The 72,089-nt window shown below is 37.1% G+C and overlaps 4 protein-coding genes across 6 annotated transcripts; 2 read left to right on the plus strand and 2 right to left on the minus strand.

The window, feature by feature from the left end:
• Positions 1-10,403: 10,403 nt before the first annotated feature.
• LOC114293725 (olee1-like protein) lies at positions 10,404-11,982 on the minus strand. The gene is made up of 2 exons (XM_028237849.2): positions 11,617-11,982; positions 10,404-11,093 (listed from the first exon to the last, which is right to left on the minus strand). Exons 1-2 carry the CDS (start codon positions 11,780-11,782, stop codon positions 10,753-10,755), a joined length of 507 nt encoding a protein of 168 aa, XP_028093650.2. The 5' UTR covers positions 11,783-11,982; the 3' UTR covers positions 10,404-10,752.
• Positions 11,983-30,963: 18,981 nt separating this feature from the next.
• LOC114267771 (putative lipase ROG1) lies at positions 30,964-41,393 on the plus strand. 3 transcript variants are annotated; one of them, XR_014339546.1, is made up of 11 exons: positions 30,964-31,483; positions 33,232-33,376; positions 37,678-37,745; positions 38,471-38,541; positions 38,897-39,163; positions 40,004-40,167; positions 40,279-40,334; positions 40,435-40,487; positions 40,614-40,809; positions 40,994-41,091; positions 41,202-41,393. XR_014339546.1 is itself a non-coding variant. In XM_082886564.1 (11 exons), the coding sequence occupies exons 1-11, from the start codon at positions 31,336-31,338 to the stop codon at positions 41,319-41,321; spliced, it is 1,359 nt and encodes a 452-aa protein (XP_082742690.1). In that variant the 5' UTR covers positions 30,964-31,335; the 3' UTR covers positions 41,322-41,393. The 3 variants fall into 3 exon arrangements, 2 of the variants coding, with proteins under 2 accessions (XP_082742690.1, XP_082742691.1); XM_082886564.1 differs by having other exon boundaries at positions 40,614-40,782; XM_082886565.1 differs by lacking the exon at positions 41,202-41,393 and having other exon boundaries at positions 40,994-41,094.
• Positions 41,394-44,701: 3,308 nt separating this feature from the next.
• LOC114267796 (uncharacterized) lies at positions 44,702-45,112 on the plus strand. Its single transcript, XM_028208858.1, has one exon. It carries the CDS (start codon positions 44,702-44,704, stop codon positions 45,110-45,112), a length of 411 nt encoding a protein of 136 aa, XP_028064659.1.
• A 588-nt stretch (positions 45,113-45,700) lies between these two features.
• On the minus strand, positions 45,701-58,617 carry LOC114267769 (putative inactive dual specificity protein phosphatase-like At4g18593). The gene is made up of 4 exons (XM_028208816.2): positions 58,571-58,617; positions 48,687-48,841; positions 46,228-46,482; positions 45,701-46,126 (listed from the first exon to the last, which is right to left on the minus strand). The coding sequence occupies exons 1-4, from the start codon at positions 58,615-58,617 to the stop codon at positions 45,972-45,974; spliced, it is 612 nt and encodes a 203-aa protein (XP_028064617.2). The 3' UTR covers positions 45,701-45,971.
• Positions 58,618-72,089: the final 13,472 nt, after the last annotated feature.

Below are 72,089 nucleotides of genomic sequence, written 5' to 3' on the forward strand. Positions count from 1 at the left end.
GATTCTGTGGTCTATAAGAATGCCCTTCCACTTGGGTATAGAGCTGAGTGCCGCTTGGAGTTTGTTCGGGTTTTCCACGGTTATCAGCATGGCTATCAGGTCTCGCTTGATCATATCATCTAGATGCATGTGCGAAAATTTCTACGAGAGGCAGTTTGGCCTCAACCTATGCAGAACCTGACTTGGCCACTGCCATTTGCCAATTTGTTGACACTTGTCTTTGAGCTGAACAGCCTCCCCATTGCTTCGAATGAGGAGATTGATAGAGCGTATCCAACTTTCGGCCAGCGGGAATGGCAGCATAGCATATCTCGCATCCCGCAGCAGGGTGGTGCCCCGGTTGATGAGGCCCAGGACCCCGCACACGACCACCCACCTCATCCTATTCCCCCGTGCCTCCCCAAGGGGACCCATTCTACATGACTCACGAGGAGTACTTACAGCTTCAGCACTCTGTGGATTAGGTCCACAGTACTCTTCGTGATCACCACCAGAGTCTCATGGGGTTACGCACGGATTTTCAGGCACATTAAGACTATTCTCAGGCGGCATTCAGCCAGCTACACGCCCGCCAGCTTGACATCCAGCAGTCAGTTGCATCACTGCAAACTGATTTTTATACTTATCGAGAGTTGAGCCAGCAGCGCCATGATCAACTCGGCCAACGAGTTCAGGATGAAGCCTTTGAGACGCGATCTTTGATGCAAGCCTTGTTTGCCCAGCATTTCCCGCCACCACCGCCACCGGATTCTCCGTAGTACGTATCCAAGCATTTATTTGGCTATTGCGTATGAGTCCCGAGCTAGTACCCCCTTGTGGATCCATAGACGTTCCAAATTATTTTAAAAAAAAAATTACAAGTTGTAGTTCGCATTCGCAACATGGGTTGATCAAATCCATCATATATAGCACTTGTTAGACATCTTCAACTACCACATTTCATACTGTTGCCATGTGATTATCCAAAGATGAACAACATGACACTACCATGTGAATGGTAGTACCTTCCCCAAGTTTGTACAATTTCTAGTCTGCATACTTCCATATAAGCAACCAAGTTTCATTTGCTACTGATTTACGTCTGACACATCAAATAACCTATATATTGCATCAAACATTTTTGGCAAAATATAAGTAAACAAATCTAAATAAATAAATTAATGGAACACACTTTTGGAAGTAAAAACCACCAATAAATGTGTGGCGAAAATATAATTGAATTGAAATCAAACATTTTTATGAATAATTTTCTACAATATAGATTAGTTTCACAAAATTTAATGTCTGGACAAATTTCGTCACACAGTTGATATTCTTAATGATGTCAATTTTTAGGAATGTCAAGTTATGCTTTTAGTTATATCAAATTTTGAATGTTTGGTTAAGATTTCAAAAGATATTATCTGTTTTTTTTATCTTGAAAAAAATTAATATTAATCTGGTAAAAAAAACCCATCATTTTCTTCTTCTTTTTTCCTTCTTTGGGACTAAATTATTATTTTTTTCATTTTTTTTTTAAATTAGTTTTATTTTTGTCAAATTAATTTTTGTTTTCTCAATTATAAAACAGATTTTAAAAATTCAATCTAACAATTTCAATTTTTCACCTCAAATCACCATATGCCCGCCCCACTAATTTTTGCCACACATTTATTCTAGAGCAATTTGAGTTTTTTCACCTCAAATCACCATACGCCCGGCCCACTGATTTTTTCCCCACAGAAAACAACCACAAAATTACAACACAAATAAATGAATACGGAGATCCATAGATGGCATAAATAGAATACCAATCCAGTCAATAAATAAATTCATACTAGAATTTAAATAAATAGACCTTTTATGGAGCACCAAAAATAAATAATTATACAAAAAAACAAAAAAGTGCCTGCAAACAAAAACAAAGTTGAACCTATATGTTTTACAACAAGCATAGACTCCCTGGACAACAAACAAAACGTACATGGTGATGCACCATGCATAGATTCCCTGGTCATGATAGTTTTGCATAACATAACAACCATGTGACACAATAGTGCCATCTTGTGGCTTGTACACTCCCAGACAGTACCCAAGTCCTGAACAATAGGTACCCAACAATCATAAATAAACGTCCAAACCAAAACAAACAAACAAAAAAATACGAATAGTTTCACATATGTACCACAGCAAAAAAAAAAAAAAAACAAATTGTTATACAAAACAGTTAACGAAAACAGCAACTGAAAATAAATTACAGTCCCATGATAGTAAATACAAGTGGCAATCCAACCACAAAGGCCTAGTCCAAGTCAACAACACCATCACTCCCGAACAGCTGTGTCCCCCGTTCACGATCCCTGCGAACATTGGCCAACGTGTAGGCACACTTCTCTGTCAACCAGTTCACAATGTAATTCACGGGGAGGGCCATGATGATGTCTTGATTATCGAGTGAATCCATTATGCCACATGCGAATGAGAACAACTTACCGTCGGGCTAATCTAGGCGTGCTCATAAGCCTGCAAGATAGTCCCCCCACAGTGTTGTCACTTTTACCAGTGACAACATATTGTGTAATTTTTAGCTCCCGGCTTCGTTTGCTAACTGCTTCCACGAGGTTGTCCATGCTACTAGCGACAGTACCAGGTGTTGGCCTCTTGCAACGTTTGCGTTGGTTGATCCGTCCACGACTGGCTTAGGGGGAGCATCATCGAAGAGAAAACTATCCACCACGTTCTCCCCGATAGTGTCATGGCCCGGCTGTGGTGGTATGCCTACACTGAGAGGTCCCATCCCGCTGTCCTCGTTGGCATTGGTCACAGCAACAACATCATCGCGCACTTCAGTTGGAATCCATGCATGTTTCCCAGTCGCTGCAACACCAGAGTACACACGCTCCTTGAGGTCCAAGTGCTCTAGAGGCTTAGTGTTGAACTTAGCACATCGGTTGTTCATCTAAGATAGGAGAAAACACTTATGTAAATAAAGCCAGAAATGTATTTGCTGCCCTGAAAGTGTAGCACCAATGACAGTAAAAGAGGCTGAACACTTAAAGGGATTAAATGTTATAATTATAAAACAATAAACGTAAGCATAGAATTAAGTGTACACATGGCAAGTTGTCGATTGCCCAACATATGATAAATAAAAATTGTCGCAACAACTAATGAAAATATTACAAATAATAAAACTCATCGTGCCACAATTAGCTCGTTGGATATCAGTAGTATATTAAATAAGTGCTTTGATTTGTAAAAGCAATAACATGAATAACATATGGCACCACAAATCACAAATACTAATACAACAATAATGGGAAAAATAAATTGTTGCAATACATACCGCTTGCATTTTGGCCCACCAATGGTCAGGTGCAGTGAACAGACCCGTCTCATGATCGTACCCAAACCCTATCAAGCCGTGGCTGGCATTCTCTAGCTTCTTCCATGATACCGAATCTTTCTTCAAGTTGTCAAATTTATTTTTCATTTGTTTGGCCGAATGTAGCAAGCCGATTTTTTCCAGAAATTTGTTCGCAACATTCTTATACCCAGTCATGGACAATCCGCACGGTTGTCGATTACTAACTTCCATTTCAGCAATGACAAGTTGAAGAAACAGCTTTGTATTGTCACTGTCGAATTGGCATTTGTGGATTGGTTGTTGTTGGGTTGTTGTGACAGCCTTACCTCGACTCTTGAAAGGGGTACGGGGTGATAATCTGTTCATTGCCATAAACAGTGCGCTTGGTGTAGCAAGAGTTCGGATAAATGCAATCTTGCTTGTAAATTTAATGAAATATTAGTGTAAAAGAAAGTAGAGTACATATTCTTTTCATGCCCAAAAATGAAATCGAAGTCTTTAGACAATTACTAAAGTAATAACAACAAATAGTACAAGGCTTTCCAAAAGACAAAGGCGGTTTCTATTACACGTTGGGGAAATGTTATGTAACATGACGTACACATAACTGACAACAAGTACATAGGTGATACAAAAAGTAACTATGCAGCAATATTATATCCATGACAATGCATTATATCCGAAACAACAACACCAAAACAACGACGCACAAAACACTGATGACCGTCCTAAGCGTACGTAGACTCTGATCTATGCGCATAACATCTACCTGTAACCCCATATCGACAACATTATGTGGGTGGTCAATACCAAATCTGGTGCTACGAAACTCGTCACACCAGCCAACCCACGCAACACAGCGCTGTCGTACAAAAGTGTAGTAGATAGTTAGCATGCATACTATGCGACAAAATCACAAATGAACGACGACATGACTAAGTGCATAAAGGAGGGGCAACACAAACGCACCGTAGGACTAGGGCAAACATAGTACGCACGACCAGGGTTTTTGGCAGATCTGGATATCTTGACAACGCAATGTCCAAAGCCACATGCACACATCCTTGGTGGCTATGATGAAGTGGCAGTTGAAATGGAGGACGCCATCTCTATAATCCTTTAATTTTTTTTGTACATGCTATAAATTGAACTGATATGATGTAATGTGAGGAATGAAAGAGAATAACTGAAAGAATTCAAACTAAATAAGTGAAAGAATTAAAATTAGTTTTCTTCTACTTTTGGACATGTTATAAATTGAACTAAATTAGTTTTTTTTGGACATGCACACATCCTCGGTGGCCATGATGAAGTGGCAGTTGACATGGAGGACGCCATGTCTATAATCTTAGTAATTTTTGTGTACATGTTATAAATTGAACTAATTTGATGTAGTTTAAAGAAGTAAAGAGTAAAATGGATACAATTAAACTTTTGGAACCAAGGCAATACAATAACAAGAAACTCATGTATTGGACAGTTTTTTTTAAAGATGATGACATTTAAGCCTAATAGTGTGTACAAATTACATAGGTTTGCCTTAATTAGTTGATGAGTAGGTTTTTTTTTTTTTTTTTGCTTTTAATTAGCCTTATGTTCAGCAACAAAAGAGATTGAATGTATCTTCTATACAAAGTTGTTGTATAAGTCAAATCCAGTTAAACTTGCACGTGTCTTTGTCTCAGGCCCATGGGTTTATCAATGCCTCACCAAGCAACATGTCTTCCCTAAAAAGTATTCCCCTATTGTCTTGGTAACTAAGTTTTTTCCATCATATTTTCATATCTTTTATGCATGCATAACAAAGACTAGTACAATGACTAGTACAATTCTGTCAATATTTAATGTTCGACAAGTCATTGGTATGAAATATTCATTGAAATCTTATTAAGGAATCAGATTTTATATGAATTTCCACTTCGATAGTATAGGATCAGTGTCACAATTGAACTAACAACACCTTGTAAAATTATAATGTACAAAACAATTGGCAATAGTATAAACACATTCATTTTCTAGAACCAAAAGATCTATACATCAAGAAAGATGGAAAATGTAACAGTAGCTTCGTAAGTAGAAAAATAATAAGGATGAAGAGGAAAATATATATCTTGACACTATTTTTTGTTGTAGACATTATTTTGGTCTATTCAAATACATAAAAAGTACCTAATTATAAACGATTGTAATTTAAAAAAAAACAGCATAACATGAAACCAGTTTGCAAAATCGGTACGCGTACATATGTGCTAGTAACCCAAAAAAAAAAAAAAAAGGCTACAAACAGATAAATCAGTTGACCAATCAATTCAAAATTATATGACCATTTTGCATTTTGTCAATTTAGAGCATAAATTATAACAAGACCATGTCTTGCACCGAAGCCTCAATCCACTGTGCAACAAATTGTTATCATGGAAAAAACAGCGAAAGTAACACAACAACATTCACCATGTTCCCCACAAGCCCCACATGGCTATACAAAAACAAATCAAAATTTAAAGGCAATCATATCGTTGCTATGATTTTCTGATTAAAGGAATCATTCGAGACTAAAATTTGACCATTAACATATCAATATCCATTAATCAAATATTGGTAATGCCCTGATTGAAGAAGTTATTATGGCGAAAAAGAACAACACCTTCCAAAGTTATACAGCCACTTTAACGGAAACCAAGAAACAGATGAAGAGAAGAAAAATAGGGAGTTTGAAGACCATTTAAAACATAAAAACCCATATTCGCTTCCAATAAAAGAAAACCTTGGAGTTTTATAAATGTCTATTCCAACTGTAAGGCTTTTTTCAATTCATCTTCTCATTTTCTGTTCTAAACATTAATTAATATATATATATATATATATTGTTTTGCATTTTTGTCAATTTAAAAAGAGAAATTAACATAGCAATATTCTATTGCACCGAAGCCTTAATCCTTGGTGCAACACAGTGTTCTTCCGTTTTACTTGTATAGTGATCGATCGAAAGGGATGAGTACATAGACGTGTCTGTTTTCACCGAACACTAACGGTTAAAGATCGAAAATACAAACATCACACAAGTCAAAATCACAAGTGGAAATGAATATGGAGCAACACTACAACATATATAAGTTATACAGTAACTGATCCCTTAATTTTTGAACAAATATTCCATGGAAATTGGTCTGTCAATATTTGCGAGAAGACAATAATGGAAGAGGGTTTTCAACTTACCTGATGGTGTAGATCCGGCGACGGCAAGGACGTGGACGACGATTCCGGAGGCAGCATCAGCGGGGGACGCCAACGTCCTGGGTTATTCGAGGGAGTTGGAAGCGCAGCTTGAATAAGGAGAAAGAAATCAACAGTAGAGGGGAGGAGATGAATGTGTTTTGCCCTAGGCCCTAATTACATAAGACGGAGGGTAGTTTGGTAAAATGACAGACTTGCGTTTTTAGATCTTCCCAAATGGTGTATGTTGCGTTTTTTCAAACTTTTGCGTTTTTCCCATTGCGTCAAAACGCTGTTTTTTACTAATGTTGCCAAAACGGCACATTATAGATTGGCCTCTTTATTTTACATGTCTTTGTGTAAAACCAGAACCTTTGTCCTTATTATCAAATTATATTACGGGATGGTAGATGATCTTAACGTGGGAGTTTTGTTGTTGTTGTTGTTGTTGTTGTTGTTGAGAAACATATTGCAAATTAACAGATAAAAAAACAGATCTGATTGCATGGAGAAAGAAAGAAAAATGAGAAAGATTTGAACAGATAGAAAAACTGAATAAAAAATCGGTGGAGAAATTTGAACAAATAGAAAATTGCATATTTAAAATTTCAACATATAGGATTTGGTTTGCTTAGTATATCAACAGATAGGAAAAAAATTTAAAAAAACAAATTGAACAAACAATAAAATTTTCACATATATTTGAACAGATAAGGGGATAAAAAATTGAACATATAGTCAAAAAATTTGAACAGATAGTCAAAAAATTTGAACAGAAACGAAATAATTTGAACAAATGGACAAAAAAAAATGAACATATGGAAAATAATTTGAACAGATTGATATAAATTTGAACATATAGTCAACGATAAGTCAACAAATAAAAAAACGTCAACAGATAAATTAAGGGATAAAACTAAAAATAAAATATCCTCCAAAAATAATAAACGGATTTCTCACCAAATTATTTCACAAAAGGTGGACCTCTCACGAATAAAAAATATTCATTAGATCTAATACTTTATACACTCTTTAGATTGAATTTATTATTAATTTACTCTTTTTTTAATACTTTTTTAACATCAAATTATATAATAAAATATAATTTACTTTCGTTAATTGCTAATAATTATCTGAAAACAAGATAATTAATTATGAATATCTATGTGAAAGTAAGAGATAGTAATATAAAACAGTAATAAAAAAATCAATGACATATAATATTTCTCTATACAAAAAAGTACTAAAAATTCATACCAAAAGATGTATCTCATTTACTGTGTGTGTCAATTTTCGACTACACTGCCAATTAAGCACTCGGCTGGAAAACACTGGCAGAATAGATTAAACCCGAACGACCTGTCACAAAAAGAAGAGATTCCGACAGTGGTTCGTCCACCCGGGGGCACTCCGACGATCAAGTCAGTTATCTCTCAAAGATAGCAAAAGAGATTAACTCACTATTCAGAATATAAAAAGCATACCTTAGACCCATGAGGGTGCCTCTCTTTTATAGCCAACACAAACCTAGTCTCAATAGAAGCCTAACTTCAATGGACTTAGGATTACTGCTAATCTTGGACTCCCAGGTCCCGTTTGTTTTCAGAGATAAAATGGAGGGGATTGATAGTGAGGGGATTAAGTAAAATTGTGTTTGTTTTGATGGTAGTTGTTAGTGTAGGGATTGTTAAATTATTTTTATATAAAATAATAAAACAAATAAAAAAAATACAAAAACATTAAACATTAAACATTAATGTTTTAAAAAAAATGTCCAACATGTAAAAAAATTTTAAAAAATAAAAATAAAATAAAAAATTTTTAGAAAAAAATAAAATAAAGAAAATAATGATTTTTACTTAACAAAAAATACAAAAAATTAAACATTAATGTTCAAAAAAAATGCCCGACATGTAAAGAATAAAATAAAAAATAAATAAAAACAAAAAATATCTAGTCCGCCGGACTATTTTTCTAATACCAAGTCCTGAAGACCCATCCGAATCCCATCTGCAAGGCCTATCCTAAGCCCTTCGGCATAGCAGTCCCTTCCTCAACTCTATAAACAAACAACACATTAAATGGGGCCCACAGCTATCCTAATCCCAATCCCCCTCTCATACCCCAAAACAAACGGGGCCCTAGTAGGATTGGGATAAACTCTCTAAGAGTCTTATCTTTACCCAAACTGAAGTCCTCTCTCATTCTAGGACTTTTGTCCCTTATTCGCTTATCCCGAATTCCAGTATCTTCGCAGATAACCTCGGCCTAGCCGAGATCATCTCGATGTCATGACCAAGACACGTGACACCTCGGCTGACACTTCGGTGTCACCTCGGCCACGTGTTGTCATTCAAAAAATTATGTCTCCACAACTCCCTCCTAAGTTCTATTACCTCGGCATCCTGAGGTGATGGAACCTATATCATTTCTTCCATTTAGCACGTCGGCTAAGCTCGCTCTGTCCTTCACTATTTTCCAAATCTTGGTAATATGCTAATCTCGGCATTATTTTGCAGATACTTCTTTAGAAACAACTTTGGCTTAACTTTAACTTGTAAATTGTTTAAAATTTCAATAAGTGTTAAACCAATTTTCTTTCAATATGGCCTCGGCTTAACTTCAACTTGTAAATTTTAAATTTCAACAAGTGTTAAACATGGTCTCGGTTTAACTTCAACTTGTAAATTTTAAATTTCAACAAGTGTTAAACATGACCTCGGTTTAATTTCAACTTTTAAATTTTAAATTTCAACAAGTCTTAAACCAATCTTGGCTTGAAAATTCCAACTCCCAAGCATCATTCTCCAGCCCTCTTTGATTCTCCATACCCGACCTCCCGTGAAGGCCGGTGAGAATGCCCCTTTGCCCTGTCGTGCTGAGGAACTGCAGGAATTGTGTTCTACCCCCCCTTTCTGGGCAACTTTCTTCGCCGTTGGAATCAGCGTATCTTGTAAAGGGAATGGTGACTGCATGACGTTGTTCTGCATCATCAAAATTGACGACCGTTTGTAGGTCCGCCAATTTGTCCGCCATTCCCTTCATTTTGTCGTCCCTTTGTAGGCATCTATCCTTCTATACCTGGAGGTTGTCCTTGTTATAATATCCGCTCTGGTCCGATTTCTTCGGTACGCCGCCCTCCTGGCCGACGTCCTTTCCTCCGTGATTCTTATCACGAGTCTCTTTGTTGCAGTTGTCTTCTTTAACGTCAAGGTCAATGTGTTTCTCACTCCCAGAAGGGGTGTCGTCCCCAACCTTCTCTTTCTGTCCGTTGTTGGCCATCTATTCTCCTTTCTTTCCCACAGAAGGCGCCAAATTGTGTGTGTCAATTTTCGACCACACTGCCAATCAAGCACTCAGCTGGAGAACACTGACAGAATAGATTAAGCCCGAACAACCTGTCACAAAAAGAAGAGATTCCGACGGTAGTTTGTCCACCCGGGGGCACTCCGACGATCAAGTCAGTCATCTCTCAAAGATAGCAAAAGAGCTTAACTCACTATTCAGAACATAAAAAGCATACCTTAGACCCATGAGGGTGCCTCTCTTTTATAGCCAACACAAACCTAGTCCCAATAGAAGCCTAGCTTCAATGAACTTAGGATTACTGTTAATCTTAGACTCCAAGTAAGATTGAGATAAACTCTCTAAGAGTCTTATCTTTACCCAAACTGAAGTCCTTTCTCATTCTAGGACTCTTGTCCCTTATCCGCTTATCCCGGATTCCGATATCTTTGCAGATAACCTCGGCCTAGCCGAGATCATCTCGGTGTCATGACCAAGACACGTGACACCTCGTCTGACACTTCGATGTCACCTCGGCCACGTGTTGTCATTCAAAAAATTATGTCCCCACATTTACATATATTCATTAAAAGTTAAAATGCCCTTCACTGCAAGTTATAACTGCAAAAACATAATTATCATATCATTCTATACAAATTTTATGTATAAAATTCAATATTTTGCACCCATAATTACATAACACAAGCCTAAAGGCCAGTAGAGGGTTGTTTGAACCTAGTAAACACTGTCTGTCTCTCTTTACTTTACATTTTTTTTGGTTTATAACACTATATACATTGTGTTCTCTTTTTTTTTTTTTTTTTTTAGCAGAACACTATATACATTGTCAAGGACCAAAAATTTGTTCATATAAGAACGTACAAAAAGGGACTCTCTCTTCTTCTTCTTCAGACACCTTCAGGTTGGATAGTCAATTCCTTCAAGACTTGAGGGCACTCCGGGAGGGCCTCCTTCTTCAAGAAACCGAGAGGGTTGGCCTTTCTCACCGAGGTGGACATGCCATTGTTGGCTGTGAGGCTAATTTTGGCTGAAGTTCTTCCCCATCCATCCTTGTCGATCTCTTGGCATTCTGGTTTACTGCTTTTCACAAGCACAACCTCGCACTCGTCATCCTCATGGTCTCCTTCCACCGGCAGCTGGTAGGTGCCAGAGCTGTCGGTTTCAGCCTCGGCACTGAAGGTTAGTTTCCCACCATCCCGTTGTGTGCACTCCAACCGCACCTTAGCACCTATAAGAGTACCAAGATATGTATCAGTATTATTACGGTTTTATGTAACAACAGCTGATATTTAACACCCGCTAGAGGGTATGCGTATATGTTTCTAGGAAAAAATAATATTAGAAAATGTTATATAACAACAAAAATGTGTGGGATATGTATCTGATACCTATACTCAATTTAGACACATGAACCCTTTAATTTTTATGATGTTTGAAGAGGAAGAAACCTCACATTTCTAGTAAATAAACATTTTTAGCATGTTACGTGGATGAAAGATAGAAATTCCATATTTACATAAATTCTATCTAATTCTAAACACATTTCTCCATAATTTAAAACATCTTATCTAAACATATAATACAATATGCAATACATATGTGTGTAGTGTCCCCGTACCCTTTAAATGTATGAAGATATGATGCTTGGAAACGCACCCACCCTTGATATTCATACCCTAATCCATGTAACATCGATTTTAACAATGATCAATCCCATGTAACATGAAACTTAGATAGGGATATGTATGTACCTGTCATTAACTGGCTGACTTTGGTAACAAATTGGGTACGGCATGTGTCGCAGTAAACTTGGCCCTCCACGAAGAAGTGAGGCGGCCGGTATCGAGCAGCGCCAATGAGGGAGAAAACGCAAAAAGCACTGACAAAAAAGGTAACAGTCTTAAATGAATTTGCCATTGTTTTCAGGTCAATCAAACTATGAAAGAAGTGCTCTCTCTTATATGGTTTTGCAGATATATTGGGGTTGTTTTATTTTTGGTATGGCAGTTATTTTTCTGAGGCTGTTAGTTTCCTCTGCCTCTCTTGTGGTTTGAAAGATGACTTTGATCTTTTTGTTTTGCACTTTGTTTTCCAAATCAAGATTGAAAGAAGGCATACTTTTCTCCCTACTACTAATCAATCTTTCCAATCAAGATTGAAAGAAGGCATACTTTTCTCCCTACTACTAATCAATCACTCACTATTCTTGTGGATGGTGTTTCTTTTATAAATAACAATGCTACATAGCCAGAAAGACACGAAAATAAATCCACAAGTTTTAAGGCTAATTTAAGTAAAATTGTAGAATCAAATGACTCCTTCAATAGATACAAAGGAAATAAGAAACAAATTATCATGAAAAAACTTAAGAAGACACATTTATGGTAGAATTGACATTGTATAATTCGAACCAATCAACCATTTTAATTGATTTGGGTTCCGGAAAAAAAGAAAGAATTTTTTTTGAAGTATGGATTGAAGTGTGGCTCGTGAACGAACACTACAATGCAATATAATGCAAATTTAAGTAATCACAATTCAACAACAGCTAAGCAAAGAAACTGTGAACGTGCATATAATCACTTGAGCTGCTCAACCTTTGAAACAACTACAACAACAACCAAAAAAAAAAAAACTTTATGAAGAACAAAACAGGTTCAACTGATCACCATTTGTAACAAGAAGTCCAAACCTCACACAAATCAAGCCCACATCATGCTCTTAATCTTGATCATTACATGCTCCACGGGTTCATGCAGAAGTCCACAAAGTGAGGTTATTTCTAAGCTGCATAGTTATTGTGCCATCTTTATAAAATTCCACAATAGTCTTTAACTCAAAGATAGTTTCATCGAAGGCTTAGTAATATGATTAGGCATACCTTTCGGGAGAATTCATAGTTTCATAGTAGTAGACAGAGAAGGCCAAAAAATATGGACACTTTTAAAAAGGTAGCGTGTCCGTGTCATGTTTGTATTGGACACCGACATTTGTCGGACACCTTCGCATCACATGTCTAACATTCATCCAAACATATCCTATTTTTTTAAATAGAATTTATACTTGGAGACGTTAGAAGGTATATGCGTCTATTGCTTAAACACACGTGTCCATTGATTAGACACGGACGAAACAAAACAAAATAACTTAGAATTCGGACTTGGAAAAAACTCTAGAATTAATTGTGGTACACTTACAAGAAAATCCTTGCCAACGGCCTATGCACCCTTGGGAATTAGTCGGATTTTGATCTGGACACTACAATATCAACAAATAAATAAATGAAAACTTAGAATACATTGATAAAAAAACAAATAATGTCAATTTATAAAAATTAGTATTATATTGTATTTATTTATTATCTTAGAATAATATATTCATATATATATATATGATATATAATAAATATATAAAATTATATATTTTGTGTGTATTTTTTACATGTCGTGTTTTGTATTGTTTGAAAATTGTCGTATAGCAGAAAATATCAGAAAAGATGAATCAAAACATCACTCCCATATAGCAGAAAATACTCAAAGCATTCCGTATGGTCTAAAAACTCCATTTACATTAAAGGTATCTACTGCTGCAAATCAAATAACAAAAAAGATGAATAATAAGAAACAGAAAATAAGGAACATAAGACACAGCAGTCACTTTCCCTCCATCATGATGCACGAAGATGCTGTCACCAAAAAAAACCAAAAAAACAAATTCAATTGAACCTTGTGCAATTTTACATTATTATAACAATATTGTTCGCAAAGTAGCTGCCACTCCAGAAGCATTGATCAGATGTATCTCCCAAAGTACCAAGTAAGTGGACAACTTCAGCAATTAGCATAATGCACTAAAGTAAAGAACTAGCAACCAACAATAATTAAAATTATTAAATTTTTTAAAAAAATAAAAAAGTAGTCACAAAATCTATATAATAAGGATTTTAAAAATGTCCTATAATTGTTTTAGAGATACAATTGTTTGTCTATCAATGGTTCAAATCAATCCTCCCAAGTGTTTGGTTCCCGCCCAAACTCTCTCTCTCTCTCTCTCTCTCTCTCTCTCTCTCTCTCCTTCTTCTTGATTTTAAACTCTCTTTCTCATACTCTGTCACACAGAACCCTCCATCTGTCTCTTTATCTGCATTTTACTTCGGTTCTGCAACCGACAACAACTCCTCACAGGTGACACTTCTATTCTCCTCTGCCCTTGCATTCTTCAAATGGGTTTCTCTCTGTAGCAAAAAAAAAATGAGTTTCTCTCTCTCTACATCTAACTCTAACCTATGAAATGGGTTTTGATTTCATTGAATTGGGTTTCTATTTCTGTAAATATTGAAATGAGTTACAAAATAAAATGGATTTCTCTCTCTACATCTAACCTATGAAATGGGTTTTGATTTTTATTGAATATAAAGTTTACAATTAGATTTTTATGGGTTATTTGGATTCTGAGAAAGTTTATGGAAATCGGAGAGTATGAAATATTTGAATGAGTTGCAAGCAAAATGGGTTTTTCTCTCTACATCTAACCTATGATATGGGTTTTAATTTCTATTGAATATATTATTTACAATTAGATTTTTATGGGTTATTTGGGTTCTGAGAGCATGAAATATTTGATGACGAACCCTTTGTAGTGTTTTCAATTTTCAAAAATTGATTTAACTCTTTTCTATTAAGCCCGATGGTTGTGTGGTACAATATGAATTTCAAAAAGAAAATAATGAATTCCAGGTATTTGGTTTGTAATGAATGAAAGACAATACTACTCAAATTCTAATTTTTTTTTGATAATTTTTTTTTAAAAAAAATTAACAATATTATAAACACAGACTTAATTATTCAAAAATTATTAAAAATTATCATTTTATAATTTAAATTTATTCTATATATAAATCCTCCGTCATACAAACTTAATCACTATCATACAACAACTCAAAAAACACATCTGATTTGGTAAGACCATTTGAAAAGTAATCCCAAATGGTTACATATAACACGAGCATTAAATATTCTTTATTGTCTGGCAAATTGTCACCACCTACCAAGTTTGATTGGTCAAACTTTGCATGAAAGGGAGCATAGGTTTTTTATCTATATAAATAATATTATAAAATATATTTTATTTTACTTATTAATTATTTTATATTTTTATTTCAATCATACTCTTTATTTTAGCTATATATTTAAATATTATTAACTTTATAGAATACCACATCAGTAATAAAGATAGAAGAAAATGATCTTAATAATTAAATATATTTTGTCTAATCTTAAAGGATAACTACATATAACTAATAAATGTGAGATAAAATACCTATTCATATACTTAGTGCATTAAAATTAAAAAAAATAAATTATACTAAATATTTTAGTTAACAAGTATTATATACCTAATAAATTGGATATGCTCTCAGCACATAAAGAGATGTAAAAATCATCAATCCATGAAGATATAAGATATAAATATATTTGTAATAAGGTGTAAATAAAAAGTATTTTTCCTGATAATTTTTTTTTTTTTTGGTGGTCCTCTCATGAAAAGAAGTGAATCTTCTTTGGTGACTCACCTCCATGTCACAAATACAACACCTCTACATGGAAATTATCCAGTACCCAGGGTGGGGATGATGGCGTCAGGATCCACTAGAATGAAAACTTTGAAGTAATCACCTAAAGTGATTCATCCGACTGGTGAGATTAAACTCACCAAAATAAGGTCGTTTTGGTAAAGTCACAAAAAAAAAATGCATCCCACTTTAATTTTTCACCCTCTCAAGCCCTCTTTCTTTTCCCACATAAGCCAAGAAAAAAAAGTTCTCTCCCTCTCTCTCTTTTTAAAAAGTTACTCTTTTTGTTACGTACGCTTCTCTCTCTAATCAATTTTCTCTCCTCTCGCCAACGAGCTCATCGGAAATCATCATTGTTCTCTCTCTCTCTTTCTCAGTCAAACTAGCCGATTTCGCACCAGGATCGACTAATTCTATAGATACATATTCTTATTTATATATATATATATATATATATATTTGTATACACAAAAGTATATATATTTGTATACACAAAAGTATTCCCTCAATTGAATCGAAAACGAAGAGTCTGATGTCCAGTGGACCCCTACGAAGGGTCTTTCTAGTAAGGTATTCAATCAATGCATACAAACCAATACCTATTTGAATTTTTGTTAGGTTTTTCAATCGTATATTTGTCTCTCATGATTGTTAAATTTGTTTATTTTGTTAGCTGCTTCTTCAATTTCATTCCCTATTAAGTTTGATGATTATTTTTTCCCTTTTTCCTGTAAGTAATGGATTATTTCTTCTTCTTCTTCTTCGTGATTATTCCTAATATAATTATTATTTACAAAGTTTCTGTTGAAAATGGTTGGAAAATTCTGGGTAAAATCAGAATTTTTTGCTAAGTTTGGTCTATTTTTTAGGTGGGCCCCGTGCGTCGATTTTTGCAGGTCAAAGTGGTAACGCGTTCTATGCCGCGTTGTGATTCACGTGGTATATTTGGTTGCTCAAAATCATTACCGGGTGAATGAGAAATTAAAGCCAAAGTATGCTCCATGGAAATGAAGTTTTTGTGAAAAATCCTTAAAAATTTGAATAAGGCTTGTCCCACATTGATTTGGTGGGAAGTTTTAAATGGGTTTATATGGTATGGGATTGGAACTTGGGGTGTACCCCAAGGGGTACCCAAGTGTTTTAGAGAGGGAGAGTATGGGCAAAATGGGCTAGACCCATTGGACTCAAAAATCACCCCGCGTGTGCCGCCGCCGGTCGGCCGGGGTGGGTTAGGCGCGGGTGCATAGTGTGAGAACATTTGAATTTTATTTTATTTTTTGAAAAATAAAACCCAGAATTCAAATTAATTTCGAAAATAAACTGGTCTGGTTTTTCTGTATACCCAAACAAGTCCCTTCCCATTTTTATCTGTTTGAATTTTGAACCCAACAGATTCAAATTTGTTTAAATTCAAAACCAAACAGGTTCATACATGTTCAAACAGGTTTGCACCTGTTTAATTCAAAACCTGCAGCCACCAATACATCTATAAATAGGACAGCCCTCATTTGATGTTTTACATTCAGAAATTTCGTACTTCACCTCTGCAAATTTATTCTTCATTTTGTTACATTTAATTATTGTGAGAGACAGTATAAAACACTTAGTATGTTCGTTGTACAAATATATTGTAGCGCTGCATATATTTGTTGTTAATCATTTCAACCTGGGAGATAGACGTCCATATTCTGAAAGCACCGTGAAGAGGACGAATCTGTCTTAAGGACACAGTGTCAAACACTGGATTTGATCAGAATAATATTCAAGTAAGTTATTTATTTATTTTCTGTTTTTATTATTTATTTAAATCATATTTTAATTTTGTTTTTGTAACAAAATAAAATCTGTGTTTATTTATTTAATTCTTTTTCTAGTTTGATTTTTGTAATCAAACATTCATTCTCCTTTCCTATATTTCTTTTATATTCTGTTTGTCGTTTAGTGCCCAAACATAATTAATTATTTTAAATACAGTGAAGATTGTCCAACAATCTTAAGACAGAACATTTTTTGGTATCTTCATTGTATTTAATTTTCTGTGATTTCATAAAGACATATTCTGGTTGGAAAAACAAATAGTAGTTTATTCTATTTGACAGATAGTAGTAATATACTGTCTCTTTTCTTTGACAACTAGTAGTAATATACTGGTGTCATTAACAATTGCAGAATATTAATTTGTGTTACAGAAAATTATTGTGATATTTTATTTTTCTAGTTTTAGTAACAAGGAAAATAAAATTACTTTGTGTTATAATTTATTTTTTGGTTTTAGTAACTAGAAAATTAATTTGTGTTTTAATTTTTCTGATTTTTGTAACCAGAGATTATGGCTACTGCTACTGAAACTGCAACTGGAAGTGGTACTCCTATTGTTACACTAACACCAGTCCCTATCTAGAACCATGTTCATGTATCAATAAATCATGGAGAAAAATCGAAAAAATTTAACAGTACTGAGTTTAAGAGATGGCAGCAGAAGATGATAATGTTCTACCTTACAACTCTAAATTTGGACCGGTTTCTCCATGAAGAGGCTCCAGCACTTAAAGAGGGTGAAAGTGATCGGCAAGTTGTTGCCGCTGTAGATGCTTGGAAACATTCAGATTTCCTGTGCAGAAACTATATCCTCAATGGCCTTAACAACATGTTGTATAATGTTCACAATCCTTTGAAGTCAGCAAAAGAATTGTGGGATTCTTTGGAAAAGAAGTACAAGACAGAGGATGTCGGCACGAAGAAATTTGTTGTCAGTAAATTTTTGGACTTCGTTATAATAGACTCCCAAACGGTAATTTCTCAAGTTCAAAATTTTCAAATAATTTTGCATGATATTCATTCAGAATGTATGTCTCTTAGCGAGTCTTTCCAAGTCACTGCTTTAGTGGAAAAGTTACCACTGGCTTGGAAAGATTTCAAAAATTATTTAAAACATAAACGCAAAGAGATGACCATGGATGAACTTATTGTAAGACTGAGAATTGAGGAAGATAACCGTAAGGCTGAAAAGAGAAATGAGAAAAATCCCATTGAGTCCAAGGCTAATGTGGTTGAACAAGTTCATAAACCACATAACAAAAAGAGGAAGTTTACTGGAGATGGTCCTAAACAAGGCGACAACAATGGCCACAAGAAGTTCAAAGGAAAATGCTATAACTGTGGCAAGACTGGACATCGAGCTTCTGACTGCTGCCACCCTAAGAAGGATCATGGTAGTATAAGTAAGAAGACTACCAATCAGGCCAATGTAACTGAACTAGATTACATCTCTGACGGGGTGAATGACATCAACCTCTCTGTTGTGGTGTCTGAGGCTAACTTGGTTGAAAATCCCAAAGAGTGGTGGGTTGACACTGGAGCAACTCGTCACATATGTGCGAACAAGAAAATGTTCACTACCTACATTGAGGCTGTAAATGGTGAACAATTATTCATGGGAAATTCTTCTACTTCTACTGTGGCTAGACAAGGGAAAGTGATCTTGAAGATGACATCAGGGAAAGAACTGACCCTCAACAACGTACTGCATGTACCTGACATCCAAAAGAATTTAGTTTCTGGTTCTTTGTTAAGTAAAAATGGTTTTAGGCTTGTCTTTGAGTATGATAAATTTGTATTAACAAAGAGTGGCATGTATGTTGGTAAGGGATACATGAGTGATGGTCTCTTCAAACTAAATGTAATGACAGTTGTACCAAAAATTGCTATAAATAAGAATAACACATCTTTTGCTTATATTCTTGAGTCGAATTTATGGCATGGTAGATTAGGACATGTGAATTTTGATGCTTTGCATAGATTAATTGTTTTAGGTTATATACTAAAGTTTGAAATTAATCCTAATCATAAATGTGAAATTTGTGTAGAAGCGAAACTAACTAAGGCTCCATTTAAATCGGTTGAAAGGAAAACCGAACCTCTAGAATTAATTCATACTGATGTATGTGATCTAAAATTTGTTCAAACTAGAGGGGGCAAAAAGTATTTCATAACATTTATCGATGATTGCACAAGATATTGTTATGTTTATTTACTTAGAAGTAAAGATGAAGCCTTAGAAATGTTTAAACTCTACAAAACAAAAGTTGAAAATCAAATTGGTAAAACCATTAAAATGGTTGGAAGTGATAGGGGTGGTAAATATGATGCACCATTAAATGAATTTTGTGCACAACATGGCATTATTTACCAAACTACAGCACCCTATTCTCCTCAGCAAAATGGAATTGCTGAAAGAAAGAATAGAACCCTAAAAGAAATGATGAATGTCATGTTACTAAGTTTAGGCTTACCACAGAACTTGTGGGGGGAAGCGATATTGTCTGCTAATTATGTTCTTAACAGAATACCCCACAAGAAAACCAACAGCACTCTTTATGATTTGTGGAAAGGTCGACCGCATTCCTACAAATACTTAAAAGTGTGGGGGTGTTTGACAAAAGTTGAAGTTCATGTTCCTAAAAAGACTAAGATTGGACCAAAAACAGTAGATTGTGTGTTTATTGGTTATGCTCAAAATAGTAGTGCATATCGGTTTTTGACTTATAAATCAAAAATACCTGATATAAATGTGAACACTATTATAGAGTCAAGGAATGCTGTGTTTTTTGAACATGTCTTTCCTTACAAGAAAGGACAGGAATTAAGTTCACAGAAAAGAACTTATGATTGTACACAAAGTCAAGAGACTAATGACAATCAAACACAAGAGACTAATAATGGTCTCGATCAACAGGATTTAACTGATGATAAACCAAGACGAAGTAAGAGAGCAAGAACATCAAAATCCTTTGGTCCAGATTTTCTGACATACCTGTTAGAAAATGAACCTCAAAGCTTTTAAGGCAGCAATGACAGGTCCTAAAACACCTTTGTGGAAAAAGGCTGTTAATAATGAAATTGAATCCATTATACAAAATCATACTTGGGAATTGGTGGATCTTCCACCAGGTTCTAAACCTCTTGGATATAAATGGATATTCAAGAGAAAAATGAAAGCAGATGGTTCAATTGACAAGTATAAAACAAGACTTGTAGTTAAAGATTACAGACAAAATGAAGGTCTGGATTATTTTGACACATATTCTCCTGTAACAAGAATAACATTCATTCACATGCTTATTGCTATAGCAGCATTGTTTAATTTAGAAATACATCAAATGGATGTTAAGACAGCTTTCTTAAACGGTGATCTAAATGAAGAGATCTATATGGAGCAACCCGAAAGGTTTGTAATGCCAAGGCAAGAAAAAAAAGTTTGTCGGCTTGTAAAGTCTCTTTAGGGATTAAAACAAGCACCTAAACAATGGTATGAAAAATTTGACCATGCAATGCTTACTAATGGATTTAAGATAAATGAATGTGACAAATGCGTCTATGTTAAAAACACTAACCAAGGATATGTCATAGTTTGTCTTTATGTGGATGACATGCTTATTATTGGAAGCAGTCAAAACATGATCAAATCAACTAAACAAATGCTTAACAAAAGATTTGATATGAAAGATTTGGGGGTCGCGGATGTTATATTATGAATGAAAATTGCTAAAACATCTGACGGATATGCATTATCTCAATTTCATTATATTGAGAAAATTCTTGATAAATTTATCAAGGAGGATTTGAATGTAGCTAGAACATCTGTAGACATCAGTCTTTATTTATCAAAAAATAAAGGTGATGCAGTGTCTCAGTTAAAATACTCCCAAATCATTGGAAGCCTAATGTACCTAATGAATTGTACTCGTCCTAACATAGCTTATGTTATCAGTAAATTGAGTAGGTACACTAGTAACCCCGGAGAAGACCATTAGAAAGCGATCATTCGGGTTCATAGATATCTAAAATTTGCCCATGATCATGGTTTGAACTTTACTTAATATCCAGCAGTACTTGAAGGTCATTGTGATGCAAATTGGATATCGGGTACTAAAGATTCAAAATTCACTAGTGGATATGTCTTTACTCTGGGAGGCGCTGCTGATTTCTTGGAAATCCACGAAACAAACTTGCATCGCACGATCCACAATGGAATCCGAGTTTATTGCTTTAGACAAAGCAGGAGAAAAAGAAGAATAGCTTCGTCACTTCTTAGAAGACATTCCAATGTGGCCAAAACCTGTGCCAGCTATTTGTATTCATTGTGATAATCAATCTGCAATAGGCAGTGCATAGAATCATATGTATAACGGTAAGTCACGACATATTCGTCATCGACATAATACCGTTAGGAAATTGTTGTCAAATGGAATAATCTCAATAGATTATATAAAATCTAAAGAGAATATTGCGGATCCGTTAACAAAAGGTTTGACAAAAGAGCTAGTGTATAGTTCATTGAAGGTGATGAGATTAAAGCCTATTACATAAGAGTCGGTATAATGGTAACCCTACTTATATGACTGGAGATCCCAAGAACTAAGTTCAAAGGGACAACTAAGTTATGTGTGGCTCGCCAGAAATCCCCAAGGGATTAAAATTCCCTACCCATTCTTATGGTAAGAGTGATATCTGCAACATATGTTGTATGCAGGGGTATAAGGATAAGCTTTGCTTTTAATGATTACTTATATCTTGATTGAGGCATAAAATCAAGACGAGTTTAAGGAGATACTCATAATAAGAATCACTTATATGAGTGTCGAACTGGGGCCGGTTCTATGAGAATGAAAAAGGCTAAATTCTCTAGAAACACTCATGAAAACCAGGAGCGTTCAAGGCCAAAATAAACACAACATTGAGAACCACGATGTGTTAGAAGATATTTTGTGTGAAATTTATTGTCTTGGCTTGCACAAATGGATGAACAATTCAAGGCATCCCGTCCATTGGTTAGCTAGTAAGTCCGATAGGTTATCACTAGGGAAGGTTCAAGGCCGAAAGCTACATATCCTGATGCAAGATATTTTCAACTTATACTCTTTCGATAAAGTCTGCATATTGTTGCATTTCTGTTGTCATCAAATTCCATTCATGTGGGGGATTGTTGGAAATGGTTGGAAAATTCTAGGTAAAACCAGAATTTTTTCCTAAGTTTGGTCTATTTTTTATGTGGGCCCCGTGCGTCGATTTTTGCAGGTCAAAGTGGTAACACGTTCTATGCCGCGTTGTGATTCACATGGTATATTTGGTTGCTCAAAACCATTACCGGGTGAATGGGAAATTGAAGCCAAAGTATGCTCCATGAAAATAGAGTTTTGGTGAAAAATCCTTAAAGGTTTGAATAAGGCTTGTCTCACATTGATTTGGTGGGAAGTTTTGAATGGGTTTATAAAGCATGTGTAGACACCCCATTTTTGACCGTCTTCAAGACTTGGTTGTGCTTGCAGGTACATCTAAGAACTAGTTCGATTGCTCGTCGAGTACTTGAATGTCGCGGCGTAACGTCACAGGTTTGAGCTTTCCAAACCCTATATCCTTTCTGCCCTTTTTTTGGACCATGTATTGGCCCGTCCAACTTGATTCTCTTGATGTACTGCCGACCCCATTTTGGCCCTGTTGGCCATGCATTTGTTACTGCCGGCCATTGATGAAGCCTGCCGGTCATCAATGAGCCAATGCCGGCCACTGCTGATGGCCGGCAGAACCCTTGTCTCAGTAGGTTTCACGCCAGATCTTTTGAGCCAGCTGGTTTTCACTCATTTCCCCTCCATACACGTGTATGGCGGGATAAAGCTCTTGCCAAGCTTTGCATTGCTCCTCTTCTATATAAGGAGAGGCCCTCTCTCCTTAGCAGAGGTTTAGCCATTTTAGAGAAGAAAGACCTCTCTCTCTCTATATTTCTCATTTTCTCTCTCTATATTGCATAGAATAGTGTTCTAAAGTCCATTTTTCTTGCATTTTTACACTACAACACATAGAGATACACCACTATCTTTAGGCTGAGGTCCTTGGGAGTGTTACTTGAGCTCTGAAACTGGGTTTTTGGCCCTCAAGGTTGCTGGTTTTGAAGTTGATCTTCAAGGGTGAGTATATTTCCCATTTTAGCATTTATTTGTACCTCATTTTGGCCATCCTTGCATATTGGTTTAGGCCTTGTTTTCAACTGAAAAAAGTTCTGTATTTGAGTGCTTTTGATTATTGTTTGAGGTCTTCTTGGTGTTAAGGGTGCACAACCCTCTTGTTTGCCTTGTTTGCTTTTGTTTGTGCCATGCTTTAAGGCCTTCGAGGTAGTCTTGGTTTGGCCTTTTAGCCACTGAAATCCAGTGGATTTTCAGAGATAGGCATGTGGTTTTGAGGCCTAAAACCAGAGGGGGGTGACCCCCTCTCTTTTTGTTTTGTTTGCTTGAGTTTTTGGCCTATCAAAGGAGCATGTACCCCTATACTTTTGAGGCTTGGTTCAGGCCCCTTTTTTGTGACTTTTAGGACCTGCCTTGACTCTATCCATAGTTGGTTTGGTCATCTTTTGCATGCTCCATATACTTGTAGAACAAATCTTGCTTACTAGCCTTATGTGCATGTTGATTTGACTCATCATTCTAGCATATTTTGGCTTTGCTCCAGCATGATTTTATTCTTATTTTGGGCTGTTCTAGGACTTTTTGGGGCTGCCATGGTCCTATCACTCATGTTTTGTATAGCTATAGTGTAAATACTTTGGCTAGCCTTGGGTTTTGAGGCCCCTGCCATGATAGCATGTTTGCTATGAGGCTATTTGCTTAATTGATATAACTGCCTGAATGTCTGTGGGTGAAGGTTGGATTACTTGAATTAGAACAATTCATCAAATCCACATTTTAGCCTACTTACGAGTAGCAAATTTCAAACCATTTTCCAAACAAACGGATATACAATGCTTTGTTCCAAATTAGGCAATCTAGTCTATACTTGTTTTGTTGTGCACATCACATAGTAATTCTAGTTAATTAACCGGAATAAGAACACATGTGTTTTCAAAAACAAGATATCATGTTTAGTACAGGCCGATCTTTGATCGGCCGAGCAGGGGTACTCATAGATGACCTTCCCCAATCGTACCCAAGTTCCCGAGCCGAGACAACTTTGGTGATGACGGACACGTGGCCTTAGGCACGAGTCAGGGTTTCCTAAATTTTCCAAAAATAAAATATTTAGGTGGCGACTCTGTATCTGGCAAAGTAGGTCATGTTTGGCACTTCTTTATAAAAATCAGTTTTCCAAAACAATTTGTCGGATTTGAACTCTTTGGTGATTTATCGGTCTCACATCGCACATTATGAGATTAGATTCAGAACCATGACATTGAGTCCGAACTGTAGTAGCTCAGAACAAAACGAGATTCGCGTCTTCGCAAGAAGCGCGAATATCGAAGAGTTTCCGAGAGTGCATCTACAGTTTCTGGCGACTCCCCTGGGGAATTAGAGAACTTGACTCGAACTCATGATATCTTGTTTTGATTACACTTATGTGCTTCTTTGCATTGCATTTGCATTGGTGCGCCTAGGACACCGTGTTTGCCGTATGCTATTCCTGAACGGTTTGCCGGAGACTCGCTTTGAGAAGCGTGCCATAAGGCTGACCGGTTGCAGGCTCTGCCATGACGGGAACACAAACCTCAGTTTTTACCGGGGCACCCCTTTTGACCATTCGACCTAGTGCATTTCAGAAACTGTAGTGACCATTCCAAGCTAGGACAGGTTGCTTACCCAATTATAGGTTGTTTGAAACCGCTGTGTGCGTAGTGAAACCCTAATTCTTAACGAAAATTGGACACGGAAACTCTACCCCACCATAGGGGTGTTTTGGCTCTCATTTGCTTACTATGTGCTTTTAGAGTGTGTCTCTATAAGGAATGCACATATCAGTTTGCTAGTCTAGGTATCAAGCCTGAGGGCATCAGTATTCTGGGGATCAGTTTTACTTGAGGGTATCAGTTTACAGGCAAAATTTTGGGCAGAATTCAGTAAAGAGCACATTCATTCAGCTATGCTCATATCTATTCCAGTGAAATCAGGCTGAGATGCTGTCTGTTTTCTCTTTTGCAAGGTAGCCGTGGAACTATAGCTTCAGAAGGCTCCAATATCCCCCGGGTACATTGGACTTGTGTTGATAGACTTTGTCAAGTCAAAAATCCAGTCCAAGGACAACTAGTGTTCCACTCATTACCCTCGGTTATTAGACGGAGGTCAAGAAGGCGCAGTGTATTAGTACAGCGATTGCCAAATCAGTGGTCCTTGAGTAGTCGGGCTGAGATTTCTGAGTCTACCACAAAAACAGATGTACCAGTTGTTCAGATAGATCAGTACAATATGCAAGGTATGGAAGAGATGATGCGTCAGCTCCAGGAAAGCATGCAAGCCATGCAGCAGAATGCTGCCCGTCAAGCAGAATTTGCCGCACGCCAGGCCAAGGTTATGGCCCAATAGGCAGAGTTAATTGCCAGGCTACAACAGCAAATCGGAGCGTCTGCTTCACACCCAGCTCCTCCCCCACCAAGAGTTCCAATACTTGGGGAGATCGCAAACGTCCAAGAAAATACGGACGTTCCAACAGGGCCAGCTTCACCCCCGATCCTACCCCAACTATCCAAAGCACAAACCAACCTGGGGGATACGCCGTTTGAGTTCGAAGTGGATCCGACAGCGCTAAAAGTGAGCAAGCTAGAAAAGCTGTTCAAGAAGTCTCAGGGCGTGAAATCCATCCCGGATATAGATGATGGATACACCGATTCGGCCGTGACTCTGCCGGACCAGTTCAAGATGCCACATATCGACCGCTTCGATGGCTCTGGAGACCCAATGGTGCACCTCCACCTGCTTTCTGATATACTGAGGCCAATGGGCTTGACCACAGCCCAGAAGCTATCACTATTCAGCCGAACCATGTCTAGGATAACCGCAATCTGGTATGCGAAATTGGAGAACTCTGTGAAACAAAACTGGGAAGAGATGGCTGAGGCCTTCATTGCTCAATACTCCTACAACACACAGATTGAGGTCACAACTCGTGATCTTGAAGTCACTCGCCAAGAGCCAAATGAGGGTTTTTCCGAGTTTGTGACGAGATGGAGAGCAAAAGCCTTGATGGTAACTATAAGGCCTTCCAACAAAGACCAGATAAAGATAGTTGTGCGTAACCTCCAACCCAGGCTGATGCAAAAAATGATCGTCTTATCCCTTCCAACCTTTGCGGACCTACATGAGATCAGGGTGCAGATCAAGGACGCCATGAAACAAGGTCTGATTGACCATAAAAGGGAGTCACCCAAGAAGGGTTATACACGCAGTTCGAATGCGACCACCAGTGGTGACGCGACTGCAAGATCTTCTGAAGTTGGAATAACCACCATCACTTTGAAAACAGCCACCCCCTTTGTTGGTACATCTAATCCAAACCCCCGAACCTTAGACTATCTACCCCGAGGTAAGAGGGTTTTCACCCCACTTTATATGCCTTTGTCTAAAGCTCTAGGGGTCCTACTCAAGAAAGGACATCTGAAACCGTTAGGACAACGGCCTCTACCCAATCCTCTCCCTCCAAAACATGACCCGGCTAAGTACTGTGCTTTCCATCAACAAACCGGTTATGACACTGACAGTTGCATTCGTCTTCGCCACGAGGTACAAAATTTGATTGACAACAAGGTCATCGCCGCACCAGTCTCACAAAGTCTATCGTCACTAGATCAGTGAACTTGGAGGATAGTGCGAGTATGTAATCGCGGGATGAACCACTTGCGGGCGACGATCAGTTTACTCCAGATGTGGCGTATGGCATGCACTGTTTTGAGAATTTTACGAATACTAGCTTTTATGCTTTCTGACATGGGTATTGGGTCAGTCTTGTTGTTTTGTATTGAGTCAGTGTTTTCATACTGAGTCAGTTGGGTCTGTCTTGTTGTATCGAGTCAGCCCTGTTTTGTTAGAGTCAGGTGATTTCGGGGGTGTTACCTTGGATATCACTTGCTTGTTTTGTGTTTGTCTTTTCGCTTTCTTTTGAGTCTGTTTCTGCCATTGAGCCAGTTGTGCCAACAGATCTGAATGAAACAACAGTAATTTTCATACTCTTGTGTTTGCTTCCGCCTTGCGCCAGTTGTGCCAGAAGTTTGAATGAAACGGCAGTGCTTTTCACCTGTTTTTCTGCGCCTTTAAATCATTGCATTGACCTAAGCTTTTCAAAACTTTTTGAACACTGTGATGAAAACGAAAAAGAAGGAATTCCTCGAGATTTGCAAAAATTTGATCAATTGAGAGAAAGAGAGGCATGCTAAGCCCATTAATGAATGAGATCATGTTTGTTAATGTGAGTACTAAGAAGGATCCTGGCTTGATCCAGATTGGTTCTACACTGTCTTCAGCGCGAGCGATTTGTCGCTTTCTTAAAAGATTTCAAAAAATATTTTGCGCGGTCCTACGAAGACCTGTGTGGAATCGCTTTTAAGATTGTGCAGCCTGGAATCGCTCTCAGTCTCGAGACTCAACCCTTTTGCTTTCAAACCTTGAACTTGGATTCAGAATGTTCAACGGTTAACCACAATGTGAGGCCTGTGTGATCAGATTTAAAACAGCCCTCGAACTAGGGAAAAGAAAGTCAGATCAAGAAGGTCAGCCGTCGTCAAAAGAAGTTTGCAAAGCCAGATCAGAAGCACCCCTCAAGCTAGGGGCAAAGATGTCAGAGATGCTCGAAGAGTCAAAAATTGGGATGTTTCTCAAACTAACGAAGATCGGCGAGAATGCCAAATCCCAGAAGGGAGGAAAGAAGAAAGTATTGCTGAAGGTAGAATTTAATGACGAAAAATTCAGTATAATGTCACCATTTTGTTTTAAAATGAAATGTCACCATTAAGTTATATTATTATATTTAAAAATTCAGTATAAAATTTATATTTGTATATCATCACTCAATAAGAATATGTTTGGGTAGAATTTAATGACGAAAAATTGTAGAATGTAGTTATGATAATAAAAAAAAGAAATTGTAAGAAAAATGATAAAATGGTCATTTAAAAAAATTTAAGATAATTTACAATTTTTGTTTAACTCTGAACGTCCATGTAATTGGAAGAGATAATTTATAATGAAAATTTCAACAAGAAGGATATAATTTTAAGAACGTGAGAAAAGAAATTGTATTAAACATAAATATCCGAGAGAGTGTAGGTGTAATTTATTAAAAAATATTTCAAATTCATGAACCACAGTTTCTTTGGCCAATCACAATCGATTTTAAACACAATATAACCATATACCGTAAAACATGGAATAACTTCTCGCAAAAAGACAAAGTTACCCATGTCTTGATGAAGATGGGGATTTTAAACCCCATGTAATATGGAATAACTTATCCCAAAAAGACAAAGTTGCCCATATCTTGATGAAGATGGGGATTTTAAACCCCATGTAACATGGAATAACTTCTCCCAAAAAGACAAAGGTACCCATATCTTGATGAAGATGGGGTTGATAGGAATTTCAAACCCATGTAACATGGAATAACTTCTCCCAAAAGGACAAAGTTACCCATATCTTGGTGAAGATGGGGAATTTAAACTCAATGTGTATTTGGTAAGAAGGTTGATCTAAAACATGATAAAATAATTAATAAAATAAAATGTTATATTTAAAAATATTTTTAATGAAAAATATTATAATAATATTGTCATTGTTATAATTTGATAATGAATAGTAAAAAATTGTAGAATTGTAATAATGATATTCCAATAGTCAAATGTCATTTTTACATAACCAAACACCAATTTTTGTGTTTGATTCGCAAAAGTTATGATTTCGCAAAAAATTATTTGTTTTGTTGAGAGCAAGAGAAATAATTGGTTTTGACTGGGTTAGTAAACATGACAAGTATCAAAAGTTATGTCAAATTTAGTACAAATTTTGACATTTGTTAAATTTGACCACGGCTATATTCACTATTGAAACACCATTGCTATTATATTATAGCAATGACAGTTCCAATAGTAAACTATTAGAGACGCTCTAACTTATAATCATTTTAATTTTTTTTATAATTATCAAATTAATTTTTTTTTTAAAAAACCAAATTAATTTTACATACATAATTGTTTTAATCAAATTAAAATAATAATAATAATCACATGGCTCCGTTTGGGAAGAGCTATTTGGGGGTTTTTTGGCTATTTTAGTTACAAAAGACAAAATAAGCTATTTTAGTCACAAAAAAAAATCACATCCAACCCATAATCATTACACTCTTCTCTTACAAAAAAAAAAAATCAAAAAAGTCAAAAAATCCTTTTCAAACTAAGGGGTGGTTTGAGATAATCTAAATAAGTGCACTTTTTTACTTTTTACGAAAAGATGTGCAGAAAAGTAGAGAGGTGATGTGATGAAAAAAAGATAAAAAGTGTGTCCTTATTAATACACCCTAAACAAGGCCTAAGGCCAAGTTTGGAATACTTAAAAAAAAGTCAAAAAGTCAAAAAAGTTACTCAAAAAGTTAAAAAAGTTAACACTATTCACAAAAAATCAACAATTACGGCTACACAACTCCCAATCCTAATTTTCCTCTACAAATCAATTTTTACAATTTTTTATTATATATTTTTTTTATAAAAAATCAAAAAGTTAACCCAAACATCTATATTTTTTCCCTCAACTTTTTAGTCCAAAAAGACAAAAAGTACACTTATTTAGGACACCCCAAATAACCCTAAGTTTTTTATTTCAAACTAAAGCTAAGGCCTAGTTTGGAAAGATTGAAAAAAGACAAAAAGTTAAAAAGTCATTATCCTATTTAAGTCACATCATCTTATTTAAGTCACATCACCTCTCTAACACATCACTTCAAACCCAACCCAAACCCAACCCATATTTCATAAAAATTCAAAAAGTGCACTTATTTAGTCTTCCCAAACTAGGCCTAAGTTTGACATCATTTAAAAAAGTCAAAAAACTAAAAAACATTATCTTATTTAAGTTATATCACCTCTCTATTACATCACTTCAAACTCAACCTATATTTCATAAAAATTCAAGAAATGTATTTATTTAGAACATGTCAAACAATTTCAATAACAAAAAAATTAAAAAATCAAAAAATTAACCCACTTCCTAAACGAAGGCATAGTCAATTAAAATAGGAGGTGTCCAAACAAGGCGATATCTTCTCGATAACCCCCCCGCCAAGCCTCCGCTCTCTGCGATCACGCATCCACAGGTGTCATCACCATTTTTGTCACTTTCTTCAACCTCTTTCCTTTCTCCGTTATAGGGAAAGTGATGATGCATCAGTTTCAACCGTATATACTTACATGAATTCATATAAAACTATGGGTATGTTTGGTTTGTGTTTGAGAGATGTGTTTTAGAGATAAAAAGTACGAAAACATGTTTGGTTTGGTTTTTTTTAAAAGATGTTTTGGAAAATTATTTTGAGATAGAGTTTTGGAAAAAGTGATTGATTTGATGTGTGTGAGAGAGAGATTTGTTTGGAAAACTTGTTTGGTTTACAAGTTTTAAGAAATTTTTTTGGGAAAATTTGTTTGGTTTGATTATTTTTGAAAACTTGTTTGTAGAGAAAATTTCCCAAAATTTTTTCAGAAAATCAAACCAAACGAGCCCTATAATTTTAGTTGGAAAATGGGTTGACTTTTTAATTTTTTTAATTATTTTAATTTGGATTAAAAAATTTGATTTGAAAAAGATTTTTTGATTTTTTAATTTTTTTAATTTTTTTTTTAAAGAAAAATGTAATGATTATAAATTAGTTGTGATATTTTATTTGTTGTAATTAAAATAATTTATTAAAATAATAATTAAAAAAAAAAAAAAAAACATCTTCCAAACGGAGCTTATATGTATCTAAAATAGCCATGGTATGGGCTTTGTCAATTCTCATCAGGATTACAAAGAGAATGGACACTTTCTATCTCTACCTCTACGCTGACATATGACTGCGACCAAACAGGGTCTCTCTCTCTCTCTCTAGATATATATATATATATATGGCATCATCAACGACATTGCTGCATTATTCTCCCGGGCTCAAGATCAGAAGAATTGGACACTTGTCTTCTCATTCCTCTTCTTCTTCTTCATCGTCGTGTTCCTCGTCCTCTGATAATCGACAGGGTTTCTGCTGCAATTTTTCTGGTATTTTTCTCCATTTTCTTTTTCTTGTATATATGGCTTTGTTTTGGTGAAATTTGAAATATTTGTGTTATATTGATTTTGGACATGAAACGAATTCAAATGAGGGTTCGGTTTGTAATTGGCTTAGAAAGTAGTTTAGATGTAAGTAGTAGAGAGGCATGATTGAAATATGAAATTGGAACAAAAGGAATTGTTTTGGTGAAATATTCAATTATAGATTGTGAAGGCTTTAGATTAAATGGGATCATTAATCAACAAGTGATTGGAACAAAATTGAAGAGCTCTTTTGTGTTCAGCTCGTTAGAACCTCGATATCAACTTGTTATATAAAAAGTCAAGGTTGGACACATTTTGAAGTTGGCATCAAACTTGGCTCGATAATGTATTTACAATTATCAAAAAATAAAAACAAAAAACCAAGCTACTCGGACTAGTTAATTTGTCATTAGATTGTTTTTTTGGATTTTTTAGAGGCCTTGTAGATAGTTGTTATACTTTTATATTGTATACAACCTAGGTGCCTTTTTTTTTCAATAAAATATTACTCAACAAAAAAAATGTGCACATTTTGGGTTGTTTTAAGAGTGATTATTTTAGTTGAATTTTTACGACAAAAAAAAAAAAAAATGCAGAAAAATAAAGAGGAGTTAATTTTTTTGTAATGACTTTTTAATTTTTTTTGGCTAACATAACCTATTTCCAAAACACCCCTTTGAATTCTTTAAGCTTTCAAGTTAAATTTGAACAGCTTATTACCCATTTTGACTCGGTTTTCTTACAACCCTAGACATAGTAGACGAGGACATAACATTGAGATAATTACCATTACACAACTAATTCATTTATCCAAGGAGTATGATACTGTGTTTAATAGCGAAAGAAGACTAGATCTCAGCCTAGCAAATGCGAAGTTCTTAAATGCGCAAGGTGTTGATGTCCGTCTAGTATGGAAGGATCTAAAATATATATATATATATATATATAGTTAAAAGAAATCCAAAAAAGTACACTAATGACAACAACAACAACAACAACAACAAAAATTTAGTCTTTTTGGTTTTTTGGGTCTTTCGTGGACCTTTTTTTAATTATTAAAAAAAAAAAATTAGTGTCTTCTTGGGTAGTAAGAAATAAATGCAAAGAGCTTTTTTTCCTTTCAAATTTTTTAAAAAGGTTTACTAAAAACGAAAAAAAAAAAAAATCAATAAAAAAATTGTTAGAAAAGCAATTGCCAAACTCAATGAATTCCCAAGAAACAATTCGAAGATAAAAAATATTATTAAAATGATACCATAATGAGGGTTTACAACCTTATTTCAGGGCTTTTGGGCAGCTCTCGATCTTTCTAAATCAACATACATTAATGAACCATAGTTGATGGACGTTGCACATGACACGATCAATTCAACTCAAGGTCCGATACTAACAGCAGTTGCTTACTCTCCTAGTAGCAAAGGAAAAGAGCAGTTTTTTTTTTTTTTTCCCCATAATATTAGTGGGCAGGTCTCATGAGATCTATGCCAGCCATCAGAGCCAAAACAAAGGTCGAAGGACCATTTGATTCATTAAGGGGAATAGATCTAGGCCTATTTGTTCAGTCAACACTGTGACGTGTCCTATATCTGCTTGCATGCTTTTAACATATTACTACCATGTGATGTTTAAGAAATTATCTATGATCTGATTCTTCTCAATAGTCAAATCTCTTTCTTCCCTTTGGTCTGAGGTTGTCAACTAAACTTGCCCAGGAATAAACAAAATTTTGAAACACCAAAGCCTTAGAGCTCAAGCTATGAGTACCATTCAAGGAAATTTTGCATCAGCAAGGGGCATTACTACTGTGAAGAATGAGCCTGATCATCTTCTTGTCCTTGTTCATGGCATCTTGGCAAGGTATGTACGGCTTGAAGAAATATATCTGAATTTTATTCATAACAAGGTACTCCCAGAAGGGAAAGGGAAATGGAGGATTCCTGGTTCTCCATTGTATCCTTTGGACTTTTATTTTCTATTATAAATTTTCTCTCCCATTGCCGGTAAGAAAAAAAAGAAAAGAAAAGAAAAGAAACGAACACAAAAATATAAAGCAAAATTAATGATCATTACATGCATTACATTGTGTGCCTCTTTATGGATTAGGTTCATTTTTGGTGACCCTATCTGCTTTACAATGCCTTCTAGTATATTTTTCTTCAAAAGTTTATTGTGGCTTGCAGTGTTAGGACTCTGTCTATATTCAAGTTTTTGAAAGTCTTTTGCATCAATTAAGTGATTTGTGCTTGTATTGGGTTTTTCAAAGTCTTCTGCATCAATTAAGTGATTTGTGTTTGTTTTGGATATTAAAAAATGAATTGAGTTGTGGTGGCTGTAGCATGCACTGTAGCAAGCATTTTACATATGCTTACAGATACTGCAGAATAGGATAAGACATAAAATTGAACTTTTGATTGCCCTGGCTAATGATCCTAGGTTATGTGTCAAGAACCAGGGGTTACAGGGTAGGCCCTCTGGCATATCTAGTATTTTGTTGGATAATAGTAGCCTTGGAAGTACATGATTTGCTTTTAATAATAGCTCAGCAAAGGGGGGTAGAAAGAGGGGAAGATGAGATAATGATAGATATGCTGCCTCGAGGAGATTTTTCTTGGATATCTCAGCTATGCTTTCCTGAATATGGAAGTCTTGCTGCTTGAATTGCCAGTCTCCATTGTTTAATCATGGTTAGGCATACCTGGCCTAAGGAAAATTCTGTGTCTGTCTGGAATCTGTGGCTAGTTAAAAGTCTTTGTTGGGTCTGTTAAATTACTGGTATGCTTGTGTTAGAATTTATCTCCACCTACCACCTCCACTATCACACACTCCACACCTACCACCTCCACTATCACACACTCCACCTACCACCTCCACTTCACTCCTACACCTACTACCACATTTTCTTCTATATATAGGAATCCTTGTAATTGTAATCTATATCAATCTTGTAACACATCTAGATATCAATCAATAATACAGTATTTTTTAACATGGTATCAGAGCAAGGTTAAGTACTTAGTATTTTTCGCTTCACCGGCGGGCGGCAACCTTGCCTTGGCCGCCCGCCGGACCTCAACCTAGTCCGCTAAAATTCTCTAAACATACCTTCACTCAACTGGGTCACACCTACGCGCTGCGCATCTCTCTCTCGCTCTAGAATTGTTTTGCTTGAAGGTGTTGGCGACGCTGTTGAACTAGCCTGGCCTTCTTCTTCCAGATCTTCGTGCAGATCATCAAAGAAACGCAACGGCGTCACTAACCCCTTGCACCACGAGTCACCATCACGGAGCTCAGAGCATGGACCTCAAGCAGCAACCACCATTTGATTTGCTGTCCGTCGCCGGAGTTCGGCCTTGGTGACTCTGCGTCGTCGACGTTAGTTTTTTTTTTTGAAGTTGCCGGTGTCTGATCGGAGTGGCACGAGTTTGGGACTCGGTTTTTTTTCGCTCCTATTAAGGCAATGAAGAATTCTAAACCGTCGTACGTCAATAACAAAGCCGATTTCGTTCCAGAATTGCACGATAGCTCCTTGATCACTGATTATGATGGTAAAAGTATATGCTTCATGGGGCAGTGGACTCACGTGGGTGGCAATTTGGCCCACGTTTTTGATCAAAATGTTAGCCGGTCATTTGGCTTTGCTGCTGGTTTTGGGTCTGATTATTATATATATATATATATATATATCTTTTATATATATTTGTTTTGTTATTTCGTGTACTGTCAACAATGGTGGTGAGCTCTGACACGAAGTTGGAATTGGTTACACGTGTGCCTAAGTGCATAGTGGCTGCGGGTAGGTTGTCTTGCACATCCATCCAATTGCTTTGTGGGAAGTTGTACCTCGTGCAGATGTGCTGGCCAGCTTTGCTGGTAAGCTCCACAGGCTGTTAAAGCTCCCATGGACAGCCTGGCCTTCCATCATTTTCTTCTATCAAACACACACCTTTATTTTAATATTTCCAACCATTTATTTTAAACTTTTCTTCGACCAACTCACTGATTTTATATTTTATTTTATCACATACCCATCATTTCTTTTCACTTTTTCTTCCCACCACTTTCAATCCACTTGTCTTGCATAGGCGGGCAGATTGCTAAAAAAAAAAAAATAATAATAAAATAAAATAAAAAATAAAAAAAAAAAAAATAAAATAAAATAAAATAAAATTGTTCCAATACAACACGGCACACCACTGGCCATACACATCTGCTACATCACCTGGGCACTACCTCAGTGCGAGTGTGGATTCAAAATGTCAAAATCAAAATTTCCAAATTTCAAGATTTCAAGATTGCATTATTTTGACACTCACCCCGATCACCATTTTACACAGAAAAAAAAAAAAAAAAAAAAAAAAAAAAAAAAAAAAAAAAAAAAACCCACAAACAACACAACCACACCCACAGCGGGATTTTCCCTTCTCTACTCTGCCGCCGGTCTTTTCTTCTTGCCTCCGTCCTGGGCGGCCCTTGCCGGTGTTGCCTCCGTGTTTCCCACTCCACTGGGCATGATCACTACTCCCTGCTCCTCCACTGCAGCATATGGCGGCCCTCCAAATCGGAACATAACGGTGGCCTTCCGCTTCAGTTCCTTATTTTCCGCCTTCAGCACACTTATCTCTGCTCGCGCATCCTTATACATGCGTTGGAGCAGAGCCAGTTGGGAGTTTAACTGCTGCACCTCATTTGTCCTACTCTGCAGCCGGTTCGAAAGGTTTGTGACCGCCGTCATGCTTTCCACACATACCTTCAAAGTATACTGATTGGCCTCCACATCCGACAGCACTGCCATTCTTTGCTCCACAGACCGCATCGGAAAGTTCAACGGAGTATACCCAGCGGTGTTTGGTTGAGGTTCCAGTGCCACCGCACCAGTTCTCTCTCTCGTTGACTCGTTGAGGTCGGGAAAGAGGGTGAGTAGTCCACGGGAAGACGAGGACGAGGCCATTTTTCTGGGCAACAGAGTGTTACAGCGTATTACAGAGTTTCTCTCTCAGCACAACAGTGTTACAGCCTCTCTCTCTCAGCACAACGAAGAGTTTTACAGAGGATTTCGCAGTTTTTTTGCTTCTGCCTCGGCCTCAGGCTCTGTCATGGTTAAATAGCCGAGGCAGCCACGCGCATCGCGCGCCTCTTGCCGCCCGACACACTGGCACGCCTTTTCATGGCACATCTTTTGATAAAATGGACACGCCTTTTGATGGCACACCTTTTGATGAATTGGGCACGCCTTTTGATGGCACGCCTTTTTGACAACTTTGGGCACACCTTTTGAGAGTGCAACTTTTTCAGGGGTCCGACAAGACTCTGTAAACTGTCCCGACATTGATTCCGGTTAGTTTCTACAAGGGTCCAGCAAGACTCCGTAAACTGTCACAACAGTGTCCTCTACAACGTTATGACACCCCATACAGTGTCTTCACCAACGGTCTGACACGACCATACAGTGTCTCCTATCCTTTTTTATTTTTATGTATTTTCTTGTTTTGTTCCTCTCTCCAAACTCAAGTTGGTTAGTTTCTATCCTCCTTGAGTTTGCGGGGGGCTGTTAGAATTTATCTCCACCTACCACCTCCACTATCACACACTCCACACCTACCACCTCCACTATCACACACTCCACCTACCACCTCCACTTCACTCCTACACCTACTACCACATTTTCTTCTATATATAGGAATCCTTGTAATTGTAATCTATATCAATCTTGTAACACATCTAGATATCAATCAATAATACAGTATTTTTTAACAGCTTGTATGTATAGGTGCTTGGTGTAAAGATGCACATGTCAAAAGGGGAAAAAAAAAAAAACCCTTCTGCAACAACTAACTCCCTCCCTTCTTTCAGTTACTGCACTACTTCAAATCCCATAAAAGTGACATGTTAAAATATAGGAAAATGCAATTTCAAATCAAATTTAATACTGTAATGGTATTGATGTTTGTGTTTAGTTCCATTCTTAAGGACTACTTAGTTCATTCTGTTTGGTGTTATTCTCTAGTTTGAATTTCGGTGAATTCCATTCTAATGTTTGATTCTTACCCAAGGCTAATGCTATTGAATCAGAATCGGTATTTAAGTTTTTATGTTAATGCATTGTTTCAGCATATATATCCAAACTGATTTTGAGTTAACTTATCCTCTAAGTAATGCAGTCCAAGTGATTGGATATATGTAGAAGCAGAGTTGAAGAGGCGTCTTGGAAGAAACTTTTTAATTTACGGTATGATCATCTACACAGTGAGCCTTTTTTTTTTTGGCCACTAATTAATATTCAATCTTATGATAAAGGGTTAGTTGATTTTGATAGTTTGTAATTACAAAGATGAGAACATATGGCATCAGTTGAGAGAATTACCCAGTATGTGTGAGGTTATATGGAATGGGAGGTGGGAAAGGAAGAAGTAAGGTGTTGGTGTGAAGGGAAAAAATTGTGTTTTCTTTCTTTAATGCAAGACTTAGTTTTTGGTGGGAAATGTATTATGATGGATGGAATGGTTGGGATGAAGAGTCTAGTAAAAAGAACTTGCAATCTTATTATTTATCAAGGACATGGTTTTTGATCACCTATGCAACAACGTAGTTTGTATTTGTGATAATAGAAAGTTCAATGTGGCACAGAAAAATGATGATGTCGAAGTTTCTAACTCTCATGAATGGCCTGTCAATTGTTGTAGAAATTTAATTTTGGAATCTACTATTTTTTGACATAAGGGGTGACCATTGGTTCAATGGTAAAACCTTGGCCTAATAACCTTAAGGTTATGGGTTCAAGTCACGAGGTAACCACTTTGTGTACTATGCCAAAAGTTAGGTGTATATGAAATATTTCCCCAACCAAACACACATTAATGTGTACTAATTGGACATTGTTTTTACTATTTTCTGACATAATTTCAAGATATGCTAATTGATTACTAGGTTAAAGTTTTAAGTGTTTCTATGCAGCAAGTTCATGCAACAGTTACACAAAAACCTTTGCTGGGATTGACGGAGCTGGAAAAAGATTAGCAGATGAAGTGAGTATAATATTTATGTGCATGTTTGTATGTATCGGTTTCAATTATGTAGCTTAAGGGCCACTGCCGGTTGTAATGGTCAAAGCTCAGGCTGAGGCATGAATATTTGGGTTTGAATTTAGGCCAGTCACTTTGTCCAAACAAAATTACAAGTCGGAACTATATCAGGTTCACCCACTGGGTCATGGATACAAGTTGAAACCAATTCTTTATTCTTTTCTCTATTCTATTTCTTCCAAGTGTTGATTAAACAAGAACAAGATTGCGATGATTTTGTTTCAATTTGTAACCTGTGGCTGTGGTAACGAGTTACTTGTTAATTGTTATGTTTTCTGCGGACTTTTGTGTTGAACAGATCATGCAAATAGTAAAAAGGACAGAGAGCTTAAAAAGGATCTCCTTCTTAGCCCATTCCCTTGGTGGAGTGTTTGCCAGATATGCAATTGTGGTCCTTTATTCACCAGCTGCCTTTGATGGTGATCAGTCTAATGATTTACCTGCTTCTACCAATGCAAACTTGAAAACAGCATGCTCTTCAAGACAAGGTATGATTGCAAGGTTGGAGCCAGTCAATTTCATTACCTTGGCAAGTCCACATCTTGGGGTGAGAGGGAAGAAGCAGGTTCGTTTTCTTTGGTATTGCCTGTTCTGTTAGTATGATTGCTGCATAATGGCTATTTACATTGATACAAATCCGGGTGTTCATTCTTGTGCTTCACTTTTGGATGTTACTTGCGTGTCTGATGGGGAAGAAGAAAAGAAACAATGTTACGCTGCAGTACTGGCTGGCATTTTGTTATAATTGATCTTAGTATTTTTCCTCTTTTTTTTTTCCACCCCATGTACAATTCAATTATAATTTTTTTTTTTTTTTTGGTGAAATTTTATTGTCCAGCACAGGCTTAACTGGTCATTCTCACCTTGCATTTGTTCTCTATGTGGAAACTCATGATTCCTTAATGGATATACTTTGTTCTTTTATCTTTAAATATTGTTAAATTTCTGTTACATAAGATTTGTGGTACCATTCTTGAAATACAATTTAATTTTCTTATACTTTCATAGAGACACTGATATTCCTTTTTGTAAATTTTTTCCTATCTTGATCTTTAATCCTGTATCTTATTATGTACTCCAGACTACAACAGAAAAAAGAATAAAGATCTTATTTCTTTTTAAAAAAATGAATATTTTCCTTCTATTCATTTAAAGCATCTATATTTTAATTTCTTATGGCTGTCACTTAGGTATGCTATTCTACAGCGACTTCCTAATGAACTAGTTTTTTTAATTTTATAATGCCTTATCCTACTATTTTTTTTCGGGTCTATACCCATTAAGATCACTATTTTTATTATTAGTATGTTACTTGTTCACAATGCATTCCGGGTATAGCTGGTGGCTAGTGATTAAATTAGTATAACCAGACCACCAGACAATTGATTTATTTTTCTTGATTCAGCTTCCATTTCTTTTGGGAGTTCCGATATTAGAAAAGCTTGCTCCATCGTTCGCTCCCATTTTTGTTGGTCGAACTGGTAGCCAGCTATTCCTCACCGATGGCAAGCCCAACAATCCACCTCTTCTACTAAGAATGGCATCTGATTGTGAAGATGGAAAATTCATGTAAGTTTCTTTTTCATTTTCTTTTTAATGAAGTGGACATTCTTCCACTCTTCCTTTTTTTTTTCCCACACAATTCTGAATGGCTTCCTGTATGCTTCCGTTATCTGGCAGATCAGCCCTCGGTGCATTTAGATGCCGTATTCTTTATGCAAATGTCTCTTATGACCGTATCCTGCTGGATATCAATGTTTGTTGCTGGAACAAAATCGCACGCTTTATTTATTTATTATCAATAAATCAAAATTTCCTTTCCTTGACATTATCCAGATCTGGTTGGTTGGCGCACATCCTCTATAAGAAGGGAGGCACAACTTTTTAAGGTGATTTAACTGTTTCTAATTCTAAGCAGCTTCAAACTAGGTTTTCCAGATGATGTTAAATTTCAAGTAAACAGTATGTTGTTAAATTCCTATACCATTTCTAATGTTTCCTTCAAAAAGTCGCAGCCTCCTCGTCAATCTCTGGACGGTTACAAGCATGTTGTAGATGTTGAGTATTGTCCCCCAATTTCATCCGAAGGTCCTCATTTTCCTCCGGAAGCTGCTAAAGCAAAGGAGGCAGCTCAGAATGCACCGAACACAGAGAACACAAATGAGTATCATGAAATCATGGAAGGTAAATGTCGGTGTCAAAACTCCTAAGGTAGGTTTTGGCAATGGATTTTAGAATCTTCAAAAATTTATGGATTGGGTAATTGCTAAAAAAAATTGTTTTTTTTTTTTTTTTTTTTGGCGAGAAATTATCATATTACCATTACTTATTTAGAAAAAGCAACTTATTTAGCGATTGCCAAACAGTAATGACGATTTTGAATTTTTATCATCAGAGGAAATGATACGTGGATTACAACAATTAGGATGGAAAAAAGTCGATGTCAGTTTTCACTCAGCGTTGTGGCCCTTCTTTGCCCACAACAATATTCATGTACTGTAAAATAAACATTTTCCATTTTGAAATGTTGTATGATTCATTTATATTCTTAATTTTCATGACTTTTCAACTTTCTAATTTTCATTTACTGGTTTGAAACACAGGTAAAAAATGAGTGGTTTCATAATGCTGGAGCTGGAGTGGTTGCTCATGTTGCAGATAGCATAAAGCAACAAGAAATGCAACAAAAAGACTCTAAATTGTTTATTGTAGCTAGCTTGTAGTTCTGAAATTGCATGCCAAAACGGAGCTGTGTTATTCATCAGTGAATGAAATTTAATTGGTGGATATTAAAATTTTCTTTGCCTGATGCTAGCTTAGCTAGTCAACTTTTAGGTCCCGTTTGTAGAATGGAGGGGATTAATGGTTGCCTTAATGATACTAGCTTAGCTAGTTAACTTTTAGGTCCCGTTGTTTTTAGAGGTAGAATGGAGAGGACTGATAATGAGAGAATTAGTAAAATTATGTTTGTTTTGATGATAGTTGTTAGTGTGGAATTGTTAAATTATTTTTATATAAAATAATAAAACAAACAAAATTATGATTTTTATTTAACAAAAAATACATAACCATTAAACATTAATGTTTAAAAAAAATGCTCAAGTAAAAAAATTTAAAAAAAATAATAATTTGTAGTTGACCGACTGGACGTCCTCCAGACGACCGGTTACCCCCTAAGCCAACGGATTATTTTGCTAATATCATCTCATAGTCCAGACTGATAATCCGAACAACTGAGGCGTTTAATAATCTGAAGGGATTACGAATTTGGAGTTTCAAAACCAAAATAAACATGGAATTGTTTTACTATTCATCCATCACAGTCCAGAGTGGACTGTGATGGCGGAAAACAAACTGTGGTGGCGGAAAACAAACGGGCCTTGTGTAATTGCGAACTACTCTGCCTAGAACAACATCAATAGGATGCTACTTATTAGGATTGGAACTTGGCAAAATTGGAAATGGCTTAACACAGAAACATAAAATGACTGTTTAGTTTAGTCACTTTTGAACATGAATAAACTTCAACCGACTATTGTGTTTGTATTCATGGATTTGAAATGAATGAATTTGGATTTGATTATTAGTTTATATTGGTAACTTACAGTTCGTTTGGATCAAGAGATTTTGTGAAAATGATAAGAAATGAAGAAAATTATTTTTTGTTCTCATGTTTGATTTATAAGTTAGGTGAAAAATAGTGAGAAAGAGAACTCTCCTAGATTTGGTGAGACATAAATTGATTGGTTGTGTATTTTTATAATATCACAAATTACCCACTAAAATACAAAGAAAGAAAAAGTAATCATACCAATATCTCCATGATTTATAAAATTTATTTTGCATTGTTATTCATCTAAACATGATAGTGAAAATTTTTAATCATATCTTTTATTTTCTCACTAATCAATCCAAACACACCGTTATCAACAAATGGATATAAAGATTTGAGTGACTTTGTTGCATATTTTTTGAAGGATATGAAGAATATTTTTTTCATTTTTATCCCAGTGTTATCGGACCACTAGCCATTGGTGGTCGAATGCTAATGCCAAAAAAGTCATCAAAGGTGACCAGTGGTTGCTGCCGACGGCGGTTGGTGATGGTTGTTATATGAACAGATAGGCATATTAGGTAAATAAATAGATAACATTAAAAAATAGATGACACGCAAACAAATATATAACATGAACAAACAGATAGACATAGTAAACAGATAACATATAGATAAGGATAATATAACTTTTCAAATTGTTATCCTTATGGCCCCAATAGATTAGAGTTGTGAGATTATTACGCCAAAAGTTCTAAAATTAATTTGACCCGAATGTCCTTAATGCAGCCTAATTTGTGTTTGCAGAGTTGATAGTACATTTCAGTTCTATGCTCAACCTGTGCATATAAAAGCCCAATATCCAGCTTTAGCAATATTTGAAGGTGGTTAAGCTTAGGCCTGTTTAGCAACTTGGATTTTAGATTAATAGTCTTTTTAACTTAAAAATTATTAAATAAACCAAAAAACCAATCATATACACCAGTGATTTATATTTTTCATAAAATTAAAAAAAAAATATTCCCAAACATATTATTATTTTTTTGTCACCTCATAAAAATAAAAATAAAAAAATCACTTAAAAAAACATTGCAAGATGAGGACAGAAAGGAGAGGATTTGTGCCTGAAAATTAGCCAAATTCTCAATTGGACAAGACTGTACACAAAAGAGGGTTGTAGCCAAGTGCTTGTGCAGTTGTAACCATAGAGTGAGGTTAACAAACTTAGCCTTCGTTTGGCATATGGGTTGACTTATTGATTTTTTTAACTATTTTAACCTAGAACTAAAAAATTTCGTTTGGGATAGACTTTTTAACTTTTTTGACTTTTGTGAGAAAAAAAATAAAATGATTATGATTTGGATATGACATTTTATTTTATTGACTTTTTAACATATTTTATCGTTTTGTAACTAAAATAACCAAAAAAAAACTTATGCCAAACATAGCCTTACTAAGCAAGTACCTGTTTTTTTTTTTCCTTTAACTATTATTAAAACCCCTTAACTTGGACAATAAAATTATTTGGTTAAAATTCTTCACACAAAACATTATATTACAATTAACTTAGAAATAAAACTACGACTAGAGGCAGTAAATGCCATTTGTTGCATGGGGGCAGCAGCATAAGCGTTGATTTTACAAGAAAAAAAATATAATTGTCATTTTATTCTTGGAGGGATGCGGCATTTGTCAGAACAGTTAAGTTGTGCTTGAATCATAAATTTAATTAAGAATTTAAAAAATAAAATGAAAAAAATAATTAAAATTTAAATGAAATATAAGTTTTATTTTTTTCTCTATTTTCTCCCTACTCAAATCTACAATCCAAACACAACATTGAATAACAACAGATTTAGAATTCACACATAGAAATTTACTTAGAAAAACAATATGTAACCCAAAATCTAGATCACATATCATTTTTAGTAAATTTCTATGTCAATCTAGATCACACATTAGGCCTGTTTGGTGCTCCTTTTACCAAGGTGATAATCACATGCAGTAACTAAAAGCACCTCTCCCTACTTCCTAATAATCATTTGTTGTTGTTTTTCCAAACTTAATTATGCTTAACAAAATGTAAGCAGAAATTGCATCAAACACCTTAACATAAATTTTTCAAAATTAAAAAATTATAATAATAACTATAAACAACTCTATAAACCACACTAAACAATCTCATTATTTTTTTGGACAAATTTCAGAGTACAAATTCTAGTCCATAGTACCACTATTGTTAGACTAAAACAATGGAAAAACATCTCCCTATAGATCCTTCACATAAAAATGAGGACCATATAAATTGAATCATCATAATTTTGATCATTTGGTGGTTAATGCAATGCTACTCTCCTCAGTTTCTCCTCCACATAAAAATTGAGAGCCATATAAATTAAACCTTTATAATTTTGGTGACTAATACAATGCTCTACTCCCCTTGGTTTATCCACTACATTTGTCTAATGTAGGCAATCACTTGTTATAAAATGTTCTTTTTATGTAGTTTTAGCTTTGACAAAAGAAACTTCAAAAAGAGCTGTATCAACAATGACAGAGAAAGAAGGAGGAATCGTCAAGACGGGCCATGAAGAGGGGACGAAAATGGCAATCTCTCTCCTTGAAGAGTTTGAACTTCCATCAGGACTTCTCCCCCTGGCCGATGTCATTGAAGTAGGATTTGTCAGGAGCACTGGCTACATGTGGATCGTGCAAAAGAAGAAGGTCGAACACAACTTCAAGATGATAGGCAAGCTTGTGAGTTACGACACTGGGATAACCGGTTATGTTGAGAAGAAACGGATCAAGAAGCTCAAGGGAGTGAAGGCGAAGGAGCTCATGTTATGGCCTCCGGTAAGTGAAATAATGGTCAATGAACCACCCAGTGGGAAGATTCAATTCAAGAGCCTCGCAGGCATTACCAAAACCTTCCCGGTTGAGGCATTTGCAGCTGATCAGTGATGAGATTCACCATGCACTTGAAAGTTCTTTTTATCATTAGAACTTCATAGTGATTCCTTTATATATATTATCTCAACTATCATGTTACACAATAATAATAATAATAATAAATCAGCAACAATGATGTATCACTGGATTTGGTGACCATATATAAGTGAGAAAAGAAAATATATATTGTGGCATTAATCATGGTAAGGTAGTTCATTTCTTTTTGTCCTTGAAACTCAAGTCATAATAAATAAATAAAAAGGAAAGAATGAGGAAACGGCCATTCAATGGTTTTAGAGTAAATGTGAGAAAAATGTCACCACAGAGAGATAGAGAGAGTCGTATAAATCAGATTATAAAATTTTCTTATGATAACAATTCAAACATTTTACGAATCCAGAAAAACATCCAGAAAATGAAATGTGTGGACTAGATTCATTCTGGGAGTAGCCCGCACCATATCAAATTTGAATCTACACCACACACTTCATTTTCTCGACACTTTTCCGGATCCGCAGTAACTTTTCCATATAAACAATTTAACTGCCAGCAGCAACACATTTCCATCAAAAGATTTGCATTTTGCAAGGAGATGGCTCATTTTGAAAACTTTTATCATTCATCAGGCCTATAAGTTAAAACAAGGCAAACCCGACAGCTGATCTAGCATAATTACTTAACTGTCTTAACTACCAAAAAAGCTAGGAACACAATACCAAACACATAATGGATCACACATATTCACATGATTATGGGGCCTACACATTGTGGGGTCCACAGTTATGTGAGTCACCGTGATTCAGTATGTTTGGTTTCTGTTTTAGTAGCACTGCTCCTTAACTATGATTTCATGAGAGAATATTGACCTGACTCAGATCTGGCACTCATCGATTCGATTTTTGTGAAGCTGAAATGCCGGGTTAACCCAAGCTCCACAGTTGCACTGCATACCCGCCCAATTGAAAGAACCCAATCGCGCTTTGCAGCCCATGCACTGAATCTTCTCTTCCACACCACCATCTTGTACTGTCAGCTCACAACAAAAGCAATGTAAGCAATTTTTTTGGGATAAGACCTAAATGGTTGTAATTGTAAATGACAGTGAAATAGTGGGTTTTTCTACTGACCTGCTTCCATCCACTTCATAGGCTCCACAAATATGGATGAACATTCAGGAAGCTCTTTATCATTTTTCCCAGGATTACCACTTCTCTTTCTCCATTTAAAGCATTTTTGACCCTCACCGCGCTCATGGGGAACTAGATGCTCCTGTGAAGCAACAATTCTTCGACATTTCTTGCAGCGATATATTACTTGAGGTTTTGGTTCAGATCCCAAATCAGAATTATTAGGTGCTGCCATTTGAGGCTGGCTACTCAATGCTGCTTATATCCAATACAATGACAACATAAATACAAAAAAGAGTAAAACAAAGGGAAAAATAATCAGTCCATCAAAAAAAAAAATCTGTTTTTTCAACACCAATGCATTGGTAAAATAACATAGATAGATATATAAGAAATTGCAAACAAAGAAAAAACAAGCAGTAATTCTAGTGGATTAAATTAAGTTGAGCAGCTCCGCGAGTCTTGCTCAGTGATTTGGACCTGATACTCAAGTTTTGGTTATTGGAATTGCAATTACATAAAAGCGCGTGAACACACAAAGTTAAAAATAAAAACTACGGCAAAGCTCGTTAAAAGTGTGCACTGTTTTATTTTCTCTTTTTAATGAGCTTTGTAGTAGTTTTTGTTTTAGGCACCTACTCAAATAAATATGATGAAAATGTTACTCTAGTATAATTGTGATGAGGTTGATGTGCACAAACTCCTGTAAGAACTCTGCTGCCAACAAAAGCAGCTGGAGTGATCATAGGGAGGGCACTCTGATGCCTAAGTGTATCAGTCTTGAATTGCATATCTGAACCCTTGGGGTGTTTCCCTTATATACTGCATGGTTGCCCTTCCATAAAAGGAATAGAACTCACTACACCAAAAAAAGGACTTGTCAAGCAAGTAATCCTTTTCTCAGTGAACTCAACTTCCCTATCAGTCCTGATTTCTAATATTTTCTCCACCCGCTGCCCGAGTTCCGATCATCCGAAGACCAAAGTGCCCAGTCATGCTACTATGTGTCTTGATCGGCCAATGCTGACAGAGCTAGTTGACCAATCATAAATTTCCTCCCACAATTGGAGTAATGTTTTGTTAACAAAACTTGAAATGGCTGTACATCATTTATAAAAGTGTGAGATATAAAAAATGCACCCATTTCAAGTTTTGTTACCAATATTTTTAGGACAATTGTTATGGGAGGCAATTTCTGCTCGGGCACTCTGTTTGGCCAACCTTGACCAAGCAGGAGACATCTCCGGAAGTCTAGACAATGACTTGATTGGATGCCCTAATCTCGGGCAAAGGGTGGAGACAATCCAGGAGTGGATCAGCTTCTTATCTAGGTAATGCTTATCAGTTATGGATGATTATCAAATAAGGAGGCAAAGACGACAAAATTTATCAGTGGACATAATTCCCATTGACATTTGTCATCACAGATTCAAAATACAATTTTACACAAGGTTTTCTATTTCTTTTTTATGATGGAAGAGGGACACATGGCTTCACAGACCGCAGACCTTGACAAACCACTAACCACTGTAAACCTCGGAAGCCGCAATACCCCCACACAGTATGGTCACCGGTAGTGTCACAAGGCTTATGGCTCATGGATGGTGACCCAAGACACAACAGGAACCTTTAGGTGACTCCATGATGTAGACAAGATTTGGGAGATCAATATTTTTATAATATTATTTTAGATTTAGTATTTGATTACAAATATTTTAATTTAGTATAGAAATAACATAGAATTATTTAGTTTTCGTATTTGCGATTACTTAGTTTCCTATTTTATTTCTTGTCTTATGAGTTTCATATTTTACAAGAAATAGATTTATTATAAGTAAAGATATAAGCCTTAGGCAATACAGTTTATGTTTTGATTAATAAAAATCGAGAGTTTTCTCAATATTGTTGGTTCTTAGAGAGAGTTTATCTAGTTCGGATTTGTTCGTGGTTCGATCTTATTATTTGCTCATCTTTTCAATAGGCTTCCCTGCATCAGTCCAGAAGCCTTACCACTCAAAACTATCCCAGGAGATTGTCTACATTATTTTCCCCAAATGTCAAAAATAAACATCAAAAGTAAAAAAAATAATGCAACAACCAATTTAAACCACTAAACCTGTCTTAAATCAATTCATTGTTCACATACTATTCCTCCAGTATTTTGTATCTAAACCCTAAACCCACTTAACAACAAACACATTGAGCCACAATTGCAGCTTTCTCATTCAGTGTGTAACCCACAAAGCACATGGAAGCAAAGCAACAATGATCAATAATTCAATTCTCACAATAACAATAAATTTTATTCAAAACCCAAAATTATCTCTCCCGGATTGAAGAGAGAATCTGAGACAACATTAATTATGAACTAAAAATCAAAATTGTAAACAGAAATATAAAACACAATTGTGTGGAGAGAGAGAGAGAGAGAGAGAGAGAGAGAGAGAGAGAGAGGAGACCTTGGGAAGAGAGAGAGTGATCGTGAGCAATTGAACTGGGTAATTCCCAAATCCGAAGCTTTCGAGTTCGAATCGGTAACAAAACTGAACCGTGTATTTGCAAAGCTTTGTGCGGCACCCTCTCTCTATATATGGGATATGGGGTTGCTGTTGTCCTTTATTTATGGCACAACATTGTGCTTGTAATTTATTTTAATAATTTAAAGGGCAAGTTACACATACACATACTGCCCGGGATTTAGCTAAATTACAAATACGTCTGAGGTTTGAACAATTGCAAATTTTTTTTTAAATGTTATATTTGTATTGTTATGAAATTTAAATTTTATGGGACAAATTGTTATGAAAATACAAATCTTAGGGGACGGGATGTAATTTTTGAAACCTCAAGGGTATCTGTAATTTAGCCAAACTTCAAGAGAGGTATATGTGATTTGCCCTAATTTAAAATGGTTCATTAGATAGAGTTTGTTGAGCAAATTATTCATAAAAAAAAATTTAAGTTAAATAGATAATTATAACTTATAATCAAATCACATTTATATTTATGAAAATAAATGATTAGTATGATTTTAATAAAAAAATTAAGATAAAATTAGTGATAAATCTAATCTAAAGAGAGTATAAGGCATTATGTCTAATGGATTTTTTTTTGTTAGTAAAATGTTCACATTTTGTGAAATAATTTAGTGAGAAGTCTTAAATGACATTTTATTTCCAATTTTACCCTTGGATTTTTTTTATCAGTTTGACTTTTTGTTGACTATCTGTTCAAATTTATATTTATCTATTCAATTTTTTTCTATCTATTCAAATTTTTTTTTTGTTTATCTGTTCAAAATATTTTGTCTATCTATTCAAAAATTTTAACTATTTGTTCAAATTTTTCCTAAATTCTATTTATCAGTTCAATTTTTCTCATTTGTTAAAATAACATTTTCTTATCTAATACTCAAATTTGGAAGCCCATTGTTCCTATTTGTTCGAAATTCACAAACTAATTTCTCTATCTATTGGAATTTTCTATTACTAACACTTAAATATTATACAAAAAATCACAAACTATTATTATCTGTTCAAACTTTAAAGCAGATCTCACTTATCTGTTCAAAATTTGTCTTATATTTGTTTCATCGTCATCATAGATGTCCATGGATACATGACAAAGAAAGAAAAAGAGAGAGAACTGAAAATGGGGGATCAAACACAACATATTTGTTGAAAAAAAATAGAAATCGTTTGGAGTACATGTGCTTCATAGACTGAAGATAAGTGAAACAAAATAATATTCACTTTGTTTGTTTTCAGTCTTCGGTATTCACTTTTCAAAAAAATTTATTTTTTTATTTTCTGTATGTTTTTATTTTTATTGAATTTTTTTAATATTTTAAGTAATTTTTAAATTTTTAGACACACTCAACATAAATATACTTAAAAAGTATAATATTTGTAAAAAAAATCTTTAAAAAATTCACTAACTACCAAAAATACAAAAAAGATACGACAATTAAGTACATTTTTCATATTTTTGTGTGTTTATTAATTTTTTTAAATATTTTTTCACAAATATTTTACTATTTAGATATATCTAAGTAGGGTGCATCTAAAAGTAAAAAATTTGCTTAAAATTTTAAAATATTCACTAAAAAAAAACGAAAAATAAAAGCTTGAGGTTGCGTTTGGTAGAGTTTTGTAATTATGATTTGAGAGTATGAGTTGTATTTGAGTTTGTGGGGTTTGGAATTATGATTTGAGTGTAGAAAATTTGTTTAGAAAATAGTTTTGAAAAGAGTTTTGATTTGAGTGGGAAATTGTTGATGTAACATTTGCTATTTGATACAAAAATTTACAACTCATAACTAAACATACAACTCAAAATTATTTTAAAACACATAAAAAAAATTTAAAAATTTCAGAAAATGTTTTTTTCGATTATATAAAAATTAACATATCAATTGAAAAAAAAAAATCACTATTCCGGTCAACCCGTCGGACGACTGGTTAGGCAAAATTTAAATAAAAAAAAATTCTGAAAAGCGCGGCTGAGACAGAGCTCTCTGCAAAGTTTTGGAAACGTGATCCCAAAACTCTTACCAAACATCATACTTGAATCAAGATGCAAAATCATGATTTGAGAACACAACCAAACACAGCCTAAATTTTCAAAAAACTGAATTCATAAAAGTGAAACGAAACCCACTGAATGATGTTCCTATCTTTATCTGTGCCTCTAGCTAGTTTTATTTTCTCTCTCTATTATAGATCTGTTCAACAACAAATCTATTCAGATCTTAGCCATTATAGATCTGTTCCAGCATCAACAACAACATTCATTATCATCAACAACAACAACAATAACCAAAAATATAACTCCAACGAGATCCAAGAAAAAGAAAAAAAAACAAAAACAACAACAACAAAAACAAAAAAAACAAGAACAAAAAAGATAATAAATACGACAGATTCTTGTTGCTTGTTTCTTGAGAAAACACAACAAATATATATATATATATATATATAGAGAGAGAGAGAGAGAGACAGAGACAGAGACAGAGATTGAGGGTCAGATTTGAGAGAAGGACTAGGATGGACTTAGATTGGGGTTTCGATTCAGAGAGAGAGAGAGAGAGAGCATCAAACCTAGGAGATTAGAAAGAGAGAGAGAGAGAGAGAAGAGATCGGAGCCGAGCTATTCTGCTGCTTGTGTCGAGACCAGGTCTATGATTACAACTTGGACGCCGTCGTGGTACTAGTGCTGACTGCCACCTAGACGATCGAAGGTAGATTGGTTGGGCTTCAGTGGCTAAAATCCGACCAAATTTTTTGCGAACTATTCCACCGCCGATCTCCTCTCTCTTAACATCTCTCTTTCTCAAATCCACTCATCTAGCACCACCACATACCGCCTCCATATTTCGGTGCAACCGTCGTATTGGAAACCGTGTTCGCAGTCGTACCACTATGTTTGGGAATGTGCGTCGAGGTCCCGACGGTGATGCTGGGTGGTCATGGAAGGTTTGGCCGACTGCAAAGGAAGAGAGAGGGTTAAGGCTTGGAAAGAGAAAGAGAGAGAGACTGTGAGCTTTCACTTTTTCAGTACCATGTATATGATATTATATATATATATATATGGATATTTGAGTCATTTGTCTATGTAACAAACTCGATCCGTAATTAACTACTAATCCGTAATTAAGAATCCTAACTAAGGCCTCGTTTGGGAATAGGCTAATTAGTAACTTTTTGGCTATTTGGCTAAAATATGAGCTAAAAAAAACTAGTATGTTTGGGATGACTTTTTGACTTTTTATGAAAAGATGTGCAAAAGTAGAGAGAAAATAGAATTTTTGACTTTTTGTTATGGGTTGTTGGCTTTTTGATTTTTTTTTGTGACTTTTTGACTTTTTGGCTAAAAAAGCCACTTGCCAAACGAGGCCTAAGTGTTTAGAATAGAATTATGTGCTAATTGTGTATTTTGCATGCTATTTGGCTTTTTATCTGTTATTCGTAGAATTATCTGTCATGACTTCTGTTTTGAATTCGAAATTGATAGCCTAAATGTTTCAGAAATCGAATTTGAGTACATGGAGAGACTAATTGGACTATTTGGAACCATATGAGAAGTTTTGTTAAAAATTGATTCAGTTCAATAAAATCGCATGTGATTAAATTGAGTCTTAATTAGAACTGTTTTGGGTTAATTGAGTCATGTGCTAACCGTGATTAATTAAGGTTACTTGTGTTTAATTAAGATGATGCATGATTTATGCCTAATCTACTCCTATTCATGATCCAAGATGTGATTAAGTGTATGATGTGCTGAGGCATTTTGTAATGTTGAGTGTAGAGAATTAAATCCTTGAGTGAGTGTGTGTTGAGAAATTTATATGGGTGTACTGAGAAATCTAAGTTGGGCATTTGGTGGTGTTGAGTGTAGAGGATGAATTCTTATGGGTGTGTTGGAGTGGTGCACGTGTTGTTTGTTCAAATTGTGAGAGTGTGTGTATATGTGTATATTTGCTAAATTGTGGGAATGTAGGCAACTGTAACAACCCCCATACTGTTTACTGATTAATGACCGATTGATTACCGATAATCACCGATTACTGTTAAACGGAACTGATAATGACTGATAACTGACTGATAATTGATCTGATTAAAAGTACTGAACTGACTGACTGAAATTGGAAACCGAATTGATTGAGTATATGTTAGTTAAATTGCATTCTGTCTGTTTGACTGTATGATTATCTGTTCATGCTTATATGTTTAAACTGTAAATTGAAGGCCATATCGGCGGCCGAATTAGAAACCGATTGATGTTCCATGATCCTCAGAATTAATGTGATTTTATGGTATAATTATCTGAAAATTGATTAGGTATGATTAAATTAAGCTAATTAAAGAGTTGGACTTAATTACCGTTTTGCCCTTGAGTGGGCCACTATCTCACACATCTTTAAGCCTTGTATACACTCATACACTTGAGCCAAAGACAACATTTCCTCAGCCAATTCCCCTCTCATTGCCGACCATAGAGAGAGAAAAACTAGAGGAGTGGAGTTCATCTCAATTTTACTTGTAAATTGCTTGGTAATTGAAGAAATTGTTGAAGTGATTGCATATTTGAGCTCCCTTCTTGAACTACAAGACTAAAGGTAGCTCCATTGTCTTCTTGTTCACGTTTTGAGTTGATTCTTGCATGATTCATGTCATATTGAAGGAGTGTAGAGCCAAACATGGTTTAGATGTTGAATTGTGGCTTAATTGTTGCATGCATGTACATATATTGAAGTTTTGAGGTTGTAAGTCCATGTTTCCTCACATGCATGTCCATCTTTTGGTCATACTCCATGAATTCATCATGTTCTTGAAGAAATGAGTCCATTTGAACAAGCTTTGAAGGTTGAATTTGGTTTGAATCCATGCATGTTTGCATGTTCTTCATATTCTTGAAAATGGGTTTGAATATGGTTTTAATTGACTCACCTTTGGGGCTTGAATTCATAAATTGAGCTTTGAAACTTGTTATACATTGAACTTAGTTATGTTTTCCAGAATTTGGGCCCAAGAGGTCGAGTTTGGAGTGGTTGAATGCTTGGTTTGAGCTTGGGAGGCAAATCTGGAAATTCCAGATTTGGCTTCCTCGCTCGAGCGAAGGGTTCCCCGCTCGAGCGAGCACCTTTGCCCAGGGCTCCGCTCGAGTGACCATCGAGCGACCATCGCGCGTAAAATCTCAGCATCCAGTATTTTTACTGTTTTGCAGACCGCTCGAGCAAAGGATTACTCGCTCGAGCGAAGCCTTTGATTTTGGACTTACGCTCGAGCGGAGAAAGTCTCGCTCGAGCGAGGCTCCTAGTTTCAGCAAACTTTGCGAAATGTTTTCTAAGTGTATTTTTGCATCCTCATCCCATCCTAGGCATTCTTAGGCCTAATTTAAGACATTTAGATGAGGATATCGTTGTAGAACACACCAAGGCAAATTAGGGATTAAGTTATGATATTTTCCAACTGTGTAGCTTAGTGTGTGTTCAACCTGTGAACTGTGTAGGGTTGGCAACTGGGGAGACACGCTCTAGCATACTGTAGCCCAGAACTCTGTGAGTAACAATTGTGTAAAGATATGTTCAACTGATATCTTTTGAATACTGAACTGAACTGTTTACTGAACTGGTATTATTTACTGAATGAATGTATGTCCTTTATTTCTGAACTGTACTGTGGCATCCTTAGTACTTACTGTTTACTGTTACTGTTACTGCGACAGAATTCTCTGTCGGTTCCCTCGTGGAGCCACTACTGTTTACTGACTGATGGCCATCATTACTGTTCGGTCTTTCAAGACCTACTGTTATTGTTATGCTAATGGATGTACCACATATGACTGTTTACTGTACTGAACAACTGAAGTACTCATTGAATTGAACTGTTTTCATTACCGTAAGGACATTCATTCTAAACCTCTTTACGCATTATGTTATTCACTGGGCTTTAGCTCACTGCTCATATATATATGTAGGTGTACAGGCACCAGATCGGAGCTAGGAGCGTCAGGGTTACTCCAGTTTTGTCAAGCCAGCCTTTGTGCCTCACTGCGAGGTTCCGAGCCTATCTGTTAAGGCTTAGGGGTCTTTTACAATTCCCCCTTCTGTACTGTTTTACTGTTCTGTATAGACTGAATGTTTACCGTACTGTTATCAAGGGATTAGGTCCCTGTACTGTGTGACTGTAAATTTTGTATAGACTGTACTATTTGTATATGTATGAATGCATGAAAAATCTCTTTGGCATACAGACTGTCACAGCTCATTGAACATTGTATAATAGGGGTGAGCATGGTTCGGATTGGACCGGATTGGTGTAAAACCAGGACCAATCCGTTATTTACGGTTCCTGAAAAATTAGAACCAATCCAATCCGTTTAAATCATGGAACCAATCCGAACCAATCCATTTAAATACGGATTGGATCGATTTAGGACCACGGATTCACATAATTAAATAATAATAAAATATATATATAACACTTTAATTTCATAAAAATATAAACATAGCACTATATTAGTTCCACAATAGCAATATGTCTTTATAATAGCGACATACTATTATAGAATTTAAACAACCATAAGAAAATTAGTTTCACCATAATTATTTAGACCATTACAAGTTAAAACTAAAAACTAACAAACAAAAGTAATAAAAGAAGATATTAAACAGGTTTAGGTTTGAGTTTAGGTTTTATATGGAATAAGCGAAGATACTATGGGTAAGGATGTATAATAAAAATATAGACTATTTGTATACGGTCCGGACTGGTTCCAATCCGGAACCAATCCGTAGGGTTCAATCCGGAACCAATCCGTGGACTACGGATTTTTAATTCTTCAATCCGGAACCGAACCACGGATTCAAAAAACCAATCCAAACCTATCGGATTAGACTGGACTGGATCGGATTACGGATTTCACGGATTCCTTGCTCAGCCCTATTGTATAATTACTGTATTGGCTTCCGCCAGGCCCTGTACTCTGTTTTACTGTATTACTGTTCTGTAGGCCTTCGGTAATCTCGGATTACTGGCCGGTTACGGTACTAAACCCATAGGGCCGGGTTTGGGTCGTGACAGCAACAGTCCTCTTGTTCTTTTTACTTCTTTGAGCAGAGAGTTCATCCTAGAGAGAGAAAGTGAGTAAAGTGAGGGAGATAGCTCATTCTAGAGAGAAAAACCCATTCTTGTGTGTACGAGAAAGAAATAAACCTTCTCGTATAAGCCTATTGATCAAGTCTGCGCTCCTCCGTACATCGTCGCTTTATTCCCTGAAAACACAAACGTGAGCTAGCCGACGGGTGTGTGCCGGATACCTCTCCGATGCCTAAGTCAGCAAAAATAGACAAATAGACAAAGCTCTGTGTATTCGAGAATCAAAGCTGTGTTACCTCTCCATAGGTGATGTTGTGAGCTTTTATAGGTTCCGCGTGGCATAATCCTAGTAGGACTCTTACTCCTCCATGTAGAGTCCTCTTAGGAGTCATACTCCTGAAAGATAATGTTTATCCTTCAACACCCTCCTCACTGCTTAAACCAAGTGAGATAGTTTTACCATGGTCGAACTCCAATATGACCGAGGTAAGCATGGCCATGCTAAACTGTAGACTAGACCGAGCTAACTTTAGCTCGGCACTTCCCTTCACTGCTCTTACCCCGGTTTCTCCCAGTGCTTAACCATGGTATGTTTCGACCGGGATAACTTTGTGTGTGACAACCGAGCTTACCGTAAACTCTCCGGGACCGGAGTAACTTCAAACCTCTTTTGGACCGGACTAACTTTAAGCCTCCTTTGGACCGGAGTAGCTTTATGGCCTTTTTACTCAGCCCTTCATACTGTGGCCCATAACGACCTATTACCCAGCTCGGCCCAATTTTCATATAAATTACCCTCTCAATTGCCCCTTAATTTCATCTGCGCAGCATGATAGAGATTACCTTGTCTACCAACCGAGCTAAAAACTTTAACCTTACTACTGAGCTAAGCTTTTAAGCTTTTCCAACCGAGCTAAAAACTCTTTTAGCTTTTCCAGCCAAACTAAATTCACACCGAGCTGCACCTGTTCGGTCAAAACATCTCTTCAGTCACGGCAACTGAATCGCTTCTCATTCCAAGGACACGTGGCATGTTCTCATTGGCTGAAGGCAGCTGTCACGCCGTCTTCGTACCTTGTGTTTTTTTTGAACAGTTCTCGCCTTTAGCCCTTTTTTCTTTTCACAAAACAATCTCTAATGCGTTGAATCATTTACTTTACTATTCACCCTTTCTCTCTTGTAAGCCTCTGAACCCCCCATTTCAACCTGATAACTGTGAAGCTCGTGATTTTTGCTTGCAACTGTTGCCCTCATCTTGACCTGGTAAGTTAGATAAATCTATTCTCCTTTTATCGTGTTCGCATTTGTTTAATCCATAGCTTTTCGTTTGTGTTTTTATGAAACAAATTCTTTCCATTTGCTTTGCCTTGCGTTTTCTGGAAAAAAACTTAGCAATAGAATCACTTGAAATAACCTGAGAAACACTGGTTTCGATTCAAAATCACAATATAACCGAACTAGGAAGTTGTTTGTAGTTGATGTCAATCTAGCCAGACTACAAACCGGACTACCACTTCATGCTAAACTAGTAGTTTCATCAGGTCGAACCATCTTTCGTTTCATTTATCTTAGCCGGGCTAATTGATCCGTGCTATGTTTGTAGTAGTATGCTTGAAAACCTCGACCATGACCGAGCTACATCTCTGGGCTAAACTAGCCTTCTTAGCTCAAACCGAACTAAGAATGCTGCCCCTATAGGCTCAACCGGGCTAACAAATCCCTTGCTCAAACTGAGCTAGCAAACCTTCGCTTAAACCGAGCTAGCAGACCTCTTACTCAAACCAAGCTAAGACATGAAGCAATTCACATAGCCGAGCTAGGATTTCATTTATCTTGCCTGTGTTTCTTTCAGCACGGTCCAACGATCTGTGCTTAACCTTGGTTTTTCACTTTGCAAACTTAGGTTGCCCAGACACTCTTTTGAACGTTCAACCGAGCTACTTGGCACCATTCTCCGACCGAGCTAACACCCAAGTATAATTTATTCATAACTTAAACCATAAATGGGAAAGTATAGGTATTTAGTAAATACACCTGGTGGTATGGCCGAATTCCGAAAGGATTATAACATCCCTGACGATGTTCACCTCACCTTAGCCGACCTAGATACCGTTCCTTAGGGTAAACAGGGTTTTGTCCCTTTTAATGTTATTTCCATTGTGGAGTGCGGTCTACTCTTCCCTGTACAGCCCTTACTCTGTGAATTCCTCAGGCAAACCAAACTTTGCCCTACCCAACTTTCCACCAATTCTTACCGCATAATAAATGGAATAGCCGAGCTAAACCGCCGGGCTGGCCTTAACCTCGGTCTTGCCGAGCTCTTCCACCAGTATTCCATAGGATCAGCCGAAGATGGCTAGGTTTACTACTTACGAATAAAGCGCCGGCGTGAAAAAATAATAAAGGACACACCGGACAAAGACTTGAACGATGATGATTTTTTCTGGGTATTTGGGAATTTTGAAGACCACCAAGCCCAGATCCCAGGGCACAGAATAAACTGGAACAAGGGTGTAGTCGGTAGCGTTACCCCGGCTTTACTGCATTCTACTTGTTATTTTGGTTTTCTGATTGTGAACCGAACTAAATGTTGTCTTCTTTCTTGCAGATAGGAACTTTCTTAAGTCCCAATACAGCTACCCCAACTTGAACGTGCTTCGCGCCGCGCTGCGATATCCAGACCGGAGTTGGACTGACCTACTTAATTTTGAACCGACCTACAGATACAGTGGAAAACAAAAGACCAGGGTAACTGACTTTCTGCTAGAAGCCTCTCCTGAACCGGACCCATTCTTGCCTCAAATCAACCCTATCCCACTTACTGCCGAACAAGAAATGGCCAAAAAGAGAGCCGTGCGAGCCTTTCTGACCGAAACAAACCCAACCGAGATACCACCAGCCGATCAAACTCAGGGGACCGTGGTGGCCCTTTCTACTCAACAACCTTCATTATCTTGCCTAAAGAAACGTGCCCGGACTACCCAAACCGAGCGAGCAACGTCTTGTCGATGAAGATGAAACCGCGGTTCCTCAAACCATTCTGCCAAGCCCTCCACCGAGCCCACAACCGGAGTGCTCTGGCCAAGCTACCTCCTCCAAATGGGCTCCAAAAATCACCTTTCAAAACCGTGCTATCACGGATTCTGACTCAGTGGTCGCAGAGAAAGACCACCTGATGGCATTCAACCTGGCTAAAGGTGTTTGCCTTCCCGCCGACACGAAGCACCACAACCACTTGACCGAGCTAAAGGTCATCCGCTCAGCGACAAAATCTATGGTGCTCGTAAGTAGCTTCCTTTGCTGATTTTTCTAATTTGTACTACTTTCTGCTCGATTTTTACTACAAGTCTCTTCCCATTCTTTTTCAGGCTATACAAAAGAACCACATTGCACACAAGCGTGTGCTGGAGCTTCGTAGAACAACAAAGCAAGCCATGGCCGAAGTAACCGAGAAAACCGCCGAGCTAGAAGAGGCTAGGAAGCAGATAGCTGAGCTAAAAATCAAGAATGATCGTCTGACTGGTCTTGTTAGCTCGGCTGAAGCAGACAAACAAAAGGTTGCAGCCGTGATGAAAGACAAATATCTGCGGGAGCTGGCCAAGCTTGAAGGGAAAAAGAACGCCGAGATTGAGAAGCTGAAGAAGAGTGCGGATGATGCCGAGCTCCGGGGTTACAAGGAGGGGAAGGCTACTTACATTAAACAATGTGAAGCTGCCAAGGATCTTTTCTTCAAATATGGGTGGAGAGCGGCTATGGCACGACTCGGTCACGGTTCAGAGACCGAGGTCTTCAACCCTCCTGCATACTTCATACCAAACTCCATGGCGAAATATGCTGCTGCCTTTCAGCAACAATTTCTTGAAGATTCAGATGATGAAGAAGAAACCATGCCCAATGATACCCCGGTCGTCAATGAGCCTGTCAATCAGTCAGCTTGGTTGGAGCCAGTGGTGGAAGACCTGACTAATGAGCTGCCTACGGAAACCGTGCTCCCAACCGAGACTGTGCTCTCGAATGAAACCGGGCTCCGAGTTAATCTCGATGCGGATCTAGATGATCTGTTTGGCTGACTTTGTATTTCTCTACTTTTTGCTTGATTTCTGTATTTTCTTTTCTTTGCTTTTGGACACAGATTGTAACCGGGCTAAGGCCCCATCCTTTGTACTTGCTTTGAATTTTTAATGAAGTCTTTTTTTTTGTTCCAACTCTTATTTCGGTTGATCTCTATGCTTATACTTTACTTTCTAACTGAAGTCTTAGATGAGGAACAACATTCTCTTGCCGAGATACTTTATCTCGGTCTTAACATTGCAACTATAAGTATACTTACCAACCACTCTTTAGCCGAGATCTTTACCTCGGCTGAAGATTACCAAGAGTAGGTTTAATCCAGCCAACCACTCTTTAGCCGAGATAATTACCTCGGTTGAAGAGTACCAAGAGCTGGATTCGTACCAAGAGTTGGTTTAATCCAGCCAACCACTCTTTAGCCGAGATAATTACCTCGGCTGAAGAGTACCAAGAGTTGGTTTAATCCAGCCAACCACTCTTTAGCCGAGATAATTACCTCGGCTGAAGAGTACCAAGAGTTAGTTCAATCCAGCCAACCTCTAAATTGGTTATTTCTGCCAATTTAGAATAAAGTGTTTGGTTATTCCGACCAAACGTCCTGCAGCCTGGATCCTTATCCTGGGCTTCGGAGGGTTGTTGGTTTTTCCTGCCAACCTCTAGATTAGTTTTTCTAGTCAACCTAGAGTAAAGTGTTTGGTTATTCCGACCAAACGCCTTGCAGCCCGGATCCTTATCCTGGGCTTAGGACGGTTGTTGGTTTTTCCCGCCAACCTCTAAATTGGTTTTTCTAGTCAACCTAGAGTAAAGTGTTTGGTTATTCCGACCAAACGTCCTGCAACCTGGATCCTTATCCTGAGCTTAGGAAGGGTGTTGGTTTTTCTAGCCAATCTCTAGATTGGTTTTTCCAGCCAACCTAGAGTAGAGTGTTTGGTTATCCCGACCAAACATCCTGCAGTCTGGATCCTTATCCTGGGCTTAGGAGGGTGCATAGTTGGTTATTCCGGCCAACTTTGCTTTCAATGCCCCTAACTCACTAAAAATGATCATTTACAGAAGGAAACAACTATACTGAAAAGAAACTACTTATTTTATTGAGAAAGGAAAAAATTACAAGTATTCTGAAAAAAAGCTAAAAATAAAATAGTTTGAGATTGGCAGTGTTCCACAGTCTACGAATTGCGTTGTCGTCCTCATCTTCTAAGTGGTATGCCCCTTTGCCAGCTAATCCGACCACTTTGTAAGGTCCTTCCCAATTAGGCTCGAACTTGCCATCTCCTGGTACCACGATGTTTCCCATCACTTTGCGCAGTACCCAATCTCCGATTTTGAATTGTCTTTGATGTACTGTTTTGTTATACTTTCTGGACAACTTTTGCTGGTACGAGGCAATGTGAACCAGTGATCTTTCTCTTCTTTCTTCGGCGAGGTCGAGCTCCAATGTTATGGCTTCTCCATTCAAGTCTGGATCAAAATTTTCGCTTCTAATTGTGGGGAGGTCAACTTTCAGTGGGATTACTGCCTCCATGCCATAGGCTAAAGAGAATGGTGTCTCTCCAGTTGATCGTCGAGGTGTGGTGCGGTAAGCCCACAGAACATGAGGCAGTTCCTCAGCCCACTTGCCTTTTGCTTTTTCTAACCTCTTCTTCAATCCATCCAAGACAACCTTGTTTGATGCCTTTGCTTGGAGATATGCCGGTGTAGAATTGTAGAACTCTATCTTGTATTTTTCACAAAAGCCTCTAAAGATTCTGCCATCAAACTGAGTGTCGTTGTCTGATATTAGGGCTTTAGATATGCCAAACCGAGTGATGATATTCTGTCAGACGAACTTCTTCACATCTTTTTCCTTGATTGATGCCAATGCTTCTGCTTCCACTCACTTTGTGAAGTAGTCTGTTGCTGCAAGAAAGAACTTCCTGTTTCTGGGTGCTGTTGGAAGTGGTCCTACAATGTCCAAGCCCCACATTGCAAAGGGCCATGGGCTGGTCAATGGTAGGAGCTCTCTGGCTGGCTGATGTATTTGGTGTGCGAACTTTTGACACTTCTCGCACTTCTTCACATACTTCTCCGAGTCTGCTTGCATGTATGGCCACCAGTATCCTTGCGAAATGGCTCTGTAGGCTAACAATCTTCCTTCTTGGTGGCTTCCGCACACGCCTTCGTGTATCTCGAACAAGAATGCTTCCACTTTGCTGGGGTGGACACATTTTAGATAAGTTCCTGAGAATGACTTTTTGTACAATGCCATAGATGGGGAGAGCCAAAATCGCTGCGACTTTGCTTGTTGGCTTCTTTCTTTTCTTCCGGTAAGACGCCGTCTTTTAAGAATAGTATGATGGGATCCATCCATGAGGGGCCTAGTTCGGCACAACATACCTCTTCTGCTTCGGGGTCTTCAATGCTTGGTCTTGGTAGGTAGTCAATTAGCAGCGAATGAGGGATGGATGTATTTGCTATTGAAGCAAAGCCTGCTAGTTCGTCTGCTCTGCTGTTTTCCTCCCTGCCAATTTGTTCTATCCTTACTACTTCAAATTTCTTGATCTCTTTTCTGACTAAGTCTTGGTACTTAGCCATCCTGTCATCATTTGCTTCGTAGTCGCTTGAAATTTGGTTTACCACCAGTTATGAGTCGCTGTAAACCATTAGCTCGGTGGCCTTCATGTAGAATGTTAATTTGAGACCTGCAAGAAGCGCTTCATATTCTGCTTCGTTGTTTGATGCTGGGAAGCCAAGCTTGACTGCTTGCTCCACAACTAAGCCGTCTGGTGAGATGAGGACTATGCCAAGTCCTGCGCCGTGCCGGTTGGATGCTCCATCTACGAAGAGCTTCCACATCTCTCCAACGAATAATTTCCAGCAAGTGGAGGGGTCAGATGATGCCGTGGGGTCAAGAATGTTACTGGTGTTTTCTTCAAGGTCCATGCTTGCTGTCTGTCCCTTGCTATCTGATTGTACCAAGTTTTTATTTGTTGGTGAGTCTTGGCTTGGTGTAGCATGGTTCGCTTCTTCCTTGCTTTTTTTACTCTGGTCTACCTTGGGGTCTAACTGAGTATCCTGCACCAGGGATTGCGCTATTCCGGCGTCGACTTCTATCCTTAGTTCAGTTGTGTCAGCCAGGTCAACTAGGCAGATATGATGACTTCCTGGGGTGAATTCCGCGACAAAGTCTGCCAACGCTTGGCCTTTTATCGCGGTTCTGGATTGGAATTTGATGTCGAATTGTCCCAACTCTACTGCCCACTTTAAGATTCGCTCAGAAAAGTTCGCCATCTCAAACAAAGCTTTTAATGGGAAAGCTGTGAAAACGACTATGGTGTGGGCGTGAAAGTAGTGCGACAACTTCCTTGAGGCCATCATCAAGGCCAAGGCTAGTTTTTCTAGTGACAAGTACCTTGTTTCGGCACCTAGCAATGTCTTGCTGACATAAAAGATGGGTAGGTGTTGGATTCCTTCCGCACGGACCAACACTGCGCTAATTATGTGTTGAGAGACCGCCAGGTACAGGAAGAGTTCTTCTCCAGGTATTGGGGTGACAAGTAGTGGTGGAGAAGACATGTATTCTTTCAAGTTTTCCAAAGCGCGGTCGCATTCTTCGTCTCACTCGAACTTGGCTTTTAATGCTTGAAAAAATGGTCATAGTCTGTCTGACGACCGGCTTATGAATCGGTTGAGTGCAGCTGCCATGCCGGTGAGATGCTGCACTTCATTTACTGTTTTTAGCCTCTCTAGATCCTGAATTGCTTTGATCTGAGAGGGGTCTGCCTCTATACCCCGGTTGGTCACCAAGAAGCCTAGAAATTTGCCCGATCCTACTCTGAATGCACACTTAGACGCATTGAGGCGTAATTTGTACTTGTTAAGGATCTGAAACATCTCACCTAGGTCCTTGAGATGGTCGTTATCATCCTTGCTCTTGACCACCATGTCGTCGATATAAACTTCCATTGTTCTGTCTAACAATGGTTCAAACATCTTGGTGACCATCCTTTGGAATGTTGCCCCTGCATTCTTTAGGCCAAAGGGCATGACCTTGTAGCAGTATAGTCCTCTTGGAGTTGTAAAGGACGTGACCTCCTGGTCTGGTTCGTACATGGCGATCTGATGGTAGCCTCTGTATGCATCAAGAAAGCTAAGTCGGTTGTGCCCTGCCGTTAAGTCTACCAGTTGATCTATCCGTGGTAGGGGGAAGCTGTCCTTTGGGCATGCTTTGTTGACTGTCTTATAGTCGACACAGACACGCCATTTACCATTCTTCTTTGGCACCACGACTGTGTTGGAAATCCATCTGGGGTAGTGCACTTCTCTGATAGCTCCTACCTCTAGCAGATTTCCCATCCGCCACTATCTCGGCGTGGTGGAGTGCCGATCTGTGAGTGCGCTGAATGATTGGTCTGGCGGATGGGTGGACATTGAGTTGGTGACAGATGAAGTCTGGATCAATGCCTGGCATGTCGTAGGGTGTCCAGGCAAACACTTCGATGTTAGAGGTCAAGAATTTCAAGACCTCTAATCTCTCAGTGCTGGAGAACGACGAACCGAGCAAAAAGAACTTATCCGGGTTCTTTTCATCTATTCTTACCTTTACCAAGTCTTCCACCGCTTTTTGATCAGCCGCTTTGCCGACATCTACGAACAGTTCATTGCTTTCAGGTTCTTCCACCGAATGAACATATCCCTTGGCAGCGCGACTGCCATTAACCGTGACAAAGCATTGCTTGGACATAATTTGGTCTCCAAAGACCTCTTCAATTACCTCGATTTTGTTGGGGAATCGCATTACTTGATGGTAGGATAAAGCTACCGCTCGCATGGCATGCAACCATGTTCTTCCCAAGATTATGTTGTAAGTGGAAGGGACCTTTAACACCCAGAATTCCACTTGTTTTGTCACGCTTCCTGCCCTGACTGGAAGGATAATCTTGCCAACTGGCTACTCTAGCATTAAGTTGAATCCGATCAGGGAGGATACAGCTGGTGCCAAGTCTTTGTCCTCCAATTTCAGTTGTTTGAAGGTGTCATAGTACATTATCTCACATGAGCTCCCTTTGTCAATCAAAATCCGCTTGACGTCGAAATCCTTGACTCGGAGAATGACGACCAGTGCATCATTGTGAGGGCAGTATATCCTTGCCAAGTCTTTATCTAAAAAAGATATGACGTTCGTGGTTTCTGTTTTCCCCTTTTTAATGGTGGGTTGGGCACTTAATACCTCCCTTAAGTGCTCAGCCTTCTTTATCATGCCCCTGAGCTCACATACGCACACAGGCTCGAATACCCCATGTATTACGTTTATCACGCCTTGAGGTAGGGCGTTGTTTGGTGTTCCGTCTGGGTGGTCGTGGTTTTGGGGGGCTGGCTGCGTCCCTCCTTCTATATACCGGTCTAAATGACCTGCTGCCACTAACTCCTCCAGATGCTGTCTTAACGACGTGCAGTTTTCAGTGCGGTGCCCCTTTTCTTTATGGAAGGTGCAGCGTGATCTTTCGTCGTAGTCTTTCTGAGCCTCTCCCAATTTAGCTGGCCATTTGACGAATGGTTCATCGCGTATCTCACTGAGAATTCGGTAAATTGGTTTCTTAAAGACCGTGGTGATGGCAGTGCGGACTCTCAACCATCTTTTATCTCGGTCCTCTTCGTTATTTCGTCTGCCTCGTCCATTCTTGCTTTGACGTTCTAATGTATTGACCTTTGCCGTAGTCTTCTTTTCTGGTATTGCTGTCGCAGCAGATTTTGCCTTGGCACGGGCGCCATCCTCCTCCACCCGAATATGTTGGTGCACTCTTTCCATTAAAGCTTCCATCGTGAGGGGTGGAGTCATTGTAATCGAATCCTTCAATCTGTTTCCGACTGGAAGTCCTCTTTTGTATTGTGTGATGGCGAGATTGGTGGGGCAGTCCCCTATCTGGTTGAACGTCTCCCAGTAGCGACTGTTGTAGGACCTTAATGTTTCTTTGTCGCCCATATCGATGGAGAGTAGCTGATCAATCTCCACTGGCGTCTTGGTGTTCGTTCTGAATCTCGTCACAAACGCCTCCGTTAATTGCGCCCAGGAGGCTATGCTGCCTTCTGGTAGCTTTTCGAACCAAGTTAAACCTAGGTCGCCAAGGCTTTATGGGAATAGGATGCACATCAAAGCTTCGTTCCGCCGGTATACTGCCATAACTTGGCGAAAGTGGCTTAGGTGCATGTAAGGGTCTGTTTTCCCTTCGTACGTGGTAAATTTAGGCTGGATGAAGCCTGAGGGTAATGGTGCGTTCTCAATCGCCGGAACGAACAGCGAGCTATGTAGTCTTGCCAACGCTTTATCTATTGGTTCGTAGGCAAGGTGCGGTATTGGCATTTCAACCTCGACGCTTCCATGCGTCCGAGGAGCCAACCGCTGAAGGGCTGAAATTCTGTGCGGGCCGCGTGCCCTGGCATCCTCCTTTTTTCGCGCCCTTTCTTCAAGCACAGTCTGTAAGTCGGATGATTTAGGCAACTCCGTTTGCCTGGATGATGTCTGGTGCGTATGTGAGGGCCGATAGGTACTTCCCTCAGTGTAAGACCTCAATGATCTCGTTCTCTCAAATCTGGAGTAACGAGTTTTGGAGGTCATTGATTGAGTGTCGCCTGTCCTGAGGATTCTACTTTCTTCTTGCGATGGCGTGGTATACCTACCACGATCTTCTAAGTGGCGAGAAGGCGTATTGTCTTTGCGCCCCTCTCCTATCGCCACCTCTTTCCCTTAATCTGGCGCTTCATGGCCTCCATGTCCGCCGCCATTTTCCTTATCAATTCATCTTGCTCTTTTACACGATCCTCCAGAGCTTGAGGGTCAATTCTTCGCCTTTATCTTTCAGGACTTTGTGGGCGAGAGCGACGGGGGCTGCTGTTCCGTCTCCCCCTTGTATCCCTCCGGGGATTTTGTCGCTGGGGCTCTAAGTCCGGCATGGAAGGGATAGAGGGCAATCCTTCGCACCTCCTACCCCCCTCTGGGGTTTGTTCATCAATGGCGGACTACGACAATTCTTCGTTATGCGCCATTCAATTAGCGAGGGAAACTTGATTAAAAGGTTTTGTTCTTTGTCTGGTATTCTCGTAGATAGCGCAAATTGTACGGGAAAGAAATAAACCTTCTCGTATAAGCCTGTTGATCAAGTCTGCGCTCCTCCGTACGTCGTCGCTTTATTCCCTGAAAACACAAATGTGAGCTAGCCGGCGGGTGTGTGCCGGATACCTCTCCAATGCCTAAGTCAGCAAAAATAGACAAATAGACAAAGCTCTGTGTATTCGAGAATCAAAGCTGTGTTACCTCTCCATAGGTGATGTTGTGAGCTTTTATAGGTTCCGCGTGGCATAATCCTAGTAGGACTCTTACTCCTCCATGTAGAGTCCTCTTAGGAGTCATACTCCTGAAAGATAATGCTTATCCTTCAACACCCTCCTCACTGCTTAAACCAAGTGAGATGATTTTACTATGGTCGGACTCCAATATGACCGAGGTAAGCATGGCCATGCTAAGCTATAGACTAGACCGAGCTAACTTTAGCTCGGCTCTTCCCTTCACTGCTCTTACCCCGGTTTCTCCTAGTGCTTAACCATGGTATGTTTCGACCGGGATAACCAATAACGTGGTCTCGACCGGGATAACTTTGTGTGTGACAACCGAGCTTACCGTAAACTCTCTAGGACCAGAGTAACTTCAAACCTCTTTTGGACCGGACTAACTTTAAGCCTCCTTTGGACCGGAGTAGCTTTATGGCCTTTTTACTCAGCCTTTCATACTGTGGCCCATAACGACCTATTACCCAGCTCGGCCCAATTTTCATATAAATTACCCTCTCATTGTGCTAGAGATTGAAGAAACTAGGAAGATTCATCTCACAATTCTGAAATTAAAGATTTGGGTAAGAATTCTATGACTAATTTCTATTATAAATCCTTCATGCATTATGAGTTCATCAAGTTATTGAGCTAATTTCATGATGTTTGTAAGGAAATTGGTCTTTGAACATGTAGATGGCTTGTATGTACATTGATAGTATATCATCTTTGATTTTATCATTTTGAGTTTGAGTTTTAAAGTCCTTGCATGCATGTGAGTTTAAATCATGTCCATTGTTTTAGAAATTCATGAGTTTTCTTATTACCATTTGCATGTTATGAAAAACCATGAGAAGAGTTGAAAAATCTTGCATGAAGGAGTTTTGGTTCAAATCTTTCAAGAATTAATGAGTTTTTGAATAAAAGATGTTTTAAGGGTCTTGTATTAGAGTTTTCTAAAGTTATTTTATGTGTTTGATCAAATCATGCAAGACCCCAAGTTTTGAAAGTTGTTTGGAAGCCATTTTTGTTAAGCTTGGTGCCCAGAAATTTACAGCTAGCTCGAGCGACCAAGTGGTGGCTTGAGCCAACATTGCGAGCTCCCAGTATTTTGAACTTTGCAAAAGCTGGCTCAAGCAACCAAATAGTGACTCCAGCAAGCTCAGTTTTTGCCTTCAGTTGGCTCTAGCGACGAAAAGCTGGCTCTAGCCAACAACTTATTTTCGACATGTTTTCAAGAGATGTTTTAAGAACATATCTTCGCTCCCATCTCTTTCTGGGCATTCTTAGGCATTATTTATGAGCCATTAAGGATTAATAAGTTAAGAAACATCATACGTAAGTGAATTAGAAAATGTGTGTCGAATCCGAGTATGTGGTTCAATATAAACAAGTTATGTGACATGGAATGAATAAGAAGTTAAAGGAAGAAAGTTAAGCCATGTATGGCCATATGGATAAGTAATAATAAGACATGTTTTTGCTACGTACATTTGTGTTTGTAGGTCAAGACTTGAAGACTGATCAACCATTTCTGGAAGCCCACTATGAGTAACGTTATTGTAAAGATATGTTCATATGAGTTATGTTCCAAATGTAATTTGATAAGTTATGATTTCTGAAATGATATTTGTTTACGTAAACGAATGTCCTATGTTTGAAATCTATTATGGCAGCCATAAATAGTCCCAAGTCATAGGGGATGGCATGTTAATGTGGGTCCATGATATAAATGTGATTCCGAGATCTCGTTAGCCACTTGACAAAGTGGTGATGTGTTTAATCGGTATCTAGAATCGATTCCTCTAGTCAAATGACGATGTGATATGTTCTATTGGATTTACCATTATTATGTTCAGATATGAGAATTGATTTTGTTATGGTCTGTTTTACGAATATGATATGTTCGAAATTCGTTCACTAACCTCTTTACATTAATGTTATTCACTGAGTTTTAGCTCACCGTGTGTATATATATGTATAGGTGGGCGTTTTGGAGATCAGGTCTGAAAACTTTTGTCTGGACTTCTGTTTTGTAAAGCCAACCATTACGCCTCCCTTGGAGGTTCCGAATATGTCATGTGTTCAAGGCCTTGTCATTAACTTAACTTTTGTTTTCTTTGTTAAGGTCTAAGACAAATTTTTGTATATGGGGTTTAATCCCTTCTTGCTTTTACTATAATGTGGGTGGATATAATGTAAGAATGACTTTTGGACATTGTATATAAAATTTAAAAATCTCTTTTTCATATGAGTCAGCACAGTTCATAGGACGATTATATTTATGTATTTGCTTCCGTTAGCCCCTTATTTTGTGATTCTGTTTCAGAGGCCGTTTCACAGGCCGTAGGTAATCTTAGGATTACTAGCCGGATACGACGCTAAACCTATAGGGGCGGGTTTGGGTGGTGATAGTTTAAGTTTGTCCTTTTGGACAAAGTCTTTCAACGCTTGGACTTCTGGACAAAGAAAATTCAAAAACTGATTTATGGCCCGAGCACCCAAAATTTAAAGTTATTAATCGGCTTGGTTCTGGGATTATATATATTTTTTATATGAATGATAAACTCAATGAATCTTATAATATTAACAATTCAAATCCGAATAAACCTCATGGATGTGATAGCAGCACCCACCCCAAAACTCTATATATAAAGAGTTAATTACACTTTACAAATCCAAAATTTATTTTAATATTTATAATTTTAATTTGAATAATTTGATCTCTTTTTAAGTTTAATTTTAATTTGATCATTTTTTTCAAAATTGAATTGGAGATTAAAATTAATAATTTTAAGACACTTGTCAATTTTTAAAGATTTTAATTTAGTTCTTTCATCTAAATAAAAGGTTAAAATTAATAATTTTAAAAACACTTGTCAATTCTTTAAGATGTATGTGTAGATAAAATTAACAATAATTTAAACAAGAAAAATAAATTAAACCTAGAATTAAACTATGGGAACTAAATTATTTAGATTGAAACTATAAAAATTAAAATAAAATTTAAGTCAAAATTAGGAGGGTGAAAAGTGTAAACAACAAATAACCGGTTCTATAATGGACCCAGTCGGGCCCCATAATGCCCAGGCACATGGGCTTTTAAGTAGACAGGCCGGATTGGATTGACCGATCCTAAATTCTTAAAGTCCAGGCATTACTCGTGGGCTTTAAAATATGGATTTATGGGTTTAATGTCGGGCTTGGCCCTTATGATTTTTTTAAAAAAATTAATAAATAAAAAAACTTTAAACATTTTAGGTCTTAGACTAGAAGATTGTAACCAAAGCATTTGGTTCAGTGTGTATGTGAAGTTTCCTAGAGAGTTTGATGATTTAAATATGTATACTTTTTAATTTTTTATGAAAAAATGTGTAGAAAAATAAAGAGGTAATATGACTCAAATAAGCGTACTTATTTAATTTATGGCAAATAATGCCTTAAGTAGTAGAGTAGTTGTTAAGCACTCTTTGTGGGGTGAAGTTTTTGGATTCAACTTCTATAGAGAGTTTGATAGTAGATGAAGTTGTGTCTAACTAGTAGTAGAGTGGTTGAAGTTAAAGCATAAATAGTAGTAAAGTGGTTGTTGAGCTTATGCTTAATAAGTTTTATTGGCTTTTTAGTTATTGTGGAGTGGTTGTTGAGCTTGGACCTAGTAGACTTTATTGACTTTCTTATGGGCTAGCGTGTAATATTTTTTTTACACTTGTAATTACTCATTTATAGATTGACAAAAACCCAATTTGTTTTTTCTTTTTTTAAAATTTGTGAGTCCTTTTAAAAATACTTTTTTAGGTTCTTCTAAACTTTTAGCATAATTAAAATTTAAAAAAAAAATGATTGGCTTGCTCAAATTAGCTAGGTAAAACATCATCTCAAGCCGAATTGGTGAAAATTTCGTCAAGACTTGTCGTTTTTAAAGAATTCGAATCCTTGAATGTGATTTTTTGTAAAGTGATTTTTTAAATAACTTAATTTTAATTTTACAAAAATTAAAAGTACAATATGAAAAATCACTTTTAAAAAAAAATCTAAACCATATAAAAATCATTCCAACATCACTATGACAAATCACTCTAGAAGATTTGCACCCTTTTTTCAATGCCTGATTGTTGAAAACGAGCTTTCTTATATATCAATATTTTTTTTTTGATCGGAAAAAATCAATTGTCAGTTATTAGATTAGGTCAAGTTTGGCAAGTCCCAAATAATCCATCTTTTTATCTTTTTTTCATCACATCACCTCTCTACTTTTCTGCACATCTTTTCGTAAAAAGACAAAAAGTATTCGTACATATAAGAATTGTCAGTTATTAGATTAGGCCAAGTTTGGCAAGTCCCAAATAATCCATCTTTTTATCTTTTTTCCATCACATCACCTCTCTACTTTTCTGCACATCTTTTCGTAAGAATTTAGTACATATGAGAATTAGTTCCACACTTTTTGCAAAGTATCAAGTGTTTGCTCCCTTAATTTAACTCCTCCAAGAAGAGTTGAACCTATGACCTCTTCTAAAAACTTAAATTCTTAAAAAAGTTATGGTGGCCAATTAAATTAGATCTAATTAATTTTTTATATCACGATAGCTATTGAAGAACCTCATAACTAAAATTTTCATTAGGCCTCATTTGGCAACCTTCAGTTTTAGCTAAAGAGTCAAAAAGTCACTATAAGTTGTCACGTAACTCTCTTTACTTTTCTGCACATCTTTTCGTAAAAAACTAGGCGTAAAGATAAAAATTAAAATTGTGATTTTTTAGTATTTGTCAAAACAAAACTTAAGACAAGCCTGAGAATCACCCAAATATCAAAGTCCAATTTGTGCAAGCATAGTTTTGTATTTCCACTTCTTGTATAATTGCAGTTGGATTCTTGATGTCAATGGAAAG

Source organism: Camellia sinensis, chromosome 9 (assembly GCF_055761805.1).
Source record: "Camellia sinensis isolate YWXY chromosome 9, ASM5576180v1, whole genome shotgun sequence".
Lineage (NCBI taxonomy): Eukaryota > Viridiplantae > Streptophyta > Magnoliopsida > Ericales > Theaceae > Camellia > Camellia sinensis.

Coding starts and splice junctions, on each gene's coding strand:
- LOC114267769 (XM_028208816.2), bottom strand. CDS start 58,617: ATGGGTCCGGTTCAGGAGAGGCTTCTAGCAGAAAGTCAGTTACCCTG. Junction 48,842..58,570: donor GCAGAAAGTCAGTTACCCTG/GTCTTTTGTTTT, acceptor CCATAAATAAAG/GACAACAGCAACCCCATATC. Junction 46,483..48,686: donor TCACTCTCTCTCTTCCCAAG/GTCTCCTCTCTC, acceptor GGATATAAGCAG/CATTGAGTAGCCAGCCTCAA.
- LOC114293725 (XM_028237849.2), bottom strand. CDS start 11,782: ATGGCAAATTCATTTAAGACTGTTACCTTTTTTGTCAGTGCTTTTTGC. Junction 11,094..11,616: donor AGTCAGCCAGTTAATGACAG/GTACATACATAT, acceptor GTACTCTTATAG/GTGCTAAGGTGCGGTTGGAG.
- LOC114267796 (XM_028208858.1), top strand. CDS start 44,702: ATGACAGAGAAAGAAGGAGGAATCGTCAAGACGGGCCATGAAGAGGGG.
- LOC114267771 (XM_082886564.1), top strand. CDS start 31,336: ATGGCATCATCAACGACATTGCTGCATTATTCTCCCGGGCTCAAGATC. Junction 37,746..38,470: donor AAGAAACTTTTTAATTTACG/GTATGATCATCT, acceptor GTTTCTATGCAG/CAAGTTCATGCAACAGTTAC. Junction 39,164..40,003: donor GGGTGAGAGGGAAGAAGCAG/GTTCGTTTTCTT, acceptor TTCTTGATTCAG/CTTCCATTTCTTTTGGGAGT.